Source organism: Urocitellus parryii, chromosome 4 (assembly GCF_045843805.1).
Source record: "Urocitellus parryii isolate mUroPar1 chromosome 4, mUroPar1.hap1, whole genome shotgun sequence".
NCBI lineage: Eukaryota > Metazoa > Chordata > Mammalia > Rodentia > Sciuridae > Urocitellus > Urocitellus parryii.
The window spans coordinates 21,181,967-21,252,180 of record NC_135534.1 but is presented as its reverse complement, the minus strand read 5'-3'; the positions used below and the strand labels follow the sequence as shown (position 1 = coordinate 21,252,180).

Genomic DNA, 70,214 nt, shown 5'->3' with positions numbered 1-70,214 from the left:
GGAAACAGATCTGGAAGGTTTTATGACCTTTGAAAAAGACCTACATTTGCCAGGTGTGGTACCGTATGCCTGCCTGTAATCCCAGCTACTCAGGAGGCTGTTAAGGCAGGAAGGATGGCAAGGTCAAGGCCTGCCTGGGCAACTTAGCAAGACCTTGTCTGAAATTTAAAAAAAAAAAAAAAAAAAAAAGGATGGATTGCTGAAGATGTAGCTCAGAGGCAAAATAAATAAATTTGAATTAAGCAGGGCAACTGTTAAACTTTGACAAAGGGAAAGGAGGGGAAGGCACGAAGGATAAACAGATGTTTATATTACTCCCTGGAGGTTTTAATGGTTTAATTTTTAAAGTTTCCACTTTGAGCTACCAGAGGAGGATTTGATGAGTTGGGGATGGGCTGGAGCAGGTGAATCGGGAAGAGTGGAATGAAAAACAGCAAGTAGAAAGATCCTGAGTGGGAGGGTGAACACAGAGAGCCCCTGTGTGGCCAGGGCAGAGGGAGGAAGGGGCTGGATTTGACCCTGTGCAGACCACAGGCCACCCTGAAGGATCAGGCCTCTCTCTCTCCCCAGAACCTGACAAAAAACAGAAGGCCCAGAGACACTACAACTCAGCCACAAGGCAGAACAGGAGGTGGGGGCGTCCTTGTAAAGGTGACTCACATGTTGAGTTCAGGAGTGAGTAAGAGGAAGCCCACTGGGGGAGGGAAGGAGATGTGAATTCCCTGGATATGACCTAACAACAACGAAGACCCTGAAGATCTCAAATAGTGTGACGCCAGTATTCTGGGGTCCAACAACAGGCTCCAGATGATAAAGTGTTAGAAAATGGCAGACGTTAAGAGTCCATGAAGACAAGGAGGGTCGGAGTCCCAGGCTGGTCTGCCTTAAGAGAGTCGTGGCCAGAGATGGGTTACAGGTAGCGCACTCCGGCCCCGCCCGGCGTGTGCGGTGGAGGTGGAGGAGGCAGCAGTGCTGACACGGAAACCTTTGAGAAGCAAATGTTACCAGCCCACGGGGAGGGACGCTTTACGAGGTCTGAATGAGGATAGCTGAAATGCGGCTGGAAAATGCCTGGAGAGGGATTTAGGAGGGAACGCGAGGCGTCTAGGACGATGGGGAGGGTGGGCACGCCATCACTGAGGTGGACAATACTAGGGCAAGGCACAGCGAGTTGGAGGTGCGTGCGGGGCAAGCCAAGTGGAACTCTCCCGCAAGCGATGGGCAGGGCGTTCCGGGGACCGCAGGCGCAGAGCTGAGTGGGAGGCGCCTCCTGTGGGTGGATACGAACCACTGACAGCAAAGGAGCTGGTCCAGAGGGCCGAGGGAGAAGGAAATGAGCGGGCCACCTGGGGTCATGGAGGAGTGGGATTGGGGCTGGTAGGGGAAGGAGAGGGCAGGGAGGAGAAGGACCACGCAGACTCCAAGCGGCCTCCGGCGGTCTGCCCGCTGCGTGTTGGGAGGGCCCCGGGCATCGGAGCCGGTGTTGTCACCTCGGGTCTCCAGGCGGGGTTGCAGGCGGAGCCCCGAGTGGCACCCGGCGCAGGCAGGCGCGGAAGAGCCCACCGAGGGAGGGCCTTCCCGCCTACCCTCTAGCAGCATTGGAGAGCCCGGCACCCGCGCGGCTGGAGTATGGCCCCGGGCGCCTCCTGCGCGCGGCAGGACAGCCTGAGCCATCGTCACCACCCCAGGTTCCCCGCGCATCCAGGCCGCGCCTCCCCTTGCCGCGCCTCCCGGCCCGAGGGCCCGGCTACGTCACTGCGGCTCTGACGCGCGCTAATGGAGGCTCGGGCGGAGGCGGCGGGGCGCGGGCTTCCTCCCGGGAGGTCCCGGTTCTTGCAACCCACCGCCGCGTCCTTGGCCCTTCTCCAGGGGAACCTCGATTTTCCAAATTCGGGAAGGCTGGCTGTCCTTCGGCTACTGATAAGGACGCGAGCGCATGGTAAAAGATTTTAACAATGCCCGGAAAGAAATAGCTGGACCCGAAAAAGACTAATAATAGCCACCAGCTAGAGCTCTGCTCGTGTGCTCAGCGCCCTTAAGAACAATAATGACGACAACAACCATAATAGCTACCATTTATTGAGCGCTTACTCTGTGCCAGGCACTGGGTTAAGCGCTTTGCAAGCAGCAACCCTCGGAGGTAAGTACCGTTATTATCCCTATTTTGCAGGAAACCGGGGCAGAGAGGTTAAATAACTTGCCCCAGGGCACACAGCTAGCTGATGCCAGTGCCAGAATTCCAACCCAGGTTGTCTGATCCCATGTAATCCTCATGTCCACCCATTATGGTCGGGATCCTCCTCTCCATCTTAAAGATGAGGAAACTAAGGCACATGGGAATGTAAGTACCTTGCCCAAGGTCACCTAGCTGGAAAATGGATGAGGCAGAAAGCGAACCCAGGGCTCCTCTCTGTCCGCAGAACCCGCGGTCTTGGCCATAGGCGATGCCACTTCCAAACCACCTCCGATAGCCCAGCAGGCTTTGGCCCCTGGTCCCAAGAGGCGCAGCCCCTGATAGGTTTGGGTGAGTTCCTGTGGCCTCCGATCCCCTGGTGCATCGAGTATTTCCGAGCATCGTCCCTGCTTGGCCCTCTGGTTTAGGAAAGGAACGCATCTGCGGGAATCTCGTCTTGGACCCGGCGCGCGGTCCTGGGAAGGGATGGAGCGGGGGCGGATGCAGAGGGAGGGATCCAGAGTCCCACTTGCGGAGCCGCGGAGCCTGGCCCAGGGTTTGCCCCGCGCGGCCGGCAGAGGGCGCTGCCGCACGCGCCTAGAGTCCCACGGTCACCAGACCTAGGGGCAGGCATACCTCCACCTACGGATGCCTGGACTCAACCCTGGATCAAGAAGCTTTCTTCCTGGGGGCTGGCACCCTCAGAGCCCTCCCCACAGTACTGGATCTGCTTTACCCGACTTCGCTTCCCCATCTTTTGCGCTTTTGTCACCCCACCATCTGCCTCCAAGGCTTCCCCACGCCCTGCACCACGGATTGATTCACCTCCTGCTGAGAGGCGAGATACTGATCCCATTCCATTAAAAGGCCCTGGACTTCGCAAATCCAACTCGACCTTGTCTTCCCTTCCGGTGGGCCCTTGGGTGATTTAAAATGGGGACGAATGGAATCATCCTCTTGGAATAGATAACGAATTTTCTTTCTTTCTCCAAAATTAGAGGGGTGGTGGTGGTTAAGAAGGAGTAGACAGATGAAAGGTTCTATTTTCGTAATAGCTACCGCCTATTGAAGGCTTCTTTTGGGCCAAGCCCTTTATATGTCTTAACTCATTGAATCTCACTACAGCTCTGAGAGGTCTGGGTATTGTTCCTACCTGATGGGTGACTATGTCAGGAAACTGGTAAGTAGCAAAGCTGGGATTCCACCAGGAGTATTTAGATTTTAAGTCATGTCCTCGTCACCCAGGATGTACAAGGAAACACATTGATCAAAAGAGGTAGGATATACAACCTCAAACTAACTAAGAGTGCCCCATTGAACTGAGGACTGACTAGATTTCTGGGCTCCACTTTGGGACTCAAATATCTGAAACAAAAACAAACCCTAAAGGTGCTATTGGAGACTAGGACCAAGGTTTTTCGCTTCCACTTGGAAGAGCATCCGGAGAGGCCCACTCACTTTCTATGTCTGGGCTCTAAGGAAATAAAGGTGGTTCTAGGAAAATCTGAAAAATATGGGAGGAAAAAAAATCCCTTCTGTGGTTTTTGCTTTAACCAAGTCTCATTTTGCTATTTGCGTTTCATTTTAAAATTAATGTGGCTCTCCCCACCCTTTAAATTGGCACATAAATAGCAAAAACAGAAGGAAAGCCAGCTACAAACTTAAAATGTGGTGGGTTCTCAGGAAGGAGGGACATGACTTGAAGTGGAAATGAGGATTAAATGAGGTGCTTTAAACATTTCAAAGACAGATTTTCCACAAGGAATTTAGAGCATAAGCTCTTAGAATAAGAGCTCTGTCTGGGCCAGGCTGGGTATAGTGTCTAGAATTTGCACTTGCTGAATGGATGTGGGAACGCAATCACACTTGTAGTGAATGCCTACACCCTCTAACCATCTGAGCCACCACTGTGCTTATGGTCTTAAAATGCAATCTAGGGGGATTTTCCTGTCCTCTGAGTCTGTCACTCTGTCAGACTCCTACTTTTCCAGATGTTTGGTCTGGAAATTCAGTCAAGGTAAGGCAACTGTTGATGCTGTCACTATACTTGGTTACCATAGAATAATGCTGAGCTCTGAAATCACCAACTGGTGGCTTTTCCAGACAGAGAAATCAAGGCAGCAAGGACCTCATGAGACTTGTCACTTAATAGTTCTGGCTCTATTTCTCTGTTTTTAAACAAGAAGAATTTTCCTCGTCACCCAATTCAAGAGAGCTTGGGCAGTCCCAAGCTGCTTCCTGCTAAATTCTTGGACTTTTTTTTGTCCTTCCTGACACCTTCTGCCATGTTTTCAGTGCCTTCACTCCACAAACACGTCTTGAGATCCCACTCTATAAAGGTACTGGGGGTACCCAGCAGTGAGGAACCCAACATGAATTCATCAGAGGTCACCTTCTCCCACTCTCACCTGGATCCTGACCTTCTGGCTCCAACTTCCACACCAGGTCCCACAATAGTAAATGGCTTGCTTCTCCAGCCAGGGACCATTGCTCAGACACTTCTGACATCCTGGCAGCTCCCTGACATCATGTCCTCGGACCCCAGGTCCCTGTCCTGGTGATATCAATTTGACAGCAGTTTTGGGCCCTCGGAAGCAGGGCTTGGGAATGTTCTAGGTCCAACACTTGCATTCTTTCCGGTCCTTTCTAGTTGTCGTCATTCCTTCAGCTCATAAGAGCGCTGCTAATGATGACTGAGCTAGCTAGGCCTTACTTAGGAAGCATCTCTTACAATGAAAATCCCATAGTGACATAATTCTCCACTGTTCACAGGAAAATGCTGGATTAAACAAATGACAGTGACTATCTGGCAACGGACCCACTGGATAATGCTTACCAGTTTTTCAGGTCATTTTTTTTTTTTTAATTGAATCTTGGGATCAAGTGATTCACAATAATGAGGGGAAGAAAGAACTCTGGGCTTGTTTTAGCTCTCAGGATTATCCAATTGGAAGGGACTTTCACTCTTCACACCCCCCAAAAGACAAAATGTTTAAGGTAAATTGCCAGTTTTTGTTTATCTGGAAAATCCATTACTACTGAATCATGTTGGACTTGACCCATTCCCAAACAATAAAAAGAGGATTGAATGTTAAGATTCAGATTTTGTCCCTGAAAATCCCTTTAGAAAGGGATTTCCAAATCAGTCAGTATTCTTACAATTCTTGACTTTCTCACCCCCAAGACTGTCCCATCCCTTCTAGATAAGAGCATTATTTTCTGTCCCTTTGAGGAAGGCAGTGGCCCAGAGGCTGGAGGAATAAGGGACAATAAGGAGGTCAGCTTTTGCGCCGACCTATTTGAATGAAGGGAAATTCTATGCGCGCCGCCTGGGCAAGAGTCTGTGGTTGTGCATTCACTGGCTGAGGTCCAAAATCTCCCTAATACGGAAAACTGAAATACGCCAGAAGAAAGACCTGTCTGGGAAGGACCTGGGTCCTCCCACCAAGGGGTCAGGGATGGCCAAAGGGGTCCCCTAACGCAGCAGTCTACGTGTGCAGCTGCTGGGTTAAAGAGATTTGGAAACCGCTGAACGTTCCTGCTGGGATCTTGCCAAGCCCTGTTGGGAACCGGCTACAGAGCTTGTCTGGGGAAATTAGTTTTGCACTTTCACAGAGTGTGAAATTCCTCAGGGGCATTCTTGTACTCGGGAAGAGAAATCAAACCCAGCTCATTCCTTCAGGGTCTTTGCCATTAATAAAGCAGACGGAATCCAGTTCGCTGGGTCCAGCCTGGGGCCTGCGCTGGGCGGGGGGCAGAAGCAGTGGAGTTTCACCTGTGGCAGAAGCCCTCCCCGAACCCGCGCAAGCTTGAGATTTTAGGGGATCCTGTTACCGGCTTATAAACACCGTGAGTGACAGCCAGCGCTCCCAAGCGACCATAGAGGAGCTCAAACCCTTCCTATCTTCCTAGAAACCTTGGCTGCCCGGCCGGCTGCTTGCTGTCTGATGCAACAGTTTGCAACGCAGCTCTGGGAGTCGAGCCCTGCCGTGGGGCGCCTGGCGCCGGACTGAAGCGCATGCGCGGGCTGCAGCCCTGCCCCCGCCGGGCTCAAGGCGGGGGGGGGGGGGGGGAAGCTTTTCTCCAGATGTGCTGGAGGCGGGGCCCGGAGGGCGGGGAGACCTTTGGCAGCTCGCGCCTGCGATCTGAGCTTAATTAAACTTCTCCCGAGGCATTGGCTGACTGATTGACCCAGTGATCCAAAAAAAATCAGAGAGGCCCGAATCGCCCCCAAATGCACTGGGAGAATGAAGTGGAGGAGTTTCCAGAGCTGGGCCTTTGGATTCAACTTCCCTTCCCGAGCCTCCCAATCTCAGATGCAATCGGGGTTCTATAGCTCCTCAGTCAGGCCTCGTTGGCCTGTGGTTTAATTTGAAGGAGGTTGTTTTTCAAAATTATCAACCATTCAGGTATTGTCTTTATGATTTTCTCCCATACCCACATTCCATCAATATTATATCTTTAATTGACTTTTTTATTTTATTTAACTTTTTTCTAAATTAACTTTAAATCGATTCCCCCTTTTTAATGTATCCTTGACCTAAGCAATAATATTAGCAAAACCACAGCTTGAAAAATAAATTCAGAATTTTAAAAAATGTATATATGTTAGTTAACATTGACTTGAAACTCTGGAGGTACTAATAGCTATTGGGTTCTAAGCATTGAATGCATTCTAATTCCTCATGACCACCTTTGGAGGTAGATGTTGTCTATATCTCACAGGAAAAGAAAGTGAGGCACAGAGAGGTTAAGCAACTAGCCTAAGATCACATAGCCAAGAGACAAATTCCACTACATACATAGCTGTCCTAGACAAGGAGGACCAGGAGTAGGATTATCCAAATCCTAGTCCTTTTTCCAGAGCAAGCTTAAATGTCAGGGCCTGGATGAAGGCGGATAGGGAGGTGGGCAGCAAAGGGATATTGGCATAAGAAGAGGGAGAATCATGGCAAGCAGGGTTCAAATACCAGTTCTGCCATCACTGTGGGACCTGAACCTTTTAGTTTCCTTATCTATCAATAAGGAAATAGTTTCTTCCCATCCCTCCCGTCTGGCCAACTCAGGACTTCTCTCTCAAACTAGAAGTCTCTCCTCGGGGGATTCTTCCTTCCTACCAAGGCCGGATGGGTGTGGGCCCCTCCAGTGTGTCCTCTGGGCTTTTTGTACTTACCTGGATGGTGGCACTTACCACCACTGTGTTGTAATAATTCCCTGCTTCCCCTCCCCTCGCTGAACCTGGAGATCCTTGAGCACAGAGCCTTGACCTTGCTCACTGATGTGTCTACAGCGCCTAGCTCAGTGCTGATGCACCCTGGGCACCCATTAGAACTAGGCAGGCCCTCTCCTTCCAGCTCCACAGGGGTGGCGACATCCACAGAGGAGGCAGAAGGACCCTCTGGCCTCCCCAGGTAACCCGCCCTGGGCACCAGGGCTCTGAAAGGTCCCCATAGGGCAAACCCAACTGGTGACATATAATGGGCAGAAATAACTAGGGTAAGGAACAGGGCTCCAGAATCTGTCTCTTGCAGGATGGACCCACTCAGTCCCACCCAGTGTCCAGGCGTTCTTTCCAAGGGCAGCACCCCTGAGCTCTGGCCTGTTTAGTGTGTGTCAAATGCACGTGTCACCTCTGATCATCTCTCAGTAGCCGCAGGAGGTAGGTTCTGTCCCTACTGCCATCTTAGCAGATGACAAAATAAAGGCTCAGAGAGCCTCAGCTGCTGTTGCTGGAGGTCCCTGGGGGTTAGTACTATCTGAAACTGAACCCAAGTCCAGTGACTCCACAGCTAAGCTTTGTTCCGCCTTTGGAAGCCAAAAGGTGCTTCTAGATATTTCTCTCTTCACCCCTACATCCTGGGGCGGAGAAGGTTTCCTATATCTGGTGTTTCATTTCTCTTCCCTAAAGTAACCCATAAGTCTCTGGTGTCCCGGAGAATCCTGGTGCGAGTCCTATCTGCTCTCCTCCACGGACCACGGAACTGCTCAGAAGTTCCACCCATCAGCATTGAAACTACATTTCCCAGAATGCCATTCTTTTCGGGACAGAGAACAAAATACCCTATGTGAAACCATGTGTCTCCTATTTTAGGGTTGGAAAATTTGGTCACTAGCTTGGATAAAGATTGGCATGCCCGTAGTCTAATTCTTCTGGCCCCAGGCAGACCTGAGTTTCCCAGGCCTCAAAGATGGGGGAGGGATGGGGCTATTGCAGCCAACAAAACCTTCAATTAGAGGCCTACAGGAACCTGGCGTATGGCTTGACCCCTGCACAGTAGGTATATTTTCCTCTCCACAACAGCCCTCACCACCACCACCGCTTCCCTCTCATCACTTCCCTTCCTTTTCCCTTCTTCCAGATTCTTTTAATTGTACCACTGGGCCACTCCCTTGCTCCCACCCCCACCCCATGCCCACACCCACGGCTTTAACCGTTTCATATAAAATCCAGCCCACCAGACTGAGGTTTTCTTCGACCCAAATGTTATTTTCAGAAGGAGCTATTGAGGTTGGGGAGTAATTGCAGCGTTGGGCCTCTGCGAGCTCAGCTCAAAATAATCAGCGAGGCAGATGGGGCGGGAAGAGAGCGCGGTGCCCTTGCACCAGAGAGCCCAGAAACCCAGCAGAGTGAGTCAGAGGGAGGCAAGCGCCAGGCTGGGCCTGCCGGGCTTATGGCTGGGAGTTCAGTTAAGGGGAAACCGCCCAAGGTGTTGGGGCCTTTCACTGAAGCCCAGTCCAAGGTGGTTCCTGGCTGGACATCCCAAGTCCATATTTCTTGTGACAGCCGCTAAACTTCTCCTGCTCTTACTCAATTGGGCCATAGCAGCCACTGGGCCACATTGGAACTTGGCCTTGCCAGCTGGCTCCCTGGTCTTCACAGCAGGGTTCTCAGCTTAGGCACTATTGACAAGTTGGGCTGGAGAGTTCTTTGTTGTGGGAAGCGGTCCTGTGCATTGTGGGATATTCAGCAGTGTCCCTGGTCTCTACCCTCTTGATGCCAGTAGCACACACACACACTCACTCTGTCATGGTAGTCAGAAATGCCCCAGACCTGCCAGATGGAAAAGTCACCCCTGGTTGAGAGCCGCTGGCCTAGAGTCATCTACGGAGGGGTCACATCATCTACCCTCATGGAGGCCTCATGGGCTTCCGTCACATCTGAGTGGGTCCAGATCCAAAGTATTGACCAAATGTTATTGCCAGTGGCAGTTGTTGGATGCCAGGACAAGTACCCACTGAGTACCAAGGCACTGTACTCAGGATTAATAACAAAGCAGAGAATGAGGCAGATGTGGCTCCTGTCCTCATGGAAATGACCAGCTTGTTGGGTATGTCAGGCATTCCAAATCCACCTGCAAGAGGCGTGGGGGCTACAGAATATAAAAGAGAATTTCTGACCCAGATTAGGCATTCAAAAAAGGCTCTTGGAAGCCAGGCATGGCGGCACATGCCTTTAATCCAGCAACTAGGGAGACTGCAAGTTCAAGGCCCGCCTCAGCAGTTTAGCAAGGCCCTAAGCCACTTAGTGAGACTCTGCCTCAAAATAAAAAGGACTGGGATATATCTCAGTGGTTAAAGGCCTGTGGGTTCAATCCCCTGTTAGTGCCCCCCACCCAAAAAAAAGGCTCTTGGAAGAAATGAGAAAATAATCAATGGATACTCAAGGGTGGGGAGTGTTCTACAGACCAGGGACAGTGTTCAGACACCTTGAATGAAGTGTGCCATATTTTAAGTATCCCAAAGAAGTTTGTCATGGACCAGGCTTAGGACAGCAGAGAAGCATTTTCTCCCCTCACCCCCAAAATTTGCATTTCCTGTCCTCCTCCTCCTCTGGTTCCTAGCACAGCATATAAACTTAGGATCCTATTTAACCATATTTAAACCACCAATCCCCTCGTCCTCACTCAACCCTCCTCCGTCAACCAGTTACCAAGTTCTGTCCTCCTTCCACGAAATCTCCTTGCAAACTGTCTCCTGGCCTTGGTTCCCACCACCAAAACCCTGATCTGATGCAGACTCTCTTCATTACTCAACCAAATTAGAGACATAACTTCCAAACGAGTCATTCTCCAGGCCCTACCTCAGAGAAAGACATACATCTAACTGTGTCTCCCTTGGCTTAAAAATCCTGCAAGGCTTCCAGAGGTCTATCAGCCCTTGGCCTTCAGGTGCCCTTTGTAAACAGCCCCACCTACCTCCCAGCGTCCCACCCCTCCCCCACCAGACCAGCCTCCCCGGGTGGGGGTGTGCACACCTCCATCCCTTTGCTGTTCTCTATCCGAAGTGCTCTTCCCAACCAAAACCATTAGGGAAAGTCCCACATGTCCCTTAAGAGCCAGCCAAAGTGGACTCATTGTTCTCTTCTCCCTCTTCTTCTTTTTTCCTCTCAGTACTGGGGATTGAACCCCGAGGTGCTCTACCACTGAGCTGCACCCCCAGCCCCCCTTTTTTTTTTTGAGATGGGGTTTCTTTAAGTCACCAAGCCTGGCCTCAAATTTGCAATCTTCCTGCCTCCTCCTTCCAGGTAGCTGGGGTTACAGGTACGTGCCAACTGTACCCCATCCTTACTGGCTCTAAAATGCTTATTCTTAATTCTTCCCTTTGTTTTATTTGGGCTTTATATAACACTGCTAGTTTACCAAATGTCACGTTGACCCATAATTATCTGCTTAAATCTGTCATTCCCCTTAGAATCTGAGGACTTCATGGGCAGGTTAATGAAGTAGACCTTGCTGGTCGACTATCAAATATCCATTCTCCCCTTTCAGCTTCCTAAGAGAAGCCAAGGAAACACAAGGCACAGGGTATAATTAAATGTACCAGCTAAACTGTTACAGCAAGCAGATTCAGGATACAGAGGCTTATGCAAGCCTATGGGCCTTGGTGGGACCTGATCCCTTCTTAGGCCCCAAGGATGGGCCCACCACCCTTCCCAAGAATTGGTTCTGGTCCTAAATTAGTCAGTGTGAAGCAAAGATGTTCCTGGTTCACTAATATCCACTCTCCTTTAAGAATGGAACTGATTTTCCACTGAGCCAATGGCTGCCTCCCTGAAGACTACATTTCCCAGCCTGCTTTGTGGCCATGTGTCCAAGTTCTCACCAATAGACCATGAGCAGAAATGACTGTACCATTTCTAAGCTGTGCCCTCAAAGGAATGTGCATGTGCTTTCCCAACCCTTCTCCTGTCCTTTTCCCTCTGGCTTGGAGATGATAGAAATTGAAGCAGTCTCCTTGCATCTAGAGAAGAAAAACATGTGAAGGATGGCCAAGCCTTCCCAGCAGTCTCGGACTGCTTTCCTCTTATGTGAAAGAGACATAAATTTCTTTCTTTTTTTAATGCATACATTTTCAGCTTTTACCTTTATTTATTTATTTTTTTGGTACCTGGGATTGAACCCAAGGACACTCAAACACTAAGCCACATTCCCATCCCTTTTTATATTTTACTTTGAGCCAGGGTCTCATTGAGTTGTTTAGGACTTCACTAAGTTGCTGAGGCTGGCCTTGAACTTTTGATCCTTCTGCCTCAGCCTCCAGAGCCGCTGGGATTATAGGCACACATTACTATGTCCGGTGAGACATAAATTTCTATTATTTACATTTCAGTATTTGGAATCTCTCTGCTGCAGCAACTTCTCCCACACTCTACAAAATGCACAGGGCCTGGCCTTTCCAGGTCTCAGGAATTGTTTCAGGACTGAGCATGTGACCTGCTTAGGGCAAAAGATAGAAGGAAAGTTGGATGAGAGATTCCCCGAAAAAGTGCTCCTGTTTTCATAAGAGAGTGTCGTGGAATAACCTCTTTTTTTGTCTTTCTGAACACTGCTGAGCTGCAGACCCCTTGCTACCAGCCTAGGGGGGCTATGCATAGAGAAGAGCAGGGTCAAGAGAACCACCCAGAAGGGAATCAGTTTCTAGACAGACCAACTTAGAAGCCCACAGCAGTCATCTGCTTGGGCCGCCGTGACAAAATTCCACCAAAGTTCAAGATCAGGGTGTCATCAGAAACAGTTCCTGGTGAGGCCTCGCTTCCTGGCTGGTACGTGGCGGCCATCTTTCTCACTGTGGCCTCACACGATCTCTTCTCTGTGTGTGCATGCAGAAGGAGATCTCTGGAGTCTTATCCCCTTCTTATAAGGACACCGGTCCCATCTGATTAAGACTTCACCTTCATGACCTCATTTAACCTTAATCACCTCCTTAAAGGGCCCTTTCTCCAGCTATAGTCACACTGGGGATTAGGGCTTCAATATACAAAAAAAAAAAAAAAAGTGGAGGATAATAATTCAGTCCATAAAATCCACCCTACCTCTTGACTTCCAGCTATGTGAGCCAGTGGACATCCTTTGGTTGAAGCCAGTTTGGGTTGGATTTTTGTTTTTGTTGTTTGGTTACTTTACAGGGTTTCACTCTGTTTCACAGCCCTGCGTGCCTAGCACAGAGCCCAAGGCACAGCTTTCAATAACTGTAGAGGGAACACACATTTGCCAATGTTCTTGTACTTGCAATGACAACCTCACAGATGAGCTGCAAGCCTTCCTCCTTTCCTCTGCCCAACCTGAACACCTAACGCCATCACGTGGAATTCATCTTCAGAAAATTCTCAGGCTCACCGCCCCCCAGCTTCCTACACATTTTGTGAGTCAGCTCTCCATCATGGTGAGAAAATTTCCTGAGAGGAAAGGTTTATTTGGGTTCATGATTTCAGGGGTTTCGGTCCACAGTCACTTGGCCCTCTTGCTTTGGGCTGGTGGCAACCCAGCACATCAAGGTGGGAGTGTGTGACGGAGGAGATCTGTTCACGTTGCAGCAGCCAGGAAGCAAACACCGATTGGGAGTGGGTGGAGGCCCAGTATGTCCTTCAAGGGCACACCCCCAGTGACCTAACCTCCCCGCTCCAGGCCCTAACTCCTAAAGGGTCTACCACATCCGGATAGTGCTACAGGTGGGGGACCAAGCCTTTAACACTTGGCCTTTGGAGGCCTCTTATCCAAACCATAGCATTCAGGGGACTGAGGCTTCAGCTATAAAATAAGGGGATTGGTGTGGACACCGTCTGGCACACCTTCCAGCAAGAACAGCTAGGACCACCCTACTCCAAATCCCATGGCTCCATCTGAGGCCTCTTCCAAAGAGGCCCATCTGCCATTCAGAGTGAAGACCCCTCTAGAGCTCACCATGCACAGCCTCATGGGAGATCCCCCTGGGCTCCTCTTCTAAGTCCTGTGGCTCTGCAGAAGGCCTCTTCCAGCACTAACTGCCTGGAGTTCTGTTGGAAGTTTAAAATCCCAAGATTCTATACTACTATGCTACATGAAAAGCTTCTTTTTCTTGGGGGAGGGTATGCCTACTAGATCTCCTGCTCAAAGCACAGAGGAGAAAACCCTAAGGAGAGCCTAGACTGTCATGCTGTTGTCCTTCCAGATAAGACCAGAGGCTGGCCCTGCTGGGAAACAGACAGACGGGGCCACTGTAAGGCTCAGACATCAGTCAGAGCCTACATCTGGGACACTCAGATTCCTGGTGCCCAGTGCTCAGCCATTCAGACTGCCATCACTAGGGACCAAGATGGCGGCATGCCAGTTCCACACACAATATTTCCTTCTTCTATGCATAAGGGCTCCACTTCCCTGCTCCTTTGTGCAGCCTGGGGAAGCATAGGAGGAAAGTCTGCCTCATCTTTTGAATGTGAAAGAATTAGCTCTCAAGGAGGCCACTAGTAAGTGGATGAGTTGCTCAGCCAGGGCTGCGGGAGTCTGGAGATGCTTCCTCTCGAGTCTGAAGTGATTCCAAGCTCTCTTTTAGAGTTAATGCTTTCAGAAGAATTACTATGTGCTGAGCACTGTGCTCAGCACTCAACCTGTATTAGCTTATTTTATCTTCACAACACACTGTGGGTATGTATTATTACTATTCCATTTTTTGTGGGGGAGGGTACCAGGGATTGAACTCAGGGGCACCCGATCACTGAGCCACATCTCAGCCCTATTTTGTATGTATTTAGAGTCAGGGTCTCACTGAGTTGCTTAGTGCCTTGCTTTTGCTGAGACTGGCTTTGAACTTGTGATCCTCCTGCCTCAGCCTTCCAAGCTGTTGGGATCACAGGCATGTGCCACTGTATCCTGCGCTATTCCATTTTAAAGATGAGAAAATTGAGGCTTGGAGAAGTAAAACCGCTTGCTCAGAATTAGTGACAGAACTGAACTGACCTCAGGCCTGAGAGCCACACCAGCCTGGATTCTTAACCAGAGCACTTGGTGCGAGGTCTTTGGAATTTGGTGGCTGCTCCTTGGGTTTTGTAACTTGGACAGGCATGGTGAGGCCCCAGCTCTGTGAAGTCAGTGCTCATGGAGAAAGACCAGAGAGAAACAGGCACTGAAGGACAAGGCCGGTGGAGACCAACAGGTAGTCCAGGTCAAGTTTATAAAGGTCCACTGAACCCAACCAGGGCTGGGTCAGGAAAGAGGCTTGGCCAGGGCCAGGAGGAGGTCCTCTTCCTGAGGGAAGAGTGCTTTTCAGTATTGGGAACCTTTTTACCTGCCCTCTACTCAGCCCTGCAGCAGATGAGGGGTGCTCGTGGAAGCAGGGGGTGGCCTTGGGGAGGTCTGGGTCCCGATCGTTTGGCACATCTATTTCTTGCCTTTCTCTTTTCTGTTCGGCATTGTAGAGGGCAGGTGACAAACGTCAGGCCCCCTTGCCAACTGGCTTTTGACTAGATTGACCCAGTAAGAGGTGCTGGAGGAAGATGGGGCAGGAGAGAAGAGGTCTGGCTATTTCTCCCCTTCCCCAGCCTTGGTGGCGTCTCTGGCTCTGGCCCCACCCTCTCCACAGCTCTGGCTCCCACTGGGAAGCCCCCCCCGCTCCTGAACTTTTGGCCCACCACCTTCTCCCTTTGTTTTTCCAGGCATGGGGGGTAGTGACAGTTTTCACTGCTGAGATCTCTGGATGCCAAGTGCCCAAGTGCCCTCTCTACATTCCCTCCATGGAACCTGGGCTCTGGTCTCCCAACGGGACCCTGCCTACCCCAGGCCAGCTGGGATTCGGGGCAGAGTCTCTCTGGGAAAACTCCCAAATGTGAGGGTGACCAGAAGCCCCATTCTAGACACCAGTATGCGCCTAGGGTGCTAAGTTAGGTGACCGTGAACAGAACTCTGCAGCCCAGTGGATCTCAGACCAGGAGCCTTGGTGACAGGCAGGTCTGAGGCAGTAGAATGCCTTGCTGTCCATCAGGATTCATTCTGTCACCCACGTTCTCCCAGCTTCCATAAGAATCCAGACTGGGGGGGGGGGGGGCGGGCACGGTGACACATGCTGCAGTCCCAGCAGCTTGGGAGTCTGAGACAGGAGGATCTCAAATTCAAAGCCAAGCTCAGCAACTTAGCAAGTCCCTAAGCAACTCAAAGTAACCCTGTCTCTAAATAAAATATAAAAAGGGCTAGGGACGTGGCTCCATGGCACCTCTGGGTTCAATCCCCGGCACCAAAAAAAGGATAAAAAGAATCCCAACTGAGCCACTACCTATCTGTGTGACCTCAGCAAGTTACTAAACCTTTCTGGATCTCAGTGTCCTCACCTGTGCTATAGGTAAAATAATGGTCCCCCTCCCATGGTTGCTGTGTGGATGGAAGGAGACAGAGCTTGGCGCGTCTCCTGGAGAGCCAGTCAGTGGTGCCATTATTAACAGCAATAGACTGGACAGCACGTGGGTCAAATGGCCTGCCTCTGAGGACCTTCAGAAAGCAGGGGCAGGGGACCAAAGGGGGTTCCCAGAGTGGGGCAGTCAAACTGGGATGTGCCAAGATTTGAGGGTCTGTGAATCGGGGGGCCATATGTTGGCTCCACTCCAAAGACTGGTGCCCATTTCCCTGGCACCTCACACTCCGGTACATCCTCTGTTTGCTCAGTGTCAGCTGGGAGTCCGAGCTGCGAAATCTTCAGCCCCTGAGGAGGAGACAGAGGCCTTGCATCTCTCCTGCCATTTTAGTCTGAGACGGGGAGCAGGTGAGGGGGGCGGAGGAGCCCCACAAACCTCAGGCACTCTCCCAGGTGCTTCTATTTGTCAAGGGATCACTGTGTATTATGAGGCTTTGTCTTCCACGTGCTGAAGAGGTATGATATGTTGTCATCATCAACAATATCCCCATTTTATAAAGGCATTGAACCTCAGAGAGATTTAAGAACCAGCCTAAGTCACACAGCCAGAATGAGGAAGGGCCAGTATCCCCATCTTATCTGACAGAAGCAGAGGAGTTGCGGTGTCTCTGCCTGGGGCTTCTCACCAGGCAGGCACTGGGGCTGGCATCTGAGTGCAGGAGGGGACCGTTCTCAGAACCAGACTGTGCCCAGCTGGAGCCTCCAGGCCTGTCCTACCCTTGGGATGTATGACAGATATTGAAAGCAAGGGGAAGGCTTGAAAAGGATGGTCTACTCGGAGGCTGGCCTCTGCTGAGGCTGTGTGCGTGTGTGCGTGTGCATGTGTGTGGCTGGCATTATTTGCTGTCTGGGAGGGAAGGGCTGGGTGGTTGCCGCTCTCATCCGTGTCTCGATTCCTAGGAAATGCTCAGCTGTTTTCCTAGAGAGTTGACTCTAGTCCCTTGTTCTCTACAACGTCAAAGAGAGGTTACCAGGGCACTCATCAATTCAGACTTGACCAACCTCTCTGAGACTCCAAGCCAGAAGGTGACTGGTACCTTGGTGGCCCACCAGGTGAGGATAGGCTGCTGCAGAATATCTCGTCCCTAGACCCACCACCCTCGGAGGTCAACCTCCAGTGGCCCTCCAGCCATGCTCCAGTGGCTCCCTCACTTCAGCCCCCCAGGGTACAGCCTGCAGTGAATCAGGAGTGGGAGCCCGGGGGTCAGTCTGAATCTCAGCCTGGACTCACAGGAACTGAGACTCTTGGGCACATGCCTTCATCACTCCTTCTGAGACTTGGTTTCCTCATCTGTTCAATGGGCATGATGCCTTCCCATGGGCAGGTGCCAGCTTCCGCCTCTTCCCTTCTTTCATCCTTCCTTCCGCATCCCCACCCTCTCCCCTGGCCACTTGGCCACCTAGCTGCTGGGCCCTCCTTTCCCAGAACCCTGCCAGCTGCAGCCTCTGGGCATCAAGGAGACAGTGGTTTCCCCATCCTTTCCTGTGGCCTGCCCCAGGGCCAGCTCCCCTGAGAGCAAAGGCCCCAGAGCGGGAGCCTCAGGCCCCACCCTTTACGTAAACACTAGTTGGGCACCAGCTGAGCTCAGGAGGGAAGCGCTCCCAGCTCCTCACCTCCTCCAGCCCCTGCCACTGGAGATTCCAGGGGAAGGGCCAGGCAAATCTGGCGCCCTGGCACCCAGGCCGACTCGCTGCTGGAAACAGTCACTTGGGGCCAAACCTCAGGCTGAAGGTGGACGGGACTTAGAAGTCCCTGAGCTGGCCTGTCGGCCTCCCTGCACAGCACCCGGGGCTGACCCAGAAAGGACGCTTAAGTCTCTCCTTCAAACACTTCCAGTGGCCATGAGAGACATTCATGAGTGGGACCCTGAGTTCGATCCCCAGCACCTAAATAAAGCAAAATAAATAATATCAGCCTTGTTTCATTGGGAAAGTTTAGCAAATACTCAATCTCTCATTCAAATACGAAAATAAGAATCACCAGACTCTGTCCTCTGGAACCAGACCATTGATATGTTGGTTTGTTTCCTTTCAGTTCTTTTTCTAGCATTTATTTTATCATTTTATTCTTTTTACTAAAAATGGAATCATATTGTTGAATAACTTTTCCCCCTTAGCAATATATTTGAACAGTTCTCGTGTCTTTATTTACTTCAGACACATATTTTCAGGGCTTTTTTTTTTCCATATAATCATGAAAAAGGTATTTCTAAAAAAAATTTTTTTTGTAGTTGTAGAGGGACAGAATACCTTTATTTTATTTGTTTATTTTTATGTGGTGCTGAGGATGGAACCCAGTGCCTCACGCATGCTAGGCAAGCGCTCTACCACTGGGCCACCACCCCAGACCCCAAAAAGGTATTTTTTAATGGTTGAGATCCATATCAATCTCATTAGGATCATTCCATTTATGTCAGTATTTTTTCTTACTTAAAAAGTAATACAGGGTGGGCTGGGGCTGGGGCTCAAGCGGTAGCACGCTTACCTGGCATGCCTGTGGCCCAGGTTCGATCCTCAGCACCACATACAAACAAAGATGTTGTGTCCGCCGAAAACTAAAAAATAAATATTAAAATTCTCTCTCTTTCTCTCTCTCTCTCTTTAAAAAAAAAAAAAAAGAGTAATACAGGGGCTGGGGCTGTAGCTCAGTGGTAAAGCGCCCGCCTAGCACATGGGAGGCACTGGGTTTGATCCTCAGTACCACATAGAATAAATAAATAAAGATTTTTTTAAAAAAAGCAATGCATTCTTGGAGAAAACATAGATACACAAATAAAAGAACATGAAAATCCCCATAGCCTCCCCACTGTGAATTAACTCTGCTAATATTTTAGTTTTTAAAATTCTGTCTTTTTCTGTTTATATGTCAATGTGTAAAAATGTCTTGATTTAGAACTTCCAGGTCTACAGAACTGTGAGCAATGAATATTGTTATTCATAAATTACTCAGTCTAATTTAAAGTAAAATTGTAAACATACAGTTCATCCTTTTTAATTTAGTTTTCATTATTATTTTGAACCCCACTGGGTTCAATCCCAGTACCAAAAAGAAAAAAAAAGATAGAGAGAGAGAGAGAGAGAGAGAGAGAGAGAGAGAGAGAGAGAGAGAGAATAAAGAAAGGAAAGGGGGGGAGCCTTTCCAGAGTATATAATTAATATCTTATTTTTTTCTCCTCTTATTTGACAGTGAATATTTCTCATTAAATATTTTGGCAATTCTAAATTTTTAGTGACTGATATTCCATAACATACATTGTAGATTCATCACCTTATAGATTCATCACCTTATAGATTCATTACCTTATTTGGGTATTTGGGTTTTGTCACTTTTAGCTGGGCACAGTGGCACATGCCTGTAATCCCAGTGGCTCAGGAGGCTGAGACAGGAGGATCGCAAGTTCAAAGCCAGCCTCGGCAACAGCAAGGCTGCTAAGCAACTCAGTGAGACCCCATCTCTAAATGAAATACAAAATAGGGCTGGGGATGGGGCTCAGTGGTCAAGTGCCCCTGGGTTCAATCCCCAGTACCAAAAATAAAAGCCACTTTTATGTTTAAAGCTTGTCAGAGGAGGAGACCCCAGGCTTTACTCTCTAAGCTGTGGGTGCCACTGAAGCCACCATATTCAGGAGCCGGGATGGTCTGTAGCTTGAAAGCAGCTCAGGGACCCAGTTGATTTCTTGCTAACAAAATGCAACTTTTGTTTTGGCAGCAGGTGTCCCCTGCTTCTCCCACTGCAGGGAAAGTCACAGGCGTGGGTGGGCAGTTCCGGGGGAGGAGAGGAGGTCCAGGTGGAGTGAAGGAAGTGCCAGAGGAGATGGCTAACTCTCAGGAGCCAAGGGAACGCTGGCCCTGGAGAGGCAGGGGCAACTTGTTGGGGCCTATTCATTCCTCACTCAGGTTCAACCGATGCTTATGAGCCAAGCCACTATCCTGGGCCACTGTCTTTCCTATTCCCATTCCCCCCACTCCCCTTCATTCCCCTTTGTCTAATCCAATAAACTTCTATTCCACCCACCCTTATTGTGGGTCAGCATCCACATATCAGAACATTCCGTCTTTGGTTTCTTGGGACTGGCTTATTTCACTTAGCATGATAGTCTCCAGATCCATCTATTTACCAGCAACTTTTATAATTTCATTCTTCTTCATGGTTGACTAATATTCCACTGTGTATATATACCACATTTTATTAACCTATTTATCTATTGAGAAATTAAGTTTTACAGAGCTTAGCAGTTTAGCACTCAATAAATGGTAGATATTGTTATTAATTTAATTAAAATTTATTTATCCATTTACATTGCCTCCAGGTACATAATTCCAGCAAGAGACCCCAAATAAGATGTACAAAATGTCTCCCACTCCGTGAGGCTCCTGGTGGTGAACGTCCAGTCCTGGTCATCCTCATGCTCGCCACCCTCACATGACTTGACTTCTGGCCTCATGAGCTCTGCAGCTGCACCCTCCCACAACTTTAGAAGTACAATCATAGAATCCAGGGCTCCAAAGTGTGGACCCTTATCCACCCTTAGCACCTGCCCCAGCAGGGGAGAGCTCTTCTCAGCTCCTTTGAGATGGAGATGCAGGTGGATGCAGGTAAGATGAGGAGAAGGAGGACCTGAGGTCCCTACTTTCTGCTCCATGCTTTCGGGGGAGTCCAGGCCTGGCCATCCATCGTCTCCATGCTCAGGGCCAAGCAGCTGCAGAGGCTGCAGGTTGCTATGAGGTGGGACAGACTCTGCAGGGTCACTGTCGGTAATGATGTTTTCAAGTGCTCATGGATGGTGTGGTTGCCATGGTGATGCCCTTGGTTCTGAACAGGCAGTAGCCTCTCTTGAGTTGTGAGTCAGGTTCTGTTTTATTTTTTTTTAAAAAACAAAACCAGGCGCCCTGACCCATGGGAGACAAAGCGGAGCTGCAGGTGGAGGCCGCGGCGTCGCGGCGGGGGTGTGAATCAGCAGTGCTATGTGCAGTCCTGGGGTCCCCTGATGCCAGCTGGCCCCGCTTGCTGTGGGCCTGGGAGCATCCGCAGAGGTAAGCGGGGAGGCCGGACCTCAATCTGTGGCCCAGGAGGTGAACACGATCAGAACCCACTCTCCCGGTTGGAAGCCACTTCCTAGGAGGCAGGTCCCATGCCTCAGCTGCAGTCCCAGGACCAAAATGGAACTCCAGGGACTCTGGCCTGCTCCTCAGGGCCCACAGAGGTGGAGCCTGCGCTGGCCAGCCTCAGCCAAGTGAAGGACGGGGCCTGGCCCAGAGATGACCAGTGCTGAGCTGGCCCACCCACGAGTGTGACACACAGGAGCACCCGCCCCGACGTCCAGGCTGAACCCAGTCATCCCTTTGAGAGGGGCAGGGTCCTGGAAAGACCAGGGAGGCCACAAAAATGTTCTCCCAGGGCCTGAACTTGTGGGGTGGGGCTCCCTTTCCCAGCACTCCACAGGGGAGGGTAAAGGCAGTAATGACTCGGGCCTCAATGCCGGGCCTGTGTCACCCTCCAGGGGAATGATACAGGAACCCTCTTCCTTGGCTTGGACACGGTCCCAGCACCTTAGACCTATAGGTGTAGGGGCCAGGGAGCCTGCTCATGTGTCTGGGCTCCCAGAGATTGGGTAGGAGGGATTGATTCCTTCCTCTCCCATAGTCTGATGGCCGAGAGACTTGCCTCCGAACCAGCCCTGGACTCCCAGTCCTGCTCCACCTCGGCCTCCGTCATTTCGCATTATTGATTATAGTGGAGGGGTCAGTAGGTGCCCAGCTCTCTGTGACTGAGCCCCCACCCCCATCGTGGTGTGGGGTGTGATGCAGCCATAGCACCTTCTCCCAGGGCAGCTGGGAGGGTGAGATGCAATCGTATTTGCAGATGTTTCCCACAGAACCTGGCCGGCGCAGACAAGCAGAAGTGACTCTTACCAGAGCTGACTTTTGTTCAGGCCCTGAGCCCATCTTGCCTGGCTAACGGCTACAGTCTCTTGACGTCACTGGTCCATTGCAGTCTTGCTCATCTCCAATCCCTGGTCCACGCCGCAGCGGAGTGATTTATCTAAATGCAGTCCCAACCATGTGATTTTCCTCCGTAGAACCTACCGATGGCTCTCATTTGCCTTCAGGGTAACTCTTAGATGGTCAACAAGGTCCCTCCACGTCTAGCCATTGGCTGCCCTCTCCTGCCCCGTATTTCCTCACACGTTCCTGGCCATAAGCAAGTGTGAGAAGTGTTCTCCAGACACTTCTGATTCTAGCCTCATCTGTACCTTCTGAATTTTTGCCGCCTTCTTCCCTCGGTCCAGAGCATCCTTTCCTCTTTCTGGGCACCTAGCAAACACCTGCCCCTCCCCTTCAAGAACAGATCCTGAAGATTCCCACCATCCTGAAACCTCTCTTCAAGCACAGAGCCCACCCCTTCCTCCTCTGAGCCGCTTTGGTGCCCTCCATAAAGACAATTACCCTTGACACTGCCATGATTGCTGTCCAGGCCTGAGACCCTTTCCAGTTTCATGAGGGCAGCATGGATTCTAATTTCCATATCCCTGGAACACACGGGAGCATCACATCTAGAGATGAGTGTCCCTGGATGAATGAATGAAGATATAGAAGAGGAAACTGAGGCCCAGACAGGAGTAGTGACGGGGCTGATGTGGAGTCGGCAAGCCTGTAACTCCAGCGGCTCTGACTCCAGGGACTCTGGACCATTCACTTGTTCCTCAGTCACTTCCTAAGTGCCAGTGAGACTCCAGACACTGTGTTGTACCCTGATACAAAGATCCAGGAGCCACCTGGCCCTCAGGAGCCCACAGGCAGGTGGAACAGAATGACCATGTCCTTTATTACAAACTGTGACGGAGGGTGTAGCAGCGGCTGCAGGAAATCCAGGGATATGGTGGTGAGAGGAAGCCACTAGCTCTGGCTGAATGTTTGTTTCCCCATCAAAATTCGTACATTGAGGGGCTGGGGTTGTGGCGCAATGGTAGAGTGCTCGCCTCGTATGCCTGAGACACTGGGTTTGATCCTCAGCATCACATAAATATAAAATAAAGATATTGTGTCCACCTAAAACTAAAATAAATAAATATATATATTTTTTAAAAATTCATACATTGAGGTCGGGCACAGTGGCACATACCGTAATCCTAGCCGGCTTGGGAGGCTGAGGCAGGAGGATGGAGAGTTCAAAGCCAGCCTCAGAAACTTTGCAAGGCCCTAAGCAACTCAGTGAGACCCTGTCTCTAAATAAAACATCAAAAAGGGCTGGGGATGTGGCTCCATGGTTAAGTAGCCCTGGGTTCAAAGACCTGTATGTAAGTGTGTGTGTGTGTGTGTGTGTGTGTCATATGTTGAAATCCTTGCCCTCAAGGTGCGGGTATCAGGAGTGGTCTTTGGGAGGTGAGTAGGTTCTGATGGTATTAGGAGGGGGTGGAGCCCTCATGAATGGGATTAGAGCTTTTATAAAAGAGGCTGGAGGGAGACTCCCTTACCCCCTTTGCATACGAAGGCACAGCAAAAATATGGCCATCTATGAACCAGAAAGCAGGCTCTCCTTAGACAGAAGCTGCTGGCACTTGATCTTGGACTTCCAGCCTCCAGAACAGTTGGAAATACCTCTCTCTTGTTTCTAAGCCATCCAGCCTCCAGTCGTTTGTTATAGCAGCTCAGATGGACTGTTCCTGTCTCCAGTCTCCCTCCCCAAGCCCTAGAGGTCAAGTTCCCTAAAGCCACCAGGCCAGGGCAGCAATGCTGTAGGTGCTGTCAACACAGGTGAACAGGGGCGCGCGCGCACACACACACACACACACACACACAACAGGTGACCTGAGTATGCTTTGCCCCGTGGAGCAGGGCAGGTGCCACATGACACTGCTGAGCCTCTAAGCAGTCAGGCATAAGGTTGTGAGACCGGACAGCAGAGCCCTGGCGGACACCTACCCCACACAGGCCCTGCGCATAGTGGGCGTCTTGAGCCTCTCCAGGCAGGCCCCACAGACAAGGTGGATATGGTTTCTCTCCCCATTTTCAGATGGAAAAAAAAAAATGAGACTTAGATTTCAATGACTTTCCCAAACCCTGTGCCGGGTCAGGGGAGGTACCGGAAGCTGAGTCTGCCGCTCCTGAGGGCAATCGGGCCTGGAGTCTGCACCAGGCCTTCTGTTGGGCCCCAGGGATGCCAAGGTCCCTGCCTCTCGTGGGCGACGGATAACTACCTAGGGACAAGAGCCCAGTTTGGCCCTTCAGACAGAATCATGACGGAGCCGCCATCCCCGTGGGCTCTAGAGCTGGCTCCTCATGCCACGCCTTCAGTTTGGAGCTTTGGATCCCAAACGTCAGCGACGTCAAGTCAGCCTCCCGCTCAGACCCTCTGAAGGCGTCCACCCATCAAGTCCAGGCCTTGCGCAGAACCCCAGGGACCACACCTCCTCCTTATCCAGCCCTTTCCTTATCTCCTTCCTCTGAGTCCCACCCTGCTACATCTGGAGCGAGACAAGGTCCTCCAGTGGCGACCTTTGCTCTTCCCTTCCCTCTCTCCTGGACACTATCTCCAGATGGGCCCATGGCCAACTCCCTCTCACCCTCAGGTCCTGCCTCTTCATAGAGGCCATGTCTGTCCACGGTGCCCAAATAGTGGCCCTGTCAGGCCTGGCAAAGTTGCTTCAAGGCGCTGTGTCTGTAGTCGGCCCGGGGACATCCAGTGCCTAGTTGACCACTCGCCCATGACCCGCCCTCCTCCCAGCACCTACAGGTGGAAACCTGCCCAGTTGTTTCACGACTGCATCCTAGGAGCCAAGGGTAGTGCCTGGCGCACAGTAGGAACGCAGTCCTTTTTGGTGACATAATGGATGGATGACCCCTCCGCTTCCTCCCCTTTATAATGATCCTGCAGCCAGGTGTTGAGAGTGGAAGCCGCTCAGCCTGGAGGCTTGGCTGGTGCATAACTAGATCCTGCTGTGGTTGCTGTCGCCTGGTTGTTACTTTGTTTCCACTGTCCCATGGGGGAGATAAGGTGGGAATAAAGCCCTCGGCTTCAGCCTGGGGCCCAGCAGCAGCCCTTCCACAAGCTCTTGGCCCCATCTGCCAAGGTCATCGTCAAGGTCTGGGTCTGATGGTCAGGAGCCCTCCCGTCCCCCCTGGGCTCGGGGCAGTGGGCAGAGCCCAGATCAGGCTGCAGAAACCCGTGATTACCCCCAGCAGCAGGCCCCACATCAAAGCCAATCTCAGAGGGGCGAGGCCTCAAGATAAATGGAAGATTAAAGAAGGCTTGGTCTCCACAGGCCACAGGGAGCGGCGGCCGGCTGCCGGCCACAGAGGGGAGGCCCTAACACAGCCCTGGCTGCCGCCATCTTGGGGGGCAAGATGAGGGGGTGTCCAGGCCTGAGCAAGGGGAGCCAGGAAGGGTACCCTTCGGGGACCCTGCTTGGGTCTGGGTTCCCATGACTGTGTTTCAGCCGGCCCTCCAATCCCTGCCTCTTTCTTAACCCTTTCCCCTCCAGGCGGCCTCCAAGAGGCTCAGCCCAGGAACCTGGGCCTCTCTTTGAGAGCCTTTGTTTGGTCATTGGGTTTGGTCATTGGGGTTTGCTCCCTCCAGCCAGGGAGCCTGTAATGACGACCTCCTGGCCTCAGCCTTCCTCCCCAGGGAAGGTCTGTAATTAGTGCAGAAGGCGAGGCTGGCGAAGCTCAGACAATGTCATTTGAACCAGGATGAGACAGGGCTCAATTGCTAGTCTGCACATTTTTTTTTTTTTTCTGGTGCCATTTCATATACAAAACTCTGGCAAGCTTAACCCTTTCCTGGTTGGGCCCTGAGCCGGGGCTTCAGCCTGGCATCCTATCTGCCCCTGGGCCCCCTCTGCGTCATTCTTGACTCCCCCAAACCCCAATTCAGGTGAGTCATAGATTTTGACTTATCTAACATCTGCCAATCAATCATCCAGGGAGCTTTGGCTTGGTGCCAGGCACCAAAGGGAAGGGACCCAAGGGACTGTCTCCCTTCCTGTCAGCAAGAAGATTCCAGTCCTCTGGGCAGTGACGGAATGCACACTAGAGACAGGAGCAGGGCAGGAAGAATCAGATGATGAGGACCAGTGTAAGGCAGAGAAGGGAGCCAGGTGAGGGTGGGCATGTGGAAGACTGGCATAAATGTGTCCAGGGAGCCATCTTTCTGGAGCAGGGTTTTTCTGTAGTCAGGGCTTGAGGCTGAACTCACAGGGAAAGGATAGACAGGAAAAACCAGCCCCAGGTGGGGACTGACATCAGAGCAATTGTGACAGGCAGAGGTTGTCCCTTTCTCCCTCATATCCTGAATCACTTATTCTGAATCCTAGAACTACTGTTCATCTCACACTGAGCTAAAACCTATTGGATAACAGAGCTGGGTTCCCCCCACTGGACTGGGTACAGCAGCCCTGAGCAGGTACACAAGAGGTACTCAATAAATAAATAGTTGACCTGAAATGACAATATGGAAGGAATGGAGAATATACACAGACACACAGACACACACACACACACACACACACACACACACACACACAGAGTTTCCCAGAGGGATGCAAATTCTAACCCCAGATCCCTTGCAAATCATATCACAGTCTCCCTAATATATAAAGAGTTTCTAGAAATCAACAATACCAACCACCAATTTTAAAAGGATCAAAGAATATGAATAGAGTCTACAGAAAAGGAAACATAAATTGTTTAACTGTAAAAAGGTACTCACTCCTAATGAAGGAAAAAGCAAATTAAAAATACACTGGAGGCGCTGGGGCTATGGCTCAGTGATACAGCGCTTCCCTTGTATGTGTGAGGCACTGGGTTCGATCCTTGGCACCACATAAAAACAAATAAATAAAAAAATACACTGGAAACTATTTCTTATCCAGCAGAGTAGAAAAATGTAAAAGTTCAATAATATCCTCAGTTTGAGAGAGTACAGAATCTGCCCATTTCTGGTAGGGCTATAAATTGGTACAAGCTATTTGAGCATATTTTTTTATCTTACATATATATATTTACTTGAGCATACCTTTCAGCATTACAAAAGCATGTTTCCTTTGGCTCAGCAGTCCTTCCTCTGAGAATTCATCCTACAGCTACACAGCATTTGGACAAGACCATCACTGTGGCATTGTTCTTTATAGTAAAAAACCAGAAACCATTCAAGTGTCCATCAATAGGGGACAGGTAAATAAATTCCAGAGCAGTCATACAATGGGTGGCTATGCAGGTATTGAGAAAAGAAAAAAAAAAGAATGAGGAAGTTCTGTATGTACTAATACCAGATGATCTCCAAGATAAATTAAGTGAAAACAAAACCATGCAGAACAGTGTGTATAATACCCTCCTTTTCAGTTAAAAAGAGAGAGAAGAAATATTACATGTTTAAATATTACACGGGCGAACACACACACACACACACAGCAAAGAAGGATACCCAAGAAAGTAATAAAATTGATTATATGTTGGTGGAAGGGTGGGAGCTTAGTGGTTAGGATATAAGATGTAGAGAGGAGAGGATCACTTCTCATTATATTTCCTTGCTATTTTTTGAGTCAGTGAATGCATTATCTATTTTTAAAATATTTTAAAAAATAGACTACCTCTACTTAGGACTGGGAATACTGGGGTCTTCCCAAGTAGCTGGGTCAAGGTGATTCTACCTTGGTTCACTGCCTCTCTGTCACTTTTCCTTCTTTTTCTTGTCAAGTTTTCCTGAGACCCTAGATTCCCATGAAGTCCATACTTTTCCAAATCATGCCTGCAAAGTATGGACTAGGAAATCAGACCAATATGCTGTGTGACCTTGGGCAAGTTACTTCATCTTTCTGAGCCTTAGGAAAATGGTCATCTTAGTACCAGGATTGTGGTGAGGCATAACAGAAAACTCATAGGAAGTGCTTCACACAGATTCCGAGACATGATAAGCGCCGCATTGAATAGATGCACCCGACTCACGGCTCATATTATTGACCACTGTTTTTATTGGATTGCTAGTTGTTGTCTTACTGATTTATTGGAGCTCTTTATAGATTCAGAGGATCGAGTTAAGCATTGCGGCGAGCTGGCACCAGGGCCACGGTAAATGGCAGTTTGTGAAAGTCATCATGTTTCTTTGGCCATTTCCCTTCCGCACCATGCATGCTGCTATCTGAAGGCACCTCACGTCCAACACCCCAGGGCTCCCAGGGCGGCCCCAAGAATGGCTCCTTGTCTCCGCATCTTTCCCTATGTCTGCCCTGGATCGGAGATTGCCATTCTCCAAGGCACCTCCAGCGGCGGTTCCCAGAATAAAACTCCCTTCCAGCCCAGGTTAGGCTCATTCTTTTTTTTTTTTTTTCTTTTTTTGGCAGGGCGGGGGGGCACAGGTACTGTGGATTGAACTCGGGGGGCACTCAACCCCTGAGCCCCATCCCCAGCCCTATTTTGTGTTTTATTTAGAGACAGGGTCTCACTGAGTTGCTTAGCGCCTTGGTGTTGCTGGCTTTAGCGATCCTCCTGCCTCAGCCTCCTGAGCTGCTGGATCACAGGCGTGTGCTACCATGCATTCCTCAGGGGCCCCCATCTTTCTTGAGGAGCAGCTACATGGTGTCAGCTCCTGTAGGAAATAAATTCATCCTCGAGGGTGTGGAAGGCCTTCCTGGGAAGCCCAGGTTGTCCTGGGGGGGTGGGGGGGGAAGAGGCCCTGGGGGCAGGCTGATGGGTGTGGGAGGCCCCTTTCCTGGTCCCTGGACCCCCATGTTTGCTTGTCATCCATGCGTCTTCCTCTGGGGAATTGGTCCAGAGGCTCCAGAAACGTTCCTTGGAGCATCTGGAACATATATTTGCTGTAAGGGTGATGGCCAAGGCTGCTCAGCCATGGAGGCTGGGGCTGGTCCCTGGGGATGGAGATGCCCAGGGCTCCCAGGGCCCTCTCAAGGCACATGACAGGGGGTGACATCCCCATCTGGACATGCTCCTCAGAGGAACCTTGGTGAGAGGCAAAGGCTGAGTCCGCAAAGGCCTCCAACTTCTCGAGCTTTCCAGAAAGCCCCCTGATTACCATGCAACCTGTCCAAACCCAGAGTCTGGGGCAGCAGAAAGATCAAGTCAAATAGATACAAGATCAAATTTCCAACTCTCCTTTTGAATAACTGTGTGACCTTGGCCAAATAACACAACCTCTCTGGGCCTCACTTTCTTCAACCTGTCTCACTTCTAAGGTATTTGAAAAGCCCTCTGGACAATGGAATCTGACGGTTTTTAAAAGAGGAAAAAGAATATGGAGAAAGGGGATTAAAACATAAAAGGAAGGCAGGTTGCAGTTAGTCTGTGACATGAGCATGAGATCCTGTTGCAAGAGGGGAACCTCAGCCACTTCTTCTCTGTGCTTGCTCCCAGCCTGAGTAAAGAAGGAAATGCAAAGAGCTACAAAATTCAGAGTTAGGCTCAGGTGAAGGTCAGTGATAGAGCACTTGCCTGGCATTTTGAGGCAATGGGCTCCGTCCCAGTATTGCAAAAAAAGAAAAAAAAAAAATCCAAAAGGTCTATTAGATAAAAAAGTCAGTTTGGGGCTCTTTTTAAAAAATATTTTTTTTTTTTTTAGTTTTAAGTGGACACAATATCTTTATTTTACATTTATGTGGTGCTGAGGATTGAACTCAGTGCCTCAAACATGCTAAGCAAGCACTCCACCACTGAGCCACAACCTCAGCCTCAATTTTGGGCTCTTAAATCAAAGAAACTACTCTTTCCTGGGTCTCCCTAAAGTGGCAAGTTACAGGGTTGGGGTGATAAATGTGCAGTGGGCCTCTCTCCTAGATGGGAGTAATTCTACCTCCTAAGATCTTTGTGAGTTTGAAATAGAATAAAATGCTTGAGTAGACAGACTTGGTGAAATAGGCCTATAATCCCAGTGACTTGGGAGGCTGAGGCAGGAGGATCAAAAGTTCAAGGCCAGCCTGGGCAATTTATCTAGACTGTCTCAAAATGATAAATAAAAAGGGCTGGAGAAGTCACTCAGTAGAGTTTGCCTAGCGTGTGCAAAGCCCTGGGCTCAATCCCCAGGAAAAAATATATGCTATAAATAAATAAATAAATAAATAAATATCTTGACAGTGACACACAGAGCACACAGAGTGGCTGGCACATAATAGGTGCTTAATACATGCTCATTTCCTTCCTTCCTCTACTCTGCCTGCTCCCCACAAGGGGATCTGTGAGATCCTACGGGCGTTCAGCATTTATTGAATACCTACTACGTGCCAGATTCGGGGTGAGTCAAACCTGGCTGGTGTCTGCCTGGCTGTCCCCAGCTCCCCACTGACCCACACCGCTCACTGCCAGCAACCCCATTGGGTTTCGGGGCTCAGCCTCCTCCCCAGCGCAGCCATAAACCCCAGCAGCCATGCTGCTGTGGCTTCCCCTTCATTCCCCACATAGCTCCAGGCTGCTCCCTCCGACCACCACATTCATGGAGCCTGGCCACGTGCAAAAGCACAATTAATATTCCACTCAGTCTCCCCCCAGCCCTGCTGCCTATTGGGAGAAGATGGAAACCAGATTTGCAGCCGCACGCGCTGGCATGGACGTGCAGAGGCGGGCCGCCCTTAGGTGTGAGCTGGCGTTTTCTCCATCGGAGGCGCGCACATGCGCAGATGGCGCACGGCCCCAGTGGGGTCCACGCCTTGTGCGCGCACAGGGTCACCGCTGTGGGATGTAGGCTCAGTTCCTGCTGAAAGCAGCCTGGAGGACTCCTGGGCGCCTCACCCGGAGGGTCACATTTGCATCCTGGGCCCAGGGAAACCAAGTCCCACAGTTTGAGCTGGTAGGACAGAATCTGAGAGCCTGTCCTGCCTAGAATGCTCACTTGACGGGAAACTCTGAGGCCCTGGCTTAACCTTGCCTATTAACATTCCCCACTGAACTGAATCGGGATTGTTGTGTTTTAGCAAAGTCTCTGATTTGAAGGCCCCATGCTGCTGCCTCTCAGCTTCTTGGTAGCAAGCCACCTCGGCCTCATAGCCTTGGAGGTTGGGGAAACCGAGGCCTGGGGAGACAGGGACATAGCACCAGACTAGGGCCTCCAACTTTCCATGCCTCTGCCCTTCCTCTTAGGTTCATAGTTTTTGCTCTGCCAGCCCTAGGTGGAGCAGGATTTGCAGGGAGTGTCCCCAACATGAGGACTTCTCAAGGCAGGAGGAAAAAAAAAAAAATGGCTTTGTTGATTTTTCCCTCATTACTTTAGGCTGAACAAGCAAAGGAGATGGGGGACTCAGGAATCATGAGTGTATGTCTTTGAGGGATGGAGCCAGGTGGCCTGGGCTATGGAAGCATCTAGAAGCGAAGTTGGTGCAGGTGATTCAAGCCGGAGGAGAGAAGGGTGAATTCAGAGCAGGAGAGCAAAGCAGGAAGCGGGTGGAGCTGTTCCCCAGGCAGCCGGCAGACAGAGGGCCAAGGGGCGTGCCCGCCTCCAGTCCAAAGATGGGACAGTAGAGCAGAAATTCAGGGAAAAAGACGCTAAACCAATTACCAGGAAAAGGAGCTGGAAAGGAGGCAAGTGTTTTCTTAGTCCTTAAGGAACTTCAGTCTTCAGAGAATTTAAAGAGGAAAAAAAATCTATCTTTAAGGCCTTTCTCTAAGGCAGGGTGGCCAATGAATCACTCATTGCTGAGGAAGGTCCTGGAAGGCTCTCCCCTCAGCTCCTGCCTCTCCCCAGTGAGCAAACCCAGTTCATCTGGGGTGAGTGGAAAGGGCCCTTGGTTGGAAGCCTGGAGGCCTAGCTCTCAGTCCTAGCTCTGTCTCATGCAGTGGGGACCCAGGATAAGCCAGCCATAGTCCCAGGCCCTGGTTTCCTGTGGAAGAAAGGAGTGCAAGTTCCCTGAGCCTTAGTATTCTCATCTGCAGATTGGGGATGCTAATGACATCATCTTCTCCTGAATCTTACATGTCATTCACGTATGGTGCATCCGTTATTTTCTGTATATTAAGGGGGAAAAAATCCACTAAACTGTGACTTACCATCAATTATAAGACACAGTCTGAACTTCAGAGGTATTAAAATGTATAAAAAGTGCATCTCACAATTGATCACTATGATACTTCTCTTACAAACTTGTTCCGAGAATTAAAAGAGATCATGTATTTAGTGCCTGGCACAAAGCAAGTTCTCGATAAATGCCGTGTATTTTTATGGTTCAGGGTGGAGAGAGAAAAGGAGAACACCAAGGTGAGTGACAGCTGTGGTCTGAGGTCCCCCCACCACCACCCTGCTGTTTCCTGGACTCCAGCTGCAGCCCAGGCTGGGGGCACAGGGAGCGCAGTCATGCAGCCCATTTTAGGGAGCCACAAGAGAACAAAGAGCTCCGTCTGCACCCCGGAAGTCAGCCTAATCTCCAGGATGAATATGTTTTCATTTCTCAGAAGTTCCTGTTGGAGTGTGCCAAAGTGTTTTTCCTTTACGATCCAGGCAAACAAGGCAGGTTTACTTTGGGCGACCTTCTCACTACCACCCCAGGCCTGCCTTCCCCATGTCAACACCCACCTCGCACCCTCCCGGAGGCTCCAGGACGACCTGGAAACCCAGTGCCAGGCTTTTCCCCAGCTCCCCAGGCCCCGTCTTGATGAGGGCACATTTAGAAGATCCTTGGCAAGGCAGGACCCTAAGGGACATGAGTACTTCCCCATCATACAGCTGTGAAAACTAAGACCCAGAGAAAGTCAGAGACTCCCCCAGGATGTAAGTGTGTGACAGTCCCCTGCCAAGACCCCAAATCCTCTAAACATGGGCACACACACACACACACACACACACACACCATTCCTGCCCTTGCTCACAGATCCGCCTGGCAGGACCCTTTCTCTGCCCCCTCCTCCAGTGTGTGTGTCACTGATGTCACTGACAGTGTCAGGATGCCTTTATGCATGAGGCTCTTGTTCAGAGCTGAAGCAGCTGCCCCCGAGCATTAACCAGGTGTTCCTAAGTCCTTAACGACAGGGACGGCTGCCAGCCATGCTTTCCCTGCTCTGAAGTATCTGGGGATATGGAGGTAGTGTTCACAGACCCAAGCCTGGCCTGGGGATGGGGGATGGGGGTGGGACCAGGTCCAGGGACCAGGAGGGAGGAAACAAACCCTTTCTGTTGGGTCAGAACTCAGACTTCAGACCCAGTGAGCCATGTCATTCTATCTCCTGGAGAATGTTGAAGATAGGGTGGGTGTGTTGCTCAGTGGGAGAGCACTTGCCTCCAATGCATAGGCCCTGGGTTCAATCCCCAGCCCAGGAGGAAAATGGAACAGATGCATTGCTGACCACACCCTACAGAAGGCTGCAGGGGCAGCTGGCACAATTCTTGTCAGTGCTTGCACAGAATAGAGACTCAATGTGACCATCAGTGCCTATTTGTGTAGGGTGTTGGAGTTTCATATGCCTTGTGTCACTCTTAGGCGCTGGCTGCCCTACTGTGCAAGCCTTTCCCTCTCCTCTACGTATTGTTCCCTCTGTCCAGAATGCCTTTCCTCCATTTTGCCCTACAGTGACCCCAGTTCATGATTCAGCTCTCAGCTTACCCGTGACTTGCCTTACCCACGGTCACATCACACTACTGTATTTCCTCACAGTCCTTACCACTCTCGGAAATTATCATCTTTAAATTTTTTCCCATATTTTCTTCCACCCACCTCTGAAGTCCCTCATTCACTTAGGGATATAAGTTCTGAGTCACAACACCTCCAGTGAGTGCCTGGTCTAGGGACCATTCATAGTAGATGGCCAGTAATACGTAGAATGTATGAATCAGTCCTCCGGCATCTTCATCTCAGCCAGGCTTTGCCATCCCCTTCATTCCAGGAAAGAAAATGATCACGCTCTTACTTTACGCCAGGCTCTGCCCTGCCTCTTCCCTCTCTGTCCCCGCCACCCTCCTCCCTGCCACCGGGATTTCTCTGGGGAGATCCTGTCTCTCAGACTCCAGGAGTGCCGGAACCAGAATGTCTCCCCAGGATTATTTTCAATGGTTTCCTGGGGTGTTCACCTGGGTAAGAAAAAGGAAAGACAGGACACTCTAATCCTACTTATCTAAAACTATATAATCTTCCCCAATCATTTAAATGGTACCTGTGTCTCTAATTACAGAGCAGGCTGGGGGGAACACAGGCACAACTTCCAGCCAACCTCAGGCTGAGGGACTCCAGCTCAGGAGCCGGGACTCCAGACACCTGCTGCCACAAGCTCATCCACAATAGACTGGCTTGTCATCCAGCCAGTCACCGCTCCCCTTGCCCTGAGAAGGATCAGCCACATTCTCAGTATTTTAATGGGCCCCGGGTTAGCCAGAAACAATGCATTTGGGGAAAATACCCATAGCCCCAGCACCCCAATTCTACTAGCCATTGTTTTTGTTTTTTACAGTGCTGGGGATTGAACCCGGGGCCTCCAAACCCTACCACTGTTCTGAAAGTGAACTGATGTCTTTTGGGCCCAGCCTAAACTTCTCAGAGTGCATTGCTGGAAAACTAATCCCCAGAGCATGGGCTGCAATCCCAACTTCTCAGGAGCAAACTCTGCAGGAGGCCTGGGAGCTAATAGTCATGTGACAGCCTGAAGGGTCAGAACTTCACTGTCCAGAACTGTGTCAACTGGGTCATGAGATGAAGGAAAAGCCACCTGCCCACCTGCCGGCCCCAGGCTAGCAAACAACTGCTGTCACAGGTCATTGTGAGCCCTTCTCCTGTTTTGGCTCCCAGAGAATGATTTTTGTGATACCCAGTGGCTTAGCTGTGATGACATCTCTGCGTAAAAGCCTTCTGGTTCCTGAGCTCTTTACCCAAACAAGGAGGACACACTTAATCCTATTAATGACTTCTGGGCAGGAAACTGTATCCAGCCCTCCAAGGGAGCCCCTGTCTGAAATACTTCCATTTGTTCAGGTGCTTGGTGATTGTTTATCAGCCCTTTCAAGAGATTAAGTTGTATGCTGGGGCAGGCCACTTAGGTAATGGATCCAAGGGGACCTGGGAATGTCAGGTGCCTGTGGAATGTGCAGCCAGCCAGCACCTCACCACACAGCAGCTGTTCCCCAACTTCCTGCCTTTCAGAACCACTGGTGATTGACAAGAGGGGCACTCACCTCATTTCTTGCTTTTCACGCATCCCTTCCACTCACAGGAAGTACAGTTCTTGCCCTAAGGAGTGTCATCTGTATGTTGGGGATCAGTGGTGGCGGGGTTCTTAGATATGTGAGCAAACGACTTCTCTATCATGGAAACAAGGGGGTAAGTACATCCCGTCCTGAGTGCACAGGGGTGGTAACTGCTCCACCCTGAGACTTCAGGGAAGGCTTCCTGGAGGAGGAGAAGTGAGAGCTAAGAAGCTGAACTCTTCCCCACTGAGGGAAGGTCTCTGGAGGAGCCTGCGAGATGGAGTTGCCTGACTTTGGGTTTGGTTCCGGCTTTAACAAGAAGGCTGGGAGAATAAAAATATTAGCTTCCTCATCGAGTTACAGGAACACGGCTGGTAAAGCCTCCACAAGATGCTGGTGTTCCAGGAACACCGTTATCGGTTCTAGGACGCTGTTGCTCTAAGCCCCTTCCTTGAGCGGTCAGAGAACAGAGACTGGCCCAGAAGCCTGGCTCGCAGATGTCTCTTTAAAAGGGGAGGGACGGTTCCTCAAGCCACGCCCTCCTCTCATTAATATTGAGTTATCGTGAATATTGATGTGGGGGCGTGGCGCCTCGGCCAGCTGGGCTTACCAGCCAGGGGTTCCCGGTTTCACAGAGAGGAAAGTGACAGAAGCTGTGCAGAGGGAGACGCAGAGAAAGCGCAGCGGCCGGCAGCCACACCGTCTCGGGGGAGCGCTCAGCTCCCCCACCCCCGGCTCCCACCCGGTCCGGGGGGCTCCTCCAGTCGGCAGCCCCACCCCCGGGCTCCCCATGGAAGGCAGCTTTGCCCCGGGAGGAGCAGGAGGAGGAGTCGGCTAAATGCCCACGGTGCGCCCAGGGCCCCGGAGCCCAGCCCGCTCTGTGCCGCAGCCCTAAGGCCCCCGCGCCCCCGACCCGGGGCCGCGCCGCCTCCGCCCGCCCCTCCCCCGGGGCTTCGCCCGGGACCTGCCCCCCGCCCGCTCGCCCGCGCTCAGGCAGGAGCTCTGTGCTGGGCTCGCCGCCGCCCTGGAGTGAGGGAGCCCCGCCAAGGGGGTCCCGGAGCCGGCCGCGATGGACGCTGTCTTGGAACCCTTCCCGGCCGACAGGCTGTTCCCCGGATCCAGCTTCCTGGACTTGGGGGATCTGAACGAATCGGATTTCCTCAACAATGCGGTAAGCGGAGGGTCTCCTTCCCCACTGCACAACTCGCGGCCCTCGTCGCGGCGCGTTTGGGCCCCCAGAAAGACCCGACTACACCTCATTTGGGCAGGAACCGGGGAGGGGGCTGGGTGCAGGGTGCCCTGGAGGAACACGTGCTGAGAGCTCTGAGATTTGGCGAGTAGGTCCCTCGACACCTCCCTTAACCCGCATCCTGGAGAGGAGGCTCGAGGCTTGGGCCAGGGCGCGCCGCTCCTGGGGGTTCAGTTCGTGCAAACATTGACCTCCGCCTTCTAAGAGCAAGAGATTTCGAGGAGCCCGGGCCACCGGATTCTGCGATATGAGCTTGAGAAACACCAATTCTGCCCCCACCCATGTCTCCTAGCTGTCCCCTACTCGCCCCAGGGTTCTGGGACCTGGTCCGGCGCAAAGTGGCGGCGCCCCTTCTTGCGCCCCCTTTAGGGCCTTGGTGGTTCGGCTTCTGTATCTCCGCTGGGGGGCGCAGAGGGGAGCTTCAGAGGCCCAGAGACCCGACGATGCTCTTAGCGGATCCGAGCCAGACCCAGGTTCGGAACCAGGCCCAGAAACTTAGGGGTGATTCCTTGACTACCCTGGAAAGTCAGGACCAAGACCTCCCAGAGAGGGATCTGAGGCTCAGGGCAACACAGGATGATTGCTCAGAGGGAGGACTTCTCTCCATCTCTGTCTCTAGGTCACCGTTCCGTGTCTCTTTCCTCATGTCTCTTCTGAGTTTCTCTCTCTCTCTCTCTCTGAGTCTCTGCCCCTCTCCCCCGCCCCTCCTCCCGTGATTTCATGACCGTTTCTGACTCTGGGCTTGTCTTTCTCCTTTCTTTCTCTTTCCCTCCCTCCCTAAGGAAACGTGGCTCTCTCTTTTCTTTCCTCCCTCCCTCCCTCTCTCAGGCTCAGCCTTAGGCCTAGATGGGGGAGGGGCATGGGCTCAGTAAAGGAGGAAATATCTAGGTTCAGAAGGGCTTGCACCGATCTCAAGAATCTGGGAGATTTGGGGAGTCTAATGAAGTACCCTCACACACACAGCAGTGAACCACCAGTTGCGCCAAACTCATAAATGCGCTCCTGCATTTATGCACACACACTCACACACACACTCAACCCCTGGTCAAACACATAAGGGCCTCTCTACCTGCTGGCTTCTACCTTCTTTAAGATAAACTTGGCCACACGAGAGCCAAGTCCTTGGAAGGCTTGAGCATCTTGCATTTCCTTCTAAACTATCCCAGGTGATGAGATTGATGTGGGCATACATTTCTAAGAGACAGGAACCTGAACTGGGGAGACATGGGGTCTAGGTCTCTCTGGTTTCCCTTATACAGCACATCTGTGTTACCTGCTCTCTTAGGAAGGCCCCTCGTCCCAGTCAGACAAACAGGCTAAGAGGACAAAGAGAGTTTACACTGGGCAGAGAGGACTGGAATCTAGTCCTGGCTCTGCTTCCTCTGTGAGCTTGAGCCATGTCTCCCACTTGCCCCCATCCAGGCCTCAGTTTCCTTGTCTGTAAAATGGGGAAAGGTCGGGTCAGGTCTTTCTAAGGATGGTTCTGGAACAGCTCCTGGGAATCAAGCAGTGGATTTCTGCAGCTCCACACACCCCCTGGGTACTGACAAGAAATTTGGTGAGAGAGAAGAGGGCTTGCTGGAACTCAGCCCATCTGATCCAGGGGTGCCCTTGAGCCCCCCGCAAGCTTCCCTCAGCCCTTGGCAGCTCTGGTGAGGTTTTTGAGTGGACTGTGCTCCACCCACAGCTCCTCAGCTCAGCATCCCCAGCTGCTCCTTTGGTCCAGCCCAGGAAAGGAGCTCTGATTGGATCAGACAGTGGTAACCAGCATAGGGACACTGGGGAGGGAAAGTCCTGCTGGGCACACTCCTGCCCTGATGCCTGGGAACGGCCAGGTGAGATGGGAGAGAGGAAAAGGTATCTAAGGGCACCGAGAAAGATCTCCCCGGCTAGGAATCCGGAGATTTGTGCCTGGCTATGCTTCTGCCGCTAGCCAGGTGGGCGGTTCAGACAAGTGGTTTTCCTTTTGGGCCTTGGTTCCCTCATCCAAAAAATGAGGGTATCAGAACCTTCCCCGTGACATTATTTATTGGTGCATGATAATTTTACATAATAATGGGGCTCATTATGCCATATTCATACATGCACATAATTTGCTCAACTCATGGCATTATTGTAAAGATTCAGTGAAAAAAATTAATGTGGCCTAAATAAAGCCTGGCATATAAGAGTCCACAGCCGAATTGTTCCAGAGACTGGATGGGGTGGTAGTGGGAGCTACTCAGCCAGGGGTGCCTTCTCTGGGGCTTCCATTTCCATGCTAGGGTCCCTTCCGGCAGGGATCCCATAGAACACTGTCCCAACTCTCTCTTCATTGTGCAAGAGGACAGGAAAATGTTTCCAGGGGTGAGGACTAAAAAAAAAAAAAAAAAAAAAAAAACAGTATATGTACAAAAGATGAAAGAAAGTGTTTTCAATCTCCCTAAAAATCCAGATCTAGGCCTTTAAGTCATGTGGAAAACCTAGAGCTCTGTTGCTCTAAACATAAGAAGCCAAGTGTATGCTCACCTTGACTCAGTCTGTGACAAACGCCAGCTCGCACAGGAGCCTGAGGACACACGGTCAAGGCCTGCGGGTTGCAGGTGGCTAAGGTGCTTTTTCTTCTGTGAGCCTTCGTGTGGCTACAGTCCTGTTCTCAGAGACCGCCCTCCCAAGTGCTCCCTTCCTGCCAGATGTGGGGGCTTCTCCTCCCTGCCCAGTTTCTGATGTACTCCCCCTTCCACTGTACCCTGAGATCAACCCTTAGCCCCTGGGTATGCATTAAAAAAAAGGTCTGGATTGAGAGTTGGAGTAGAGGACCAGAGGGAGAGCAGGCCGTGGCACCAGGAGGTGGAGACACGAAGTCTGTGCGTGTCTTACCCTCATCTTGCTCCGGGAAGGAATGGCTGTTTCTCCAGAGGGAGCTGGCTCTGGATCCCAGAGAGCACCAGCTGGGAGGGGGTGGGGAGGTCGAGGAGGAAGAGGAGGAGGAAGAGTTCTGTTGTCTCAGAGGGGAGCAGCAGGAAGCTGCAGGGATGTTTGCCCAGTACACTCATTCACCTCCCGAGCAGCTGGGGAGGCCAGGTGTGGGAATGGCGGGGACCCAGGGACCAACCCCAGGGGAAGGCAGCTGGGGGAGCTGCGGCTGATTGCTGCTCCCCAGATCCCCAGCCTGGCTTCTCCTGAGATAACTGGGGAAAGCAGAGAACCACCCCCATCCCCAGCCTTTGGAGGATTTAGGGAGATTAGAGAAGTATGCGTGTTTGGATGCGCCTGTGTGGGTGGGCCTTTTACAGTCCTCAAAAGGGGCGGGTGTGTGTGTCTTTAAATTCTCACAACAGGAAAGAGGACAGAGGGCCAGGGCACAGAGCAGAGTAGAATCCACTAGAAAAGAATGGATGAAGAAAAGCTACTAGAGGAGCCCAACTCTTAGGGCTTCTATTCAAAAAGCGAGACTTCCTCAGACACGCTCTCACCCAGACCTTGAGTTTCAGGTAGGGTTTCTTCTGTTTTGTTTTTGCCTCCACTGTTGAGGGACCAAGTTCCTCAAAGGCAGGGGCCTTGCTCTCTGTCCCCAGGACCTAGCACAGTGCTTGCACTTGCACGGGGTAGGCCACAACCAGCTGCTGATAGCTGGATGGCTGGATGAATGAATGAATGAGGTCCAGGCCAGACTCCACATTTTTCAGGGATAAGAGAAAGGAGTGCTTAAGCCTATCTGCTCCCAGTCATCAGTGTCCAGCAGCTCCCACTGTCTCTGAGATTCAGGAAGTGCTCTTCATAGTTTCCAAAGAGTTGTCATTGCTACACAGGCTCTTGCAGCCCCTGCTTAAGGACAGACTAGAACTGGCTGCCCCGTAGAGGATTTGAAGTTGTGACTCAGACCTTATCTTTGAATATGGCTCTGGGGAGTCTGTCTTCCTCAGTCTGGTCTTCTTTGACTTGCTCTAGGATTCTCAGATCAATGGTCACCCAGTTTAAAACTAAGCCTGGTTCAGCCCTGCCCCAGGGCCTTTGCATATGTGGTTCCTGCCATCTGAAATGTTTGCCCCCCCCCCGTCTACTCCATCGCAGCCTCCCAATCTCAACTCAAATATCACCTCTTTTACAGATACCTCCCCAACCACCTAAAGTGGGACCCCCCAATTATTTTCTGTCCATTCTTTGATTTATTCATAGTTCTGATCCAAGTGTTTTCATTGACTTATTATCCTTTTCCTCCATGAGAAAGTAACCTTCAAACTTGTCAGTTTCACACATTGCCCAAAACCTAGCACAGTATCCTGATGCCGGATATAATAAAACTCACCGTAATGCAATAAGTCAAGTCTACAGTTTCCAAATCATGTAAAATATGGAGTTGTGTTCCTGTAGGATTAAAAGCAGTGTGTTTCAGCTGCTCTGCACTGTCACTGAAAACACAAAAGTAAACACTGTAGCTTCCTGTGCACCACGGGCCACTCGGAGAGCCAGCCCCTCGGAGCAGGAGGAGGCCTGCTCTCCCAGGGCCACAAAATAAGAGATTTGCCCACTTTTTCTTTTTCTTTTTTTTTTTTTTTTTTTTTTTTTTTTGAGATGGGTCTGGGCACAGAGCAGGGACCAAGTTTCAGACACATTGTAGAGGAGAGGACACTTCTCTTTATAAGGAATGACTGTATTTGTAGAGAAAATTACTCTAGGCTGGGCCAGCCCCTGTAGTGGAAGTAAAAAACTGATAAAACTCCAGCAGAGGAGGCCTGAGGGTTTCAGAAGTGCCCTGCAGTTCCAGAAGGGGCTGAGGGTCCTCAGGGTCTTGGCCTGGCCAACCCTGAGTGGTGGGGATGCTGGTCCCCACAGGATGCTGGCTGCTCCCCAATCTGTGTGAGCCCACCCCACCGCACCTCCACCTTCCTGGACCAGCCAGGATCCCTCGGTCATTCACTAAAACTCATGGCCATTCCTTCAACAACTGGACACCAAAAGGACATTTTTGCAGGTGCCAGGGGTACATGGATGAAGAAGACACACCTGTCCCTCCAGACACTCACGCCTGAATGAGAAAGACAGAGGGGGAAACCAAGACTATGGTCACCATGGAGGGTGCCATAATTGATCAGTCCCTGCTGGGGAGCCTGAGCCAAGAGAGAGGTCATGGGAAGACCCTCCCCAGTTACTCCTATCCTTGATGGCAAAGGAGTTATTGGTCTTTTTTATTGTCGTTGTTCCCGGGGATTGAACTCAGGGCACTCCACCACTGAGCCGCATCCAGCCCTATTTTGTACTTTATTTAGAGACAAGGTCTCACTGAGTTGCTTAGGTCTCACTGAGTTGCTTAGTTACTTTTGCTGAGGCTGGCTTTGAACTCGTGATCCTCCTGCCTCAGCCTCCCAGGCTGCTGGGAGTTGTGCATCACTGGCGTAAGAAAGTTATTGGAAGACATTTTAGCAGGAAAAATGGGGTTTGTGTCCTTTTCATGGAGGGTATACAGGCGTTACTGTCCCTTATGCAGATGAGAACACTGAGAGTTGGGACACATGTTAACTCTAAGGGCAGGAGTCTTGTGGAGGGAGCAAAGGAAGAGAGAGAGAGAGAGAGCTAGAAGCTAGGTCTCCCCACTCTTGTTCTCGTGTGAGCTTTGCCATCTACGGCAAGGAAAACTGGGATCCTGCATGTCAGAGAGTCCCAGCCTTCAGCCTCACCCACTCCGATTCTTAGGGCACGGTAGATGCCTAGAGTTTAGGGACACAGCCAGGTTCCTGGACCGCCCCCCATCCCATCCCCCTCCCTCTTCACCTATCCACCTCAGGTGCTGCTCCCCAGTCCTTCTGGGAGTTTACACATTTGCCCTCCACGGCTCCCAAGATTCCCCAGGAAGGTCTTGAAGGGGCACCTCGGTGGCAAGCCCTCCCTCCATGAAGCATGCCTCTTGCAAGTGCTGGTACCCAGGCCCTCCCGGAGCATCTCTCTCTGGGACCTGGCTTGCCCTTGAACCTCCCCCAAGAAACCAGCTCCAGATGCTGGAGAACAGGCTGTTCTTCTGGAAGTCTCAGCGCTCCGGGGGGCAGGATAGAGGAGGAAGATTTGGGTGGAGTTTAGTCAAGACCATGAGCATTGCTCTGGCTGGAACTCTATGTCACCCCCTTGAACCGCCAGGGGAAGCCAAAATAAGTGGCAGGACCCCGGACCAGGATTGGGGAAAGTGTGCAAGTGGGAATATCTAGTTCAGGGGAAGCTGGAAGAGGCAGGATATGGTCCAGAATTCTGACCCTCGAAGGAAAAATGTCAAAGGCATCAATTTCCTTGGAAAGTCAAAGATCCTGATCCCCATCGCCTGGATGCACCGCGTCATAATGAGGTCAACTTGACTGCTAAGAGCGTGAGCTCCCTGCTGCCAGCCCAGGGCGCCGCCTTCCCCAACTCTCCAGGGACAGCTGAGCCCTCACTGCTGTCTCCTGGGCCCTTGGCTCTTGGTCCAGAAACCATGTCACCCATCAGAGAGAGGCTGACGCATCTGGGCTGGGATGTGTGGACCCACATAACAGCTGGACAGCAGCAGCCACTCCCTCCCTACCCCATCCAAAAGAAAAACAAAAAATGAAAGCAGAAAAGGAGTGAGCAGGCCCTTCAGGCCCTCATGGAGAGCCAGGATGCAGCTCTGGGGCAGTGGCTGGGGGGCTCGCCCTGCAGGTGGGCGGGACTGAGCCCAGCCGGCAGGTCCTGCTCTCTCTGCAACACCTCACCCCTCATCGCCTGGGTTCCCCAACTCACTGTGGGGGCTTGAATGGATCCCTTCCCTATTCCAGGGCTTGGCTTCCCCATTGCTGAACGCTTCAAGGAACCCTTGAACATCCGGAGTGTCCGTGATTACCTGTGGCTATCCCCTTGCTGTGGTGCTAGTGGCTGAGAGCTGGAAATGCTGAGTGGGTAGAAGGAGGAGGGGTGAGGAAAGGTGGATGGAAGAGGGATGGATGGACGCATGGGCAGCTAGAAGGATGGGTCTAAGGGTGGAACAAGCGGGGATGGGAAGGGCCGGTAGGCGGGTGGGTGAACAGTGAAAAAGAGAAAGGACACTTCCACGCTTTCAGTTCTGATGGTCCTTTTTTATTTTTTTTAAATAGTTTTAGTGGTAGATGGACACAATACTTTCCTTTATTTTATTTATTTATTTTTATGTGGTGCGGAGGATCTAAACCAGTGCCTCGTGTGTGCTAGGCAACCACTGAGCCACAACCCCAGCCCTGATGGTCCTTTTTTTAAAGATATATTTTATTCATTCATTCCCTCATTCATTCAAATGATGAATCTTAACCTAAATCCCACCACTACCTTGCACTTGATCCTGATGGCCTTCCCTATTATGAAATATATTGTGTGCTAAAAAAAAATACATATCATGCATATGTCTGATCTATAAGCTCTGATAAAAGGGGTACCTGTGAACTTATTGCCCAGCTTAAGAAACAGAACCAACTCTGAATATCTTGGTCTTTCAAAGCCACTTGAATTTGGGCAAGAAGTGAGTGGTACACCCTGAGTCTATCCATTCTGGGCAGATTTAGAACAAGACAGTCCTGAGACTGGCTGCCCACTTCCAGGCCCAACCTGAGCAAACTGGCAGGTGTGAGGTCAAAGGGCAAATAGCTGGATAAGCAGTGACTGGAATGTACTGAGGTGGGGTGGGGTAAGGTGGTCAGTTCTGGTACTGCAGGGCCCCAGGAAGGAATCCTGGCTGTCACCACCTGTCATCTGTGTGAGCTTAGCAGGTGCTTTTCCCCCTTCAAACTTAATCTTCATGCCTAAAGTTGGGAAGATGGTAAAACAGAGTTCTTACAAGGAGTCTATTAGAAATCCCCATGAGGGCCAGGTGCGATGGCACACGCCTGTAATCTCAGCAGCTTGGGAGGCAGAGGCAGGAGGATTGTGAGTTCAAAGCCAGCCTCAGCGAAAGCCAGGTGCTAAGCAACTCAGTGAGACCCTGTCTGTAAATAAAATATAAAAAGGGGCTGGGATGTGATTCAGTGGTTGAGTGCCCCTGAGTTCAATCCCTGGTACCAAAAAATTAAAAAAGAAAGAAATCCTCATGAGAGTTTAGCACAGTGCCTCGTGCACAGTAAGCCCTCTGTGGATAATAGCTGCTGCTGCTGCTGCTGCTGCTATTTTTATTCTAATTATCACTGTCACTACCTGAAAGGAAGGTCTTCAGCACTGGACAGCCCTAGAGAATGTCCCGTCCTCTCCAGCCCTACGCTGAGCCCTATCACAGGGATCTTATTTTCCTCTTGGTCTGACCTCTGCAGATGACCTTTTTTTAAAGCCCCAAACCCTTGGGGTCCCTTCTTGGTGCTCTGTGTTCCTGGGCATCAGGAGAGGAATGTCCAGAGAGGAGCAAAATGGGGGCCCTGGGCATGGACCCCATGCATGGACTTGAGGAGCCCATATTTTGTACCTGGCCTTTTACTGGGTGCTGCACTAGGTGCTGAGAGGGGGTGGCAGGACCATTGCTTCAGCACCAGGGTTGCAATGGCTCCATAATGACTGTGGGCTTCAGCTTCCTCATCCATGGAGTGAGGCACTCACAGTACGGACTTACTTCATCTTGTGAAGCTGAAGTGAGATCCTGCATGTGAGGAGCTAGAACAGTACCTAGCACCTAGTACCTAGCACCTAATAATAATAGCTATTATTATTTTCATTATCATTACTAGTAGGCATGGTGTATGCTAGGCCCTGTGTGAGGCCCTGCAGAGAGTTCAAGGATAGAATCTGTCCTCGATCCTATCCTCAAGAAAGTTAAAGTTAGGGGCTTGGGGATGTGGCTCAAGCGGTAGCGCACTCGCCCGGCATGCGTGCGGCTCGGGTTCAATCCTCAGCACCACGTACAACCAAAGATGTTGTGTCCGCCGAAAACTAAAAATAAATATTTTTTTTTTTAAAAAGCTAAACTGGACATGGTGGCACATGCCTATAATCCTAGTGGTTCAGGAGACTGATGAAGGAAGATGGCAAGTTCAAAGCCAGCCTGGGCTACTTAGTGACACCTTGTCTCAAAATAAAAACTCAAAAGGGCTGGAGAAGTAGCTCAGCGGTAAAGCACTTGCTTAACATGTGTGAAGCCCTAGGTTCAACTCCAAGTACGGGAGGCTGAGGAGTGGGGGGTGGGGGGTGGTGTTTAAAGTTTGGAAGGATAAATGGGTCGCCTTGTGCATAGAACTCAGGACATAATATCAACAAGTAACAGCAGTCTGCAAATGCTATGGTATTAATAAGAGGAAGAGGGCTCTTTAAGCTGTACAATCAGGACAGGCTCCCTAGAGGAAGCGGTGTGATCTGGACCCTAAAGGATGGGAGGAGTTGGGACCAGGAGGTGGGGGACAGAGCATTCCCAGCGCTGGGATGCCCAAGGCAAAGTCCGTATAGCAGAGAGGAGCCCAGCAGGGTTAAGGAGCTGGGAGTGGTCAGTCCAGCTGGGCTGGAGGGAGGAGGAGAAGGTGAGTTAGGAGAAGGTGGCAAGTCAGGATCAGGCTGTGACAGGCCTTGAATGCCAAGCAGGGGAGCTGGGAGGTTTTTCGGGGACAAGAGGGAGCCAGTGATAGTTCTGGAATGGTTAAGGTGGTGGTGGACCCTAGCTCCTCTGGCAGGTCTAAAGTCCCTTAGGGGAATGTCAGCTGTCCACCTGTCTAGATAACCAGGGGCTCTCCCAGGGGAGACAGCACTGTGGGCTTTCCCAGAGCCCTGGGCCACCTGAGGCAGCGGCTGGCCCAGGCCCCTTCTCTCCTCCACTCCCACCCCATGCCCTGATGTGACTCTCACCCTGGGCCAGGAGCACCCGTTCCCTGTGGCTCTTCCTAGCTCTCAGAGCCAGGCTGGCCTGGGGAGGCCCCAGGCAACCCCGCCCTTGCCAAAGGATGGGCTGTCCCTCTGTGGGGCTGGGATCTCTAGCCTGAACCACGTCCTGCCCCCCGCCCAATCCTAGGATCCTAATAGGGTTCCCCAAGCCCCTCTAATAGCCCAGGACCCTCCACAATCAGACAAAGAATGTTCCTTTAACCCCAGGGCCTAGAAGGACCTGAGCCTTCTGGGGCCCAGCCCAGCCTGGCACCCTACCTCCTTGGCCCTACTAGCCCTCAGCTGGGATAAGGTGCCCAGAGCCCCTCTCAATCCTCCCAGGGAGGAGGCCCAGCCCTGCCCTCTGCCACCCCAAAGCCTTCACCCCTTTCTCTCCAGGGCTGCAAATCAGTTCCACATTTGGGATCTGGCCTGCTCTATCAGAATCTCCCTCCACCCCACACAGTCATCCGGGGTCTGCAGAAGGGGAAGGGCTCCTGCCTCCGACAACCCCTTCAGAGGACTGAGAGGGAGGTGGGCTGTGGCCAGGAGCCAGAGGCAGGGTGGACACCAAGCCCCCTCCCATGGGCAGGGGAGATGAGAGGGGAAGGGCGGGAGGAGGGGCAGAGGCAGAATCTGAGCAAAGCAGATGAGGGACTGGGCTGGGGGTGGTGAGGGAACTCGGAGGTAGTTCCCAGCTCAGCACATTCCTGAGACATCTGGACGTGCTGGAAGGGCCCCAGCTGGCCCACAGGCCTGTGGCTCCAGCTTCTCCAGTCTGTGATGTCAGGACGCAGCACTCCCCGCTCCTCTGAGTCCCCCTGGCCTGGGGTCCACCTTGGGGCCCCGTACCAAGGTGGTCTCCCCAGAACCCTCACTCTCAGTGAGCAAGGCAGAGTCCCTAGGACCACAGGGGTGGGCCTGGGTAGTGTGACAGGAGGCCAACACAGAAGATGGGGGATTTGCCCAGCTGACTGACTCAAATTCTTCTCTGGGCTGACGCCAGCCCCTCCCTTCTCCTTGGAAAGGAGATAGAGACAAATGAACCCTCTGGAAAGAGCTGCTGACCGTGAGCTGTGTGATCCTGGGCAAGTCCGCTCCCGTCCCTGGCCTTCAGTTTTCCTCATCTATAATAATAATAATAATAGTTACGATGAATGAGAGCCTTTACGTGCCCTGCCTGGTTTAAAGCATTCTACAAATGTTCTCTCAATTTATCCTCATAGTAACGTGGTGGAATAAATGAAAGTCCCTCTATTTCATAGCCTAGACTAAGGCTCAGAGAGGTGAAATAGCCTCCCAAGGCTACACAGCATGTTAGCAGAGCCAGGTGAGAACCCAGGTCTGCCGCCTTTGCCATTGGACTATCTTGCTCCTGCCAATAAGAGGAGGAGGATCTCATGGTGCTCTAAAATTATAATGATTTCTTTTGGCCATCGTGGGGCTCTTCAAGAAGGACAAGGCAGGCATTAGTCACACACTGGGAGGGGGAAGGAGGCAGGGGCAGCTAGCTTTGGAGCATCTGATGGGTCAAGAGTCTTTGGAGGCCAGCGAGGTCCAGACCCTAGGGGCTGGAGTCACGGCCTGATCCCCAGCCGAGCCCAGGGGCCCCACACCTTCCTGAAGGACTGGAGTCAATAAGGGGAGAGAATAGCATTTCTTCCAAAAATAAAACCCCAGGACACTCAGACAGGCCCGGTCCATGAGGAAGCCAGAGGCGGAGGAGAGGGAGGAGGCCAAGGGAATTCCAGCCCGAGCCAGGCGGCAGGCTCCAGCCCAGCAGGTCTTCCAGCTGGCCAAGGCCCCAGAGCAGCTCCACCGCTGGCCACTGGGCCCCATTTATACCCCTGGAATGGACTCAGCCTGGGGCTCGCTCCTCAGCCCTGAGTGGGGTCTGTGCTCCTCAGGTAGCTGATCTGGCTGGGGCTAGAAACAAAGAGCCTTCCTTGGGCACGAACAACCTGCAGAATGGGTACAGCAGCCACACCAGGGAGGAGCTGAGGGAAGGAGGCCAAGCCAATGGAAACTCTGCCTGGAGCAGGAGCGAGCTGGCATGGGAACGTGATTCAGGACAGTAATTCCTGGAGGCTCTGCTGCAGAAGAAAGGGCCTCAGTCCCTTAGCTCACTGACATTCCTCCATTGACCCAGTCAGTCAGTTAGTCAGTCAGCAAACATCTGAGAGCTATCTGAGTACCCTCGGCTTTGGGGATAAGAACAAGATTTGAACACAATAAGACAGACGCAATGTAAGCGAATCACTTCAAGCTACACTAAGGAACTTTGTCCCTATCCTAAGGGCAGTATGAAGTCATCGAAGGATGTTGGGCAGGGGAATGACAGGGTCATTTCAGGGTTTTAAAAGATCCCTCTTAATGCTGCTCTTCGAAACATGGATTCACCTCCATAAGTGGGGTAGTCTCACCATTAGTTAGGAAGTCTTTTGTGAGCAGGAAATCAGGCCTGTTCATTTCTGGGCACATAGTAGGTGCTCAGTAAATACCCTATGAATGATGGGTACATGAATACAACAGATTGCCCTCATTCTCCAGAGGCGCCCCCCCCCCCCCCCCCGCCCAGCGCCAGCCCTGGCGCTCTGTCTGCAGTGTCCTGAGCTGTCCCACAAAGATCCTCTGGCCACTGTGTATGGACCGACGTCTCCAGCAGCCAACCCAGGGCTGCTGTGATCTCGGTGGTGCCAGTCACAGCTAATTCCAACCTGGGGCGGCAGCACTCACTGCCATGGCTTCCTCCTGCCCAGACAGTGCCTGGCGCCCGCCCCAGGGTTGGGCCACAGCGCATAGGCAGCCTGGTCAAAAGATGCCAGGGGTTGGCTGAGAACCTGAGGGACCTGTGGCCTGGCCAGGACAGGGTAACTGGTGTGAGGCTTAGACTACCAGGGCTCAGGGTGCAGAGCATACACAACCTTCCAGGACTCTCCCTCTGCACCCCCAGCACAGTGGGTGCCCGCATGCCCTTTACTAATTCCGCTCTTCTTCCCAACACACACTGGCATACGCACACACAAACCCGGTCCCCATGCTGGCCCCTCCTCCAGTCCCAGCCCTCACTGTCCCAGTCCCAGGCAAGCCTGAGACTCCCAAATCTTCTTCACTGGGTCTCACATGACACAGTCATCTCAGACCCGTGGCTGGGCGCAGTCAGCATTTAGCTCTGTGAACATAAGAAATGTTGCCTGTGTTTGTGTGAAACTGTGACCATGACTGTGCCTGCGCGAGCCCATGTCTGGAGTGACTGCGTGTGTGTGTGTGTGTGTGTGTGTGTGTGTGTGTGTGTGTGTGTGTGAGTGTGCATATCTATTGTGTTTGTTTTTGTGGTGCTGGGGATGGTTCCGGTGCCTCCTGCAAGCTCAGCAAGCTCTCTGCCACGGAGCCACACCCCCAGCCTGAGTGTGCCAATTTGAATCGGTGTTATTCTGATCACATCTGATGAGTGTCTTGTTGGGTTTGTATGCTCGACAGGATGCAAGCCTGGGAGGGTGTGTGTATGTGTGACAGCACCCCTGTGAGGCCGTGCATGGAACTACCTGAATGTGGCAAAGGGTGTGTTTGTCTTTCATTGTGTGGTGTCAGAGAAATGGAGATTCCCTGTATAAAAGGAACCTCCCAGCCCATGTCTGTGTAGACTGGGCCCACGTGTGTGTGCATGCACACACAGAAGCATTCCTGCTTATTTGGATTTGGGCATGCGGTGAACAGTTCAGCCGGGAGAAAATGTGAAACCTCAGCATCTGCCCTCCCTGGGCCTGTGGGGAGTGGAGGGGGAGGGTGAGGGCAAGGTGGGAGGTTGGAACAATGGACTCTCCTACACCCCCATGTCCTGTCAGGATACACAGGGAGGGTTGGCTTCACCCCTTCTAGTTCATAAGAGGCCAGGGAAGAAAGAGCCCACTCTCCAGGGACTAATTCTCTTCACCCTGGTCCTGCTGCCCGCTGAAGTAAAGACAGGGATGATAACTCATGAGGAAACTGGGACCCAGAGAGGCAGCACCACCTGACCCTGCCAGGTCTCAGAGCAAAGCTGGGTCTTGAACTGGGACCTCCAGGGTCTGAACCCACTGCCTCTTCCCTTCATGGGATAACCTTACATTCTAAGTGTGGGAAGACAAGTCCTCTGTCTCTTGGGACCCCCAAGTACTCGTATGGCAATATGACAAGGCTTAAGAACCAAGAAGGGTCTGCTGACAACTGGGAACCCAGGGGCCCACCCTCCTCTCCTTGCTCTCTCTTGACCCATCCCCTCCACACAAACACACTCTGGGCACACAGTGACTCAGAGTGGTGGCCCTTCAGCTTGAAATGGGGGCAATTTTCTAGTGACCACGAAGCAAGTAACCGTCCGGGAATGTATGGGTCACTGTGTTTGGGGGAGGGGGGATGTCTGTGGGCCCAGCCTGCGGGGGAAGAAAGGGGGAAATGTGAGAGGACTCTCCTCCCATCTCTCCCCAGAGCTCACTTTCTCGGAAGGAATGTTCGGGCTTGGGATTCCCCCCCACCCCTTATCCCACAGCTCAGCCTGGACCCACTCCGGTCTCCCCGCCTCCCCGCACAAGCACAGATGGGAGTAGCCTGCGCGGATGGGAGGGGCAGAAGCCAGGGACAGGGGTGCAAGGGCCACGGAGCTGGCGGCCTGAAGGAAGGGGGATGCTCCAGGTCGGGAAGGGCCCTTCTCCCGCACACACGCACCCCAGCAAGCATCTGCGCCCCCAGAGCTTTGCCCAGCCTGCACTGACCCCAGCGGAAGGATTAAAGGCGCGGGAGGGAGTAGGGAGAGGAACTAATACCAGTGCTAATTCCGCCCCGAGAATGTCACCTCTCCCCCACCAGGGTCAGAGACTCCACGGTCCCATCAGTGCGCCCACAGTAGGATTAATCGAGGAGGAGAGGAAGGAGCTGATCCTGAAAAGCGCCGAAGGGACTTAAGAATTGGAGCCTGGCCCGCCCCTGAGCGCGGCTGGAGGAGGGGCCCTCCCTCTCCACCAGCCCCTCCTCGCACGACAGGGGCGGGGCTTTGCAACTGATAAGGGTCTTGGGACACTGTGGGACCGCCGTTTCTACCGCTGCCCCAGACGCGGAAGGAAATAGGAGGGTCCCAGGCCACCCTTCCCCGCTCCAGTGCCCGGCGGGCAGCTCGGGCCGGACACCCCCCTCCGGGCCAGCCAGCGTTCCTCCCGCGCCCTCCCGGCCCCGCTAGCCGAGGCTCGCAGCCTCCTCCCATTGGCCAGGAGCTCTGCGGCCCTGGCCAATGAGCAGGCCGGATTCTGGCGGGGGTGCCCCGCCCCCTTGAGCGCGCCGGAGTTAACTGTTTGTGGGCCGCGCGCAATAGACAGAATTCGGATCGTTCTCTAAAATGCCGAGGGGACGTGCAGCTGAGCCCGGGCGCCCAGAGAAGGTGCAGCCGAGACGGGGGATAGGTGGATCTGCGAGCCTGAGAGCTCGGGACCTCTCTTGCAAGAGTGTGTGGAGCCGACGCCGGCTCCACATGGCAGCCGAGGAGCTTATATTGGCACGACTGTAGGAAAAAGACTTTAATGAGGAGGGAAACAAATCATAATGTTTCCCTCTCTGGCTTCCCACCCCCGTTGCCTGGAAAGGCACCCCCGTAGAACGCTCACCCCGAGTAAAACCCTATCCCCTTCTGAACGTTGATGCACAACCCTCTTCCCTTTCTGGACGCTTGGCCTCTGCCCTCTCTCTACCCCGCCGGCCCACCGCCCCCAATTTCCCTGAACAATCTAAACTGAACTTTTTGTGTGTGAACACGGAAAAGGGCTGGATGGGGAGCAGGTACAGAGGCCGGGCCGGGCCGGGGCTGGGGAGGTCTGAAGTCTCTCGAGTGGGCTTTCCAGGAATTGGGGAAGGTGGTTGCAGAAGTAAACACCACACCGCCCCCAGAACGATGCTGAACCCTACCCTTAACGTTACCAACTTGCTCTTTGACCCTAGATAGACGGCTTTCCCTCTCTCAACCTGTCTTCTCATTAACAAATGCAAGGGATGGGTGCCAGGGTGGTGGCACATGCCTGTAATCCCAGCTACTGGGGAGGCTGAGGCAGGATTGCAAGTTCGAGGCCAACCTCAGCAATTAAGTTAGATCCTGTCTCATAAAAGAGCAAATGGGGAGGGGCTGGGGATGTTGGCTCAGTGGCTGTGCACCTCTGGGTTCAATTGCCAGTTCCAAAATAATAATCATAAGAGGAAGAAGAAGAAGAAATGTGAGGAATGGGATGGGATTTCTCAGGTCCCTTCTGTCTCTAAATCTTGTAACTGCTGAGCTGCTAAGACGTCAGGCACCATATGAAAGTAGGGCTACCAAACCCTCAAAGGGGAGACCCTGACAGCAGTGCTCCCGTGAGAAGCAGGTGGGCCTGGGGGTAATGGACTTGTCCACCATCCACCTAACACCTAAGGAAGCCCTAAACAAGGAGGACTGGGGCCTCTGAGTGGCCTCCACCCCAAAACTGCCTGGCCCTTGGCCGCCCTTCTCTTCACTTGGCACCCACTGCTCTGGAAGCTCCGTCCTGCTGGGCTTTGGCTGCTGTTCTAGCAGGTGGGGGTGGGGGCTTCTCACAAAAACAGAGTTCCCTCAGTAGATTCCAGTGGGCACTGCAAAAGGGTCTCTGAAGGCCTGGAGCCAAGGCCTTCAGGGACCTGTGCCCAGACTGGAGGAAACTCTGTCCTCTCTCAGGCCCCCGGGAAGGGGCTTGGCAAACCCTTATCTGCTGAGAAGCAGCTGCTGGAGAAATACCTAAGCAGCTGACTCACACTCTCCCCCTCTCACAAACCCTTCTCTCTGGGGCCCCAAAGGCCTGTGAGAAACCCTGAGGGGAGGGCTATGAGGAAGCACCCCGCTGGGCTGATCCTGCCTTGGATGTGACTTATCCCTCTCTGGCTCTGGCTGACTGGGTGGTTGGAGGGCAGAGGGTTATATCCCATAAAGGGCTTCTGTCTGGGACCACAGTTACTCTTGTTCAGCAGAGACCTCTGACGTCCTGGTCCTGCTGCACTCCAGGAATAGATGGACAGTTGCTATCCTGCTCTTTGGGATTCCAGGCCCTGTTCCTCCACCAGGATGTAATGAGGGTCTAACAGGTGAACAAGACAGAGACCTGTCCAACAGGCAATTACCAAAGAGAGGAAGAAGGGTGGTGTTTGGGGAAGGGCTGGACAGTGAGGGACTGTGGACACTTCCCTGTTCTACTTAGCTCCTTGGGCCTCTGCTCCCTGTCTGTCAAATACAGAGATGCATCTTCCGTATCTCACTGGGTCATTGTGAGGATTAAATGAAATGATGCGTATGACAGCAGCTTGGAAGGTTAAAACCACAACAGAAATGCAGGATGATGATTATGATTATGATTTCCGGCAGTCTGGAAGTGGGAGGTACCTACCATTGGGGTTTCTGAACCCATTTTGTCCTGAATTCTCTTATCATGCTTGTTTACAGAGTAAGACCAAAACACCTCCCAGTTTGGGTTGTAAGCTCAGCCCAGGTCCAGAGTTTAAGGGCTGTAGTTCTCATAATGATAACAAATCAAATTCCTGCTACATATATACAGAAAACTTGTATATATGTAGCAGGTATTTGATTTGTTATCATTATGAGAACTACAGCCCTTATCATTCATTATCTTAAGAGATGAGAACTGAACTTTTAACAAGTATTTGGTCCTCCTGAAATGCTGTGAGGCAGGAACTATTATTTTCCCCTTAGGGGTAAGGAAATTTCTTGGTTTTGTTTTTATCCCCACCCCCCAACCCGTTTGTTTGTTTTTTAACCAGGGATTGAACCCAGGGATGCTTAACCACTGAGCCACATCCCTATTTTATTTATAGACAGGGTCTTGCTGAGTTGCTTAGGGTCTCACTAAGTTGCTAAGGCTGGCTTTGAACCCAAGATCCTCCTGCCTCAGTCTTTGGGATTACAGGTGTGTGCCACTGCACCGGGCTGGTTAAGAAATTCAGGCACAGAGAAGTTAGGACACTTAACAAACAGAAAGCAAGACTCCTCATCCCTTGTTCCTCCCCGATGGACTCAGGTGGCCTTGAACCTTCTTCTCAGACAGAAGCCTTCTCTGCGTATCCCTGCTGGATTGGAACAGGCTTCTTATAGTCCAGGCCACAAAAAGACAATGACTCTGTACCTTAAGCCAATCCCTTGACACCAGCCATTAATCCAGGGCCTAAGCAACCAACACCCTCCCTCTTCCAACATACCAGCAAATATTTTCATTCAATAAATAATGAATGAACAAAAAGTACTTTTTTCCCCCATGTAGTACTTGGGACTGAATCTGGTGCCCTACCACTGAGCTACACCCCCAAACCTTTTTATTTTTATTTTGGTACAGGGTCTCCCTAAGTTCCCCAGGCTGGCCTCAAACTTGTGACCCTCCTGCCTCAGTCTCCCAAAGCTCTAGGATAGTGGCATGTGCCATTGTGTCTAGCAATAGCAACAATTCTTTACACATTTATAGTTTTTCTTTTGAGTCAGGGGTCTTGCTATGTTGCTGGGGCTGGTCTCTAACCTCTAGGTTCAAGCAAACTTCCTGCCTTAGTCTCCCAAGTTGCTGGGACTATAGGCTCTGGCCAGTGTACTGTACTTTCCTTAGAGAGAAAAAAAGCTTATAAGCACCTACTATGTGTCAGCCTCTGGAGTGATTTATCAGTGACACTATTTAGCATTTGTTGAGCAATTACTATGTGCCAGGGGCTATCCTAAGGCTTTACATGTATTAACTGTTTTTATCTTCATAATAATTTTAGTGGGTAAGAACTACTATGGACCCCACTGTACTGATAAGGAAATAAAACAGAGAGGTTAACTAACTTTCCCCAGCTCATGGAAACCAAGATTTTATCAGATATTTTTGTTTCTAAGGAATATATTTTACATCATTATCAAGCACACAAACACAGAGATACACACACATAAACGGAGATAAAATTGATAAAATTGTCAACAGGTATTTAATTGTTTTGTGTGCCATGTGCTCAGATATTTTTTACTCTTTTGTTCAGTTGTACTATTTTTCTTAAATTCTGGTTAGAAATACTCCAGGTTCTCACTTCCATGTGAAAGTTTAAAAAGTTGGTCTCATAGAAATAATGAGTCAAATAGTAGTTCCCAGAGGCCGGGACCGTGCAGAGAGGGTTTGGGGAAAGAGTGGTTAACGGGTACAGGGGTGCAGTTGGAAAGGACAAGTCACTCAATGTCCTGCACCACAACAGGGTAAGGTGTGGTTGACCACAGTTAATTGTATATTTCAAAATAGGAAAAAAAAAAAAAAAAGAGGATTCTGAATGTTCCTAACACAAAGAAATGATAAATGTTTGAGGTGATAAATATACCGATTACCCTGATCAAGTCATTACATGTAATGATACATGTACACCGTGTACATGTACTGAAATGTCACCCTGTACCCCATAAATATGGAAAATTATTATGTGTCAAGTAAAAATCTTTAAAAATATATTTTTAAAATTCTGGTCATGACCCACTAAGTTGGTTTCATAACCTATTAGTGAGTCACAGCTCTGAGTCATAGCTACAAGTACCCGGGGATTCGAACCTGAGCACCAGGGCTCCAGAGCCTCATCTCCTGGTATGAAGAGTGGCTTGGGAAAGGGAGACTCTGGAGGCATGAGGACAGATGGGGACTACGCGGATGAAGGGACTGGAGGCCTCGAGAATCCCACCAGCCTGTGTCATCCTCTCCCGACGTGCCTGCAAAACACAATGCAATGTCACCAGGTTGCCTTAGGGATGCACACTTGCTCAGTTCTCCTAGAAACCGACTCAGGCAGTTTAAGTGATGTGTCAAGGTCACAGCCCAGAGTCCTGTTGCCTGGACCCATGCAGAACTCCCCCTTCAGAATGAAGCTGGTGAGGACCCCGGTGACCCAGGTGACTGGTGACAGTGGTAATGACAGTGAGAAAAATGAAAAGACCCAGTCCTGGTGTGGTCCTGGGGAGGCTGGTGGCAGCGATGGTGGTTTTCATGGTGGGGGTACATCATAGGGAGGTGACCACACCACAGCAAGCCAAGCTGAGTCCCCTCTCCTCTCCTCTCCTCCCTCCCAGCACTTTCCAGAGCACCTGGACCACTTTGTGGAGAACATGGAGGACTTCTCCAATGATCTGTTCAGCAGTTTCTTTGATGACCCTGTGCTGGACGAGAAGAGCCCCCTGCTGGACATGGAACTGGACTCCCCGGCACCGGGCATCCAGGCTGAGCACAGCTACTCCCTGAGTGGGGACTCGGCACCTCAGAGCCCGCTCGTGCCCATTAAGATGGAGGACACCACTCAGGGTAAGAGGCGGAGGGCCCAGGGACAGGGCAGGTCCTCCAGGCCCAGGAGGGCGGGGCCTCTGAGCAACCGGAGGGAGTGGCTACGGCCTGAGACTCCAGAGGAGCCACCCACACACACCTCAGCAGGTGCACCTCCCTGCTTTTGGGGTCCTCCATAATCAAACCTTTATGGGTGCTTCTCAAAAGGAATTTTGCTGACTTAGTTCAAAAACCAGTTCATAAAGCTTGGTTCCTAGACCTGCAGCATCACCTGAGGACCTGTTAGGAGCAAATCCTTGGCTCCCAGCCCAGCCCTGCCCAGCCACGCCAGGGCCGGGTCCAGCTTCCCAGAGTCTTGCTGGGATTGAGAATCACTGACTTAGAACAACAGTGGAGACAATTAAATAATTCATGTAGACAAGAAGTTTCTAGAACTTTTTTCGCCTCCTCCTACTGAGATGTCCCTCTGAGCTGCTACCTGGGAGGCCCTGTACCCAGCTTTTAATCCTGAAGGTGGGCTCTCCAAACTCCCCTCTTCCCTGAGCTTTGGAGTCCTTCCACTCTGGTCGTCAGTCAAGACTCTCGCTCTGTGTCCATCTAGAAACACGGTCCTTCAATCATCCCCTCAAGTGCACGTGGGCCTGGCTCTGTCCATTTTGGCTGAGTGATGGCAGATACCTCCCTTAACCTAGAAGCCTCAGTAGTTTCATTTAGCAGTGGGAATAACAGTGAACATTCTGAGAGCATCCTCCAGTATATAAAGTGCCTCCACGTTCATTATCTCTTTTAAGTCTCACAACGGACAAGAATGTGAGGCAAGAATCACTTTTATCATCATCCCCATTTGACATGTAAGAAAGATGAGACTTCATAAAAATGGAATTGTCTAGGTCATGCACACACTAAGATGCGAATGGAGACTTACAAGTCAGCCCCCCAATTCTATGCCTCACCCACTTCCACCACTACTGCCAGCCTCAAAGGCAGCAAGAGCGAATGGGTTAGGAGCCCAACGGGATTTGCTGTGCATTCCAGTACGTTCACTGGCTGCCGGGTGACCTCAAGCAACTTTTTTAACCTCTCTGGGCCCCTGTTTCCTCAATTGTAAAATGAAAATAATATGTACTTGAAAGTTCTGGACAAATTAAAAAACATGCACATAAAGTACCCATGCAGGGCTCAGCATATAATATATATTAGTAATCAGGGCTATTTTCCCTGTACCTATCAAAGTCCTGTTAATACCACGAGTGGCTAAAACAATGAAAAGTGTTCTTGCTCCTCTTCGCCTTCGGAGGACATTGGCCTTGAGTGAGTTTCTTAACTGTCTCCTCTGATTCATGTTCTCAGCGGGAGAACAGCAGTGCCTGCCCTGTGGAGTCTGGGGAAGAGGAGTAAGGTCATGAGCTGACTCCTCATGCCCCACGAGGGCAGGAGCACTTTCTAGGGGTTTACGTGGCTCTAGGGCTCGTGTTGCTGAGGTCCCAGCTGGTCACTGTGCCCTGGCCTTAGGCACATCTTGGAGCCTCTATGAGGTCTCAGGCCCCCGCCTGGGGAAGGGCAGAGGTGTGGGGTGGACCCCCTCCCTTGACAGGTTCTCCGTCCACCCCTGCTGGTCCTGCCCGACACCTCCTTGGCCACCCCAAGTCTATTTTTAAAGCAATTTGTCTGTGGGCCCTTTACGGGGACAGCTTCCCGGAGACCAGCAGCCTGGCCCTGTAATTTGGGAAGATTGTGGGTGTTCCTGGAGCCTAGGGGCAGCCTGTGGCCTAGAGATGGGGCTCTCAGGCTCCCAGCAGGGTGGGGCCTGGCCTCTGAGGTGGTCTCCAGGAGCTGCTGACCCCTCTCCCCACCCACAGTGGGCCACAAAGTCCAGAGTCCCCTCCAGCCCTTCCCTGCATGTGGCTCCCCATCCCCCTGCCTCACGCTGCTTCTCTGGCCGCCAGGCTCTGGGGCCACCAGAAGCAGGGCTGACTTGGGGTGGAGGACTGTGGGAAAGGGTGATGGCCACCAGCCCCAGGGCCCAAGTGAGACCAGAAGACCCACTCGATGGGCAGGAGGTGGACTCTGCCCTTCGGGAAACCTGAGTATCTCCCCCTAGATCTGTGGATTCTTTCTCCTCGATGTGTTTCTAGTAGGTTCTTCCCTCTCCGTTCTCACTGCCACTGCTTTTCTTCAGCCCTCCTCCTCTCTTGCCTGGGCCATATATTTCAGCAGCTTCCCATGGGTCTCCTGGCCTCCATCTGCCTGTAGCCAGTCCTGTCCCCACACGTGGGCAGAGCAGCCCTTTTTAACATCACCAATCCTAGCATGTTTGAAACGCTTCGGAGGCTTCCTATCACCTTTGGATAAAGTCACTGGTCTGGGCCCAGTCTCAAGGGCATGCCACCCGCGGACCTCCCTGCCTCCACGTCCCTGGGTATGCCAGCTACACTAAGCTGCTTGAGGCCCTTGCTAGATCCCCCGCACCTGGCACAGTGCTCAGCAAATGTTTGCTGGATAACAGTAATTATTTTAATACGAGCTTCCATGTACAGATCATTTTTTTCTCATCAGGTACTGTGTTATGTTTTTGATGTGCATTATATTATTTAATCCTCAAAACCTACCTGTGAGGTGTATCCTCTTCCTTTCCCCTTTTAAAGAGGAAGCTGAAACTCAGAGAGGGTAAGCAACTTGCCTAAGGCCACAGCACAGCCAGTCAGGAGGGATCCAGGTCCCCTGGCTCAAGCCCATTCTGTCAGCTGCCAAAGATATGCTCAGCCTTTTCTGGCCCTGGGCCATCCTGCCCTCTCACCTCACAAGGGCCCCCACTTTTCCTGCCCACCTTCTGGTGTCCCCTGTATCACTCCTCAGTCCAGCTCTGTGCAGCTCCCAGCAGGCAGGAGGGGGTTGGGCCCTCTGCTCTGGGAGTTGCCTGAGCCTGGATCCTGCCCTCTCCCCCAGATGTGGAACATGGAGCGTGGGCGCTGGGACACAAGCTGTGCTCCATCATGGTGAAGCAGGAGCAGAGCCCGGAGCTGCCCGTGGACCCCCTGGCTGCCTCCTCAGCCATGGCCGCTGCTGCCGCCATGGCCACCACCCCGCTGCTGGGCCTCAGCCCCCTGTCCAGGCTGCCCATCCCCCACCAGGTGAGCCCAGGGACAATGGTGAGGGCTGAGGGAGGGGGAGGGCTGGTGGGTCTGTGGAAGAGGTGCCAAAGTGAGATGCCCCCACCCCAGGACTCTGAACAGGCCAGAGTGTGAACCGCAGGCCTGAGGGTCAGAAGTCACAGGCCCGGCTCTGCCTCCCCCTCGGGCTGCTCCTTCACCATCCTACAGTGGGTACAAACTCTTGGAGGAAGCTGAGAGCATGCAGGGAACCAGGCAGTAGACCAGGGTCTCAGAGAGGGGGTCAGCCCAGGCCCCACCTTTTCTCAGAGTTTCAGGATTTTTAAAAAGAAGGCAAAACCGAATGTAAATACAAAAATGTGCTGTGTTTCTATTTCAATAGCGGATATCTATGAGATTAATGAAGCACACTCTCACGCCAAACCCCACCTCCACTTCCCTGAATCTGTAGATAAGGGCCTTCAGCTGGAAGTCCAAGACCCTCCCTGGAATGGGCGGCCCAGACCACTGGCTGCTGCCAGGAGAGGCCCTGCCCGGGTCCCGCTCTGCTCCTGACTCTGTTCTGGGCACATTGCATTCCCTCTTTCTTCCTCAGCTTCTTTCTCTGTACAGTGGGTGCATGAACCCCCTAAAGTGCTCGTGAGCTACAGTATCATGACCAGTTTCTGCTGGCTGCAGACCCAGTGGGGAGAGGTGCTCCCCAAATCTAGCACCTAACACCACGCCTTCCTCACAGAGACCCCCGCTGGCGTGTGTGCGCTGGTAGTCACAGGTGGGCTGCCACGTGTGTTCCTGAGTCCTCTCTGGAACAAGTTTGTAATAGAAATGAAAATCTGGTCCCATCAGTTCCCTGTGTGAACCCCTGAGGGGCTCTCCTTGCTTCCCTTAGGTGTCACTTGGCTTTTCCAAGCAGGAGAACCTGCCTGTTTCCTCTGGTCTGTGCCTGGAACCCCAAGCGCAGCCCCTTCCTGGGCTGTGCAGGGGCGACCACCAGCCTCAGGGAGGGAGGGATGGCAGTGGACACAGGGTGGGAACCACCCCAGGGACAGCTCATGGACTGGACCTGCCTCTTTCTCAGGCCCCAGGAGAGATGACTCAGCTGCCAGTGATCAAAGCCGAGCCCCAGGAGGCAAGCCAGTTCCTCAAAGTGACACCGGGTAAGTGTGTCCAGGGACGCTTTTCTCCTCCAGCCCACTCCTGCCCCTTGAGTCCCCACTTTACCTAAATACCCTCTCCTTCCCACCTTATCTACCCCATCCATCCATGTCCCCTCCTCTCCTTCCAGCCCTCCCTGTCAGTTAACCACTGCCGTCACCTTCCTGCTGATCCTGCTTTCACCCGCTCACTAACCAAAGCCACTCCACAGCCACCCATCACCCTCCAGCCAACCGTCCGTCATTCATGCAACAAGAGTCCACTGGGCAGCATCTCCCAGTCCCAGTACTGGAAGAGCAGAGAATGAAGACAGTCCCTGTCCTCAAGTAAACCACCGAGTTCCCAGGGTCACAGACAAATACCCAGCACCCAGCAGTGACATTGGGGGATACACATGGCACATTCCTAGGGAGCTCTGGGAGTTCATCCCCAGACCAGAATGGGGAGAGGGGACCTAGAAGAAAGAGTAATAGAATCTTCCCAATCCTAGCTTATTTACAGGTCAAACACTGAATTAGGTAGAATCTACCGTGTTGCAGACTAAGTACCACAAGGTCAAGAAAATAAATGGCACCCTGAAGTCCAGTGCTCTGAGCAGCATGGCATCCATGAAGAGCAAACAAGTGTTAAAGGAGGGGGAATCCAGAGGAGCCAGGCCTGGGCCAAGCCCTGGGGACCGCAGGTGCCTCCTCCCGGGCCTGGCCCTGCACTGCAGGGTGAGCCAGGTCTCCACGCCTGGGATTGCGGCATTTCAGGAGGTCCCAGGGGCTCATCCAGCATCCAGGTTCTTGGTCTTACGGCTGAGATCAAGGGCCTAGCACCCCACTTCTCTCAGTGTCAGGGCAGGCGAGAGCCCCTGCTGAGATGACCTCAGCATGTCAGAGCAGAGCTGGGCACAACCCTGCTAACCTGGCTCCCCCTGCTCTTTCCAGAGGACCTGGTTCAGATGCCGCCGACGCCCCCCAGCAGCCACGGCAGTGACAGCGATGGCTCCCAGAGTCCCCGCTCTTTGCCCCCCTCCAGTCCTGTCCGGCCCATGGCCCGCTCCTCCACAGCCATCTCCACCTCTCCCCTCCTCACCGCCCCACACGTAAGGAGCTGGGCGTGGGCTGACCCTGGAGGCCAGGAACTGAGTCCATCCACCCTGGCCAGTGGGGAGGGTTGGGGAGCCTCAAGTCTGATCCTCCCCCATCAGAGTTCAGAGAGGTTCCTGCCTGGCAGAAGAGAAGGAGAACCTTCCAACCTGCCTCATGGTGAATAGGAAGCAGAGGTAGAGGGATGGGGTCCTAGAGGCCACCCTAAACCCACACTGTTGAAGAGCCAGGACTAGAATTTGACATTCCTGGGCTCCAGAGGACGACCTAGCCTACCTCCAAGAAGCACAGTCTGGTGACAACATGGAGCCAGGCCCTGGGTGTAGAGATTCCCAAGTTGAGACTGTGTGGAGGGAGCCTGTTGGGGTCCTTCCGGTGCCTTGCACAAGTGAGCTTGGATTCTATGAATTCTGGGGGGGCATTCAGGAAGGCCTCCCCCACTGTGTCCTGAGGGCCTGACATGCTGGGCTCCTGGCCCCATCTTAGCACTTGATACGTACAGCTGGATTTAACTCAGGGCCACCTCCTGTTCAGATGAGGAAACTGAGGTTCCGAGTGGTGAGCATACAGATAGGACATGGCAGAGCTTGAATTTGGATGCAGGGCCGTTTGGTTCCTAATCACCGTGTTCTCCCTACAGAAGCTACAGGGGACATCAGGACCACTGCTCCTGACAGAAGAGGAGAAGCGTACCCTCATTGCTGAGGGCTACCCTATCCCCACGAAACTCCCCCTCACCAAAGCGGAGGAGAAGGCCTTGAAGAGGGTCCGGAGAAAAATCAAGAACAAGGTAAAGCCTGAGCCATCCTCTGGCCCTACCCTGGGGACTTAAAGGTCTTCCCAGTGGGTGAGTGGGTGGGTGAGGGCCTCTGCTCCCCTAGTGATGTCAGCCCCCAAATTGGGGGTCCCCCAGGAAATGGATGTGCAGCATTGGTAACCCCTGTTTTGGGGCCTCCCCCTCCAGATCTCGGCCCAGGAGAGCCGCCGTAAGAAGAAGGAATACGTGGAGTGTCTAGAAAAGAAGTAAGCGTCCTGAAGGGGTAGGCTGGGGCCCCCTCCCCAGCCTGGCCTGCTCTCCCCAGTCCTCCCTCATGGGGTGCCAGAGGCAGGCGGCACCGGAGTGGCATGGTGGTGGTCAGGGCTGGGGTCACTAGTGAATCTGCAGCTGCCCTGAGCCATGCCTGCTTGGTCCCTCCAGGGTGGAGACATTTACATCAGAGAACAACGAACTGTGGAAGAAGGTGGAGACCCTGGAGAATGCCAACAGGTGGGTGTTGCCACCTGCACCCAGGCGGCCCCCTGAAGCCCATGCCTGGCTTTCCGCAGCCCTGGGAGACGTAGAGGGGAGAGATAAGGCGTGAAGTCCTCAAAACAGACCCTGCCACCTGGGACCCCACGTCCTGCCCCTTCCTGTTTCCCAGGCTTCTTCACCCACATATAACTAGACACCGGAGGGGCTGGGGAGCCACTGAGTGAGACCTGTAGAGCAGAAATTTTCCAAGCAGATCCTCAGACCAGCCCCATCAGTAGTCTCAAGAAATGTGTTAGAAGTGATTACTCTTGGGCCCCAAGTCAGTTGGAGAACCTTGCTACTCAAAGCCGTTTCCCTGGACGGGCCACATGGGCGTTGCTTGGGAATTTGTAAGAAAAGCAGAATTTCAGACTCTCCCCAGACTTGCTGAGCCTAAATCTGCCTTTGAACAAGAACTTTGGGTGCATCTTATACTTACTGGAGTCTGAGAAACATGAGTGTCCCAAGACTACCATAGTGCCTGGCACACAGCAGGAAGCCACAGGTCTGGGTTCTTGCCCCACTCTGCCATTGTTGTGACTCTGGGGAAATTCTGAGATCTCTCTGGGCTTCAGTTTCTTGTCTCCAGGAGGAAGGCAGAAGCACTGTCTCATAGGATTTATGTAAGGATTCTATGAAATAATGCAGCTCCTCCCTAGCATGGTGCCTGGCATTTAAGGATGATTGGTTCATGTGACTTTTCTTCTTTTATTTTAATTATTCTGAATTCTTCATAGCGCCCTGCTGCAAGCACAGGGAGATCTTAAATTATTTGGTGGGAGTAATTACCATAACAGACAATGGCCTGGTATACAGTAGGAGCTCAATACAAGACTTTTACCTCCTTCCTTCCCTTCTTCTGTCCCAGCTTGTCCTGGGGGCCCAGCCAATCCCCTGATTGGCCTGGAGAATCACCCTCTTCTCCCAATCTCATGCAGTCGGGCAGGGGCAGGCACCCTAAACCTTACCTCTCCACCTTGGACCCAAAATAGGGACAGGCCCTTGGTGCTATTTCGCCACCTGCTGTTCACCCTGGGGACTGCACCAGACTGGGGGGAGGAAGATTAACCATTTGTTCACCCTTTGTGTGTACCTAGAGGACTCCAGCTGGGTGGGAGCCCACAATAGTAATGAGGACAAAGTGTTACAGATGTTGTGATAACAGCAAAAAAAAGCAATAAGAGGAGCATGAACAATAGCCATCAGGTACCGGCCGCCTTCATCCAGGCACTGTGCCAAACACGTCCTCATCAGCTCAGAGTGCTGTGGGGTGCGCAGGAGGGAAGGCCGGTGTGTCTGGGGCTGTGGTAGGCTAAGAAAAAGAAGGCTGGCCACCCTCCCACTCCCACCTTAGCCAAGAGTGGCCCAGGGTAGCCCTGAGCTTCCTTAGGGTGACCCACACCACAAGGCAGGCCCCAGGTGCTCAAGCCACACTACAGAGGAGTCACACAGGAGGTGACCTCCTCATCTTCACAGACATGGGCCCCTGGTGTAGAAGCCAGGACTGGAGCCAGCCCTGGCCCCTAGGAGAGCTCCAGGAGGCAGAAACGGCTGCCAGGCCCGAGCCTGCCTGGTGACCACTGTGCCCTCCTCAGGACCCTGCTCCAGCAGCTGCAGAAACTCCAGACTCTGGTCACCAGCAAGATCTCCAGACCTTACAAGATGGCCGCCACCCAGACGGGGACCTGCCTCATGGTAGGTAGTGTTTCCCCAGCACAGGGCAGCGGGAGGACAACTCTTCCCTGGGACGGCTTTCTAGGAGGGTGGGCAGAGTTTTGAAGAATTCGTGGCATTGTGGGTGATGGTCACCGGGGTAAAGTGCCTTGTGCCCTGTGGGCTGGCCCCCAGCAGGCCCTGGCTGGCTTCACTGAACCCCCGGAGCCAGGTGCCACAGGAGCTCCCCTGACCCGTTCTAGCGTGGCGTGGATGTGCAGGTGACATCCAACTGAACCCCGCCAGGGGCAGGCCTGTCGGGGAGGTGGCTTCTGCAGAACCCACACAGTGAAGGTGTTAGGGAGGCGCAGGGAGTATGAAGTGGTTCTTTCTGGAAAGGTTGGTGAAGAGGCAGAGGAAATTCCTAGAAACCCGAAAGCGCACCAGAGAATGGCCCCGTCTCCGCTCACCCACTTCCATCCACTCCTTGAAACGTGCAGCCTGGGCCGCCCTGCTCAGCACACCGACCCGTGACACCTGGGGGCAGTGGTCAGCTGGGGTCCTGACTCAGCTCCTCCTAATGGCATATGTCCCCCTCCCCATAGATGGAGCCATGGAGCACAGCCAACCCCACCCACCTCCACTACCCCTTCTTCCTCTCCTGACTTCTCCCACTTAGTGCTGATAACCACGTGGCCACCTCCCCCCACTCTTTTTCTAGTGCTGTCAGCAGTGCACCCTGCGATGGCCTGGGGTGGCCTGAGCAGCCCCACCTGCTCCAGAGAGGGCGGGAGACCCCACACCAAGGGGTTGGTCAGCTCTGGGAGCTGCTTTTGTGGGAAAACTGGTTTGGGGGAAAAGCACTAGGGGTGGCCAGCCTTGCTGCCCACCCCTGCCCAGACCTGACGGCTGCTCTCTGGGTGCCCAGGTGGCGGCCCTGTGCTTCGTTCTGGTGCTGGGCTCCCTCGTGCCCTGCCTTCCTGAGTTCTCCTCCAGCTCCCAGACTGTGAAGGAGGACCCTGTGGCCACTGACAGCGCCTACACAGCCAGTCAAAGTGAGTACCTCCCTGAGCCGGGCACCCGCCCCAACTTCTGGGCACAAGCCAGATACAAGAGAGGAGCCGTGTTTGGGTCTGGCACCATCTCCCCCTAGCTCCTCATTTGGCAGATGGGGAAACGGAGGCCTAAAGAGGGCCTATGATTTGTTCAACGTGAGCCGTAGAATTGGGAGCAGAGCACAGAGTTTCTGCCCAAGGACCATTTATAATAAGGCAGTAATGGTTGCCGGAAGCCTTGTGTTAAGAAAGGTTCTGAGGCAGCACTCGGGACCAACGGGAAGGAGAGTCGTGCTCCATCAGCACCGTCCACCCTGGGCAGAGGAGGGGTGGCGAAGGCGTGGGTGCTCGAATACTGCCCACCCAGTGGGGGACAGTGAGGGTGGTTAAAAGCATGGAGCTTTAGAGTCTAGCTATAGGTGCCACTGCCACTTGCTCACTGGGTGACCCCGGGCATGTGGCTTCAGCTCTCTAAGCTTCCATCACTTCCTCCAGTAAGTGGGAGCTGTCACTGTGTGCTTGCTGAGCACCTCTGGGGGCAGCCTCGGTGAGGAGGTGCATCTTAATGCTGGGGTGTCCCACATGAGCACCCTCAGCCCCTTCCGGAAGACCCAGGTGAGGAGAGGAAAGACTGCATGAGTGGCAGGGAGAGCCTGGGCAGCCAACGATGGTATGGCTTCCAGAGGCAAAGGGTACTTCAGCGAGACCTGTGGAAGAACTTCCAGGCTTCCTTCATTATGTACCAGGAGCATATACGAGAGGAGGAAGAGGAAACAGATGGGAGGTCAGAGAGAGGGGAGATCAGGGAGGAGTGAGTTTCAAGAAGGAGGGATACTGCAAGGAGCATGAGGGGAGGAAGCCGGCGGGGGAGGGTTAGGGGAAGAGGAAGCCGGGTGGAGAGTGAGAGCCACTCCCTGGTCAGTGGGCCTGAGAGGGAGCCAACAGGATGGTTGCTAAGGGGGGTGGGCAGCAGGGGACACATGGCCTGTTTTTCCACGGCCAGAGAAGCCAGCGGAGAGGAAAGAATGGACGCTGGGGGCTGGGGTTAGACCAAGCCAGAGCAGGAGGGGAAGAGCGAGGGATGAGCCCCTGAGAGTCAGCGCAGTGGGTCAGCGGGGCAGAGGGCACATCTGGGGAAGGAGGTGGTGTGGAGTAGGCTAGTTCCCCGGAACCCATGTGTTGCTCAACCCCAGAGGCCGCCTTTCTCATGGACTCTTAGGTCAGGGCTGGGGCAGATCTGGGTTTGCAGCCTGCCTTCAGTGAGGACGAGTGTCGGACAATTTACCTGGTGGCCTGGAACTCAACACCTGCTCTGGGAAGCAGAGCTAAAATAAAATCTCCTTCCTTGCCGGGTGGGTGCAGTGGCACACGCTTGTAATCCCAGAGATTTGGGAGGCCAAGACAGGAGATTGCAAATTCAAGGCCAGCCTCAGCAAATGAGTGAGACCCTGTCTCAAAATAAAAAAACAAAAAGAATCGTGATGTAGCTCAGTGGAAAAGTGCCCCTGGGTTCCATTCCCAGCACCAAAAGAAAAAAAGTGCCAAGCCTGGAACCCTGTCCTTACGAAGAGCTTCTTCTCAACTGTTTCACTGAGCACTTTCAATCGTGGGCTCTGTCTTGCTCATTTAAACCTCACATCTACATGAGAATGGTCCTTATACCCCCATTTTACATAAGGGCAAACTGAGTCCCAGGAAGATTAAAGCAAAGCTCAGACTAACTAGAGGTCACACAGCCGGGGAGTGTTAGGGCTGGAATCCAGATCCACTCCTGTAGGATTCCAGAGCTTGTGCCCTTAACGGCTAGGCCATGAATGGGGCCAGACTGGAGGGAGTGGGCACCTGGGGTCACCTCCTCCACGCCCCCCTTTCTCCCCAGTGCCCTCCCGGAGCCTCCTGTTCTACGATGAGGGGGCCGGCTCCTGGGAGGAGAGCCGCGCCCTGCTGCCCGTGGAGCCCCCAGAAGGCTGGGAGATCAAGCCAGGGGGGCCGGTGGAGCAGCGGCCCCAGGACCACCTGCAGCACGACCATCTGGACAGCACCCACGAGACCACCAAGTACCTGAGCGAGGCCTGGCCGGGGGACGTCAGCGGCAACGGCACCAGCCCCGACTTCTCCCACCCAAAGGAGTGGTTCCACGACAGGTAGGTGGGCGGCCCTTTCCCTTCCCGGTTCCAGGACCCACCTGCCCTCGGTCCACCTTAGCCGCACCCTCCCAGGGACCCACCCCTCCCTGGTCCAGATCCCGCTGGCGGAGGGTGGAGGGCTTCCTTCCGACAGACGGACAGACGGATCACAGCTTCTCCTCTCTCCAGGGATCTGGGCCCCAACACCACCATCAAACTCTCCTAGGCCGACCCCAGAACCAGGACACAGGACGGACCCCCTGGCACCCAGAAGAGGAGTTCTCTTGCTCACCAGCCCGGATCCAGCTCGCACCCCCGCCCACCCCAGGAGAAGGGGTTCCACCTCTCCTGGCGCTCTCCGGCCTCGCCTTGGCTGGGGCCTCTCTGCACCCCCTGACATTTGGACCACCCCCTTGGGCCAACCACTCTATTGTCACTTCTTCCTCACACAAACATCCGTCCTTCTCAGATAAACCACTCACTGGGCCACACCTCCTCCTCCTCCCACAAGACCACTGCCTCCCTGTCCCCTGCCTCCCTGTCCCCTACACACACACTACAAACGCAGACCCCCCGACGCCCCACCCCGCCTCCCACTGTACAGAGACCAAGAACAGAAATTGTTTGTAAATAATGAACCTTATTTTTTATTATTACCCGTCCCCTAAGATATTGTATTTTACAAATCCCCCTCCTCCCTTGTCCCTTCCCTTGTTTTATATTTTATGAAGTTAGTGCGGGCTTTGCTACTCCCTGGCCGGGGACAGAGGGACTCCCCCACCCTCCCCCGGCCTCCCCCGCCGCTGCCCAAGCCGCTGGGCCTTTTTAATTGCCAAATTGCTCTCCCCACCAGCTCAGCACATGCTTGAAGAAGGCAAAATTAAAAAAATAAAAAAAGATGCAGCATCAATTCCGGACTTTGTGCCTTTCTTCCTGGGGAAAGGGGAGCAGGACGGAGGGATGGGGGTGACGGGGTGTGTCATTTTATATTCAGGTGGGGTGGGGGGAAAGAAGCCATTTCTATGGGGCTGCTTCTCCCAGACAGGCACCAATTCAGATGAAACAGTCAAAGAATTCCCTGCAATGCCCCTGCTGTTGCTGAGTCTGAAAGTGGAGGGTCTGCAAGCCACCATCTTGGTCTTTGGCAACTCTAAGTATCAAGCCCCTGGCATGGGCCAAGGACTGTGCTTGGCACTCTATGTGCTGAACCGAGCTCCATCCTCCTAAGATCTCCCCACTCTTAGCTCCTCTGCCTCAATTGGATTAAAGGCACCACTGGAGCTGGTATGGGGATATGCACCTGTAGTCCCAGCTAGTCCGGAGGCTAGGGGGGCAGGAGGAGCACCTAGGAGTTCAAGAACACCCTGGGCAACAGAGCTATGTCAAGAAGAAGAAAAAAAACACCAGATTGGAAGCGCCACGGGCTAGCCCGGTGTGGTAGGCAGAATTCTATATGGTCTCAAAGATTCCTGCTCCTGGGCACGTGATGGCACACACCTGGAATCTCAGGGATTTGTGAGGCTAAAACAGGAGGTTGGCAAGTTGGAAGCCAATCTTGGCCATTTAACAAGAAAAAGAAAAAGAAAAAAGAAAAATGGCTGGGGATATAACTCAATGGTAAAGCACCCCTGGGTTCCATCACCAGTACAGAAAAAAAAAAAAAAAGAAAAAGATTCCTGCCCCCTGGTGTCCACAACGTGTTTAATTGCCTCCATCAGAGTATGGAGGGACGTGTGAATAATTAGATTGCCCTTTATGGCAAAAGTGGAAAGATTCTGCAGATGTAATGAAGGTTCCAAATTAACTGATTTTGAGTTCATCAAAAGGGAGATGCTCTTCGGTGGGCCTGGATTAGTCAGGTGAAAGCTGGAGGAACCGGGCCCTTCCTGAACAGAGAAGGCTCTCCCTGCAGGCATGAGGCAAACAGCCATACTGGGAAGAGGGGCAGCTTCCGGGACCTGAGTGCTAAGGCATCAAAGTCCTGAATTCTGCCAACAACCTGAACATGCTCAGGAGAGGTTCCCAAGCTCCAGGTGGAATCATAGTCTAGTGACACCTGGGCTGCAGTCTTGTCATATCCAGGGCAGAGGACCCAGGTGAGCTGGGCCAGGACTTTGAGCATAAATGAGATCGCAAAGGGTGCAGTTGTAGGCTGTCGCGTTGATGGTGACTTGTCACACTGCACAGGAGACCGACAAGCCATTCCCTGAGCCTCCGTTTCTCCCTTGGAAAAGGAGGGCTTAACACCCATGCACGAGGCTGTGGGGCCGACGAGGTAAGCTCCAGACAGTGCCTGGGACAGACAGGGCCCAGCCCATAGTGAGCTCCAAGCAACATTAGTGCACAGTTAGAGGCCATATGGACACAGAGTGCTACGGGACAAGCCAGGGGTGCTGTGAGGGTGCACAGGTAGGCACCTCACCCAGACATGAGCAGCAAAGGCTTCCTGGAGGG

The 70,214-nt window shown here is 52.4% G+C and overlaps 1 protein-coding gene across 3 annotated transcripts; it reads left to right on the top strand.

The window, feature by feature from the left end:
• The first annotated feature begins 36,000 nt into the window (after positions 1-36,000).
• Positions 36,001-68,444, top strand: Creb3l1 (cAMP responsive element binding protein 3 like 1). 3 transcript variants are annotated; one of them, XM_077797622.1, is made up of 12 exons: positions 36,001-36,102; positions 56,069-56,297; positions 59,223-59,407; positions 60,465-60,543; positions 61,474-61,631; positions 62,276-62,425; positions 62,600-62,658; positions 62,834-62,902; positions 64,522-64,621; positions 65,508-65,634; positions 67,514-67,778; positions 67,987-68,444. In XM_077797622.1, exons 1-12 carry the CDS (start codon positions 36,001-36,003, stop codon positions 68,231-68,233), a joined length of 1,770 nt encoding a protein of 589 aa, XP_077653748.1. In that variant the 3' UTR covers positions 68,234-68,444. The 3 variants fall into 3 exon arrangements, with proteins under 3 accessions (XP_077653748.1, XP_026254957.1, XP_077653749.1); XM_026399172.2 differs by having other exon boundaries at positions 67,950-68,085; XM_077797623.1 differs by lacking the exons at positions 59,223-59,407; positions 60,465-60,543 and having other exon boundaries at positions 67,950-68,085.
• The last annotated feature ends 1,770 nt before the right edge of the window (positions 68,445-70,214 follow it).

What these genes read in the sequence shown, in the direction of transcription:
- Creb3l1 (XM_077797622.1), top strand. Translation starts at nt 36,001, where the DNA reads ATGGACGCTGTCTTGGAACCCTTCCCGGCCGACAGGCTGTTCCCCGGA. An exon ending in GGAGAAAAATCAAGAACAAG is followed by an intron (nt 62,426 to 62,599) that starts GTAAAGCCTGAG and finishes CTCCCCCTCCAG; the next exon opens with ATCTCGGCCCAGGAGAGCCG. An exon ending in GTGGAGTGTCTAGAAAAGAA is followed by an intron (nt 62,659 to 62,833) that starts GTAAGCGTCCTG and finishes TGGTCCCTCCAG; the next exon opens with GGTGGAGACATTTACATCAG.